The 69,457-nt window shown below is 37.2% G+C and overlaps 8 protein-coding genes across 23 annotated transcripts; 6 read left to right on the plus strand and 2 right to left on the minus strand.

Moving 5' to 3' along the window:
- Positions 1–259: 259 nt before the first annotated feature.
- On the plus strand, positions 260–4,414 carry LOC119981073 (transcription factor GLABRA 3). 4 transcript variants are annotated; one of them, XM_038824059.1, is made up of 10 exons: positions 260–482; positions 878–950; positions 1,067–1,353; positions 1,854–2,108; positions 2,197–2,293; positions 2,422–2,436; positions 2,522–2,578; positions 2,694–3,545; positions 3,625–4,047; positions 4,146–4,414. In XM_038824059.1, the coding sequence occupies exons 3-10, from the start codon at positions 1,259–1,261 to the stop codon at positions 4,215–4,217; spliced, it is 1,866 nt and encodes a 621-aa protein (XP_038679987.1). In that variant the 5' UTR covers positions 260–482; positions 878–950; positions 1,067–1,258; the 3' UTR covers positions 4,218–4,414. The 4 variants fall into 4 exon arrangements, with proteins under 4 accessions (XP_038679987.1, XP_038679986.1, XP_038679988.1 ...); XM_038824058.1 differs by having other exon boundaries at positions 878–1,353; XM_038824060.1 differs by lacking the exon at positions 878–950.
- Positions 4,415–10,735: 6,321 nt separating this feature from the next.
- LOC119981197 (UDP-N-acetylmuramoyl-L-alanyl-D-glutamate--2,6-diaminopimelate ligase MurE homolog, chloroplastic) lies at positions 10,736–16,236 on the plus strand. The gene is made up of 6 exons (XM_038824255.1): positions 10,736–12,712; positions 13,241–13,357; positions 13,478–13,653; positions 14,492–14,637; positions 14,825–15,034; positions 15,797–16,236. Exons 1-5 carry the CDS (start codon positions 10,828–10,830, stop codon positions 14,841–14,843), a joined length of 2,343 nt encoding a protein of 780 aa, XP_038680183.1. The 5' UTR covers positions 10,736–10,827; the 3' UTR covers positions 14,844–15,034; positions 15,797–16,236.
- Positions 16,237–16,909: 673 nt separating this feature from the next.
- Positions 16,910–20,306, plus strand: LOC119980626. 5 transcript variants are annotated; one of them, XM_038823407.1, is made up of 4 exons: positions 16,910–17,105; positions 17,530–17,633; positions 17,985–18,066; positions 18,150–20,306. In XM_038823407.1, exons 3-4 carry the CDS (start codon positions 18,023–18,025, stop codon positions 19,813–19,815), a joined length of 1,710 nt encoding a protein of 569 aa, XP_038679335.1. In that variant the 5' UTR covers positions 16,910–17,105; positions 17,530–17,633; positions 17,985–18,022; the 3' UTR covers positions 19,816–20,306. The 5 variants fall into 5 exon arrangements, with proteins under 5 accessions (XP_038679335.1, XP_038679338.1, XP_038679334.1 ...); XM_038823410.1 differs by having other exon boundaries at positions 18,166–20,306; XM_038823406.1 differs by having other exon boundaries at positions 17,530–17,595.
- A 7,306-nt stretch (positions 20,307–27,612) lies between these two features.
- Positions 27,613–41,393, plus strand: LOC119981069 (putative UPF0481 protein At3g02645). Of its 2 annotated transcripts, none has more exons than XM_038824046.1 (3): positions 27,613–27,783; positions 28,832–28,874; positions 39,933–41,393. In XM_038824046.1, exons 2-3 carry the CDS (start codon positions 28,843–28,845, stop codon positions 41,236–41,238), a joined length of 1,338 nt encoding a protein of 445 aa, XP_038679974.1. In that variant the 5' UTR covers positions 27,613–27,783; positions 28,832–28,842; the 3' UTR covers positions 41,239–41,393. The 2 variants fall into 2 exon arrangements, with proteins under 2 accessions (XP_038679974.1, XP_038679975.1); XM_038824047.1 differs by having other exon boundaries at positions 39,954–41,393.
- A 579-nt stretch (positions 41,394–41,972) lies between these two features.
- LOC119980788 lies at positions 41,973–43,051 on the minus strand. The gene is made up of 3 exons (XM_038823578.1): positions 42,956–43,051; positions 42,781–42,808; positions 41,973–42,376 (listed from the first exon to the last, which is right to left on the minus strand). Exons 1-3 carry the CDS (start codon positions 43,049–43,051, stop codon positions 41,973–41,975), a joined length of 528 nt encoding a protein of 175 aa, XP_038679506.1.
- Positions 43,052–43,379: 328 nt separating this feature from the next.
- On the minus strand, positions 43,380–47,870 carry LOC119981070 (nucleolar protein 12-like). Of its 8 annotated transcripts, XR_005463984.1 has the most exons (6): positions 47,662–47,870; positions 46,043–46,446; positions 44,367–44,428; positions 44,214–44,262; positions 43,715–43,813; positions 43,380–43,613 (listed from the first exon to the last, which is right to left on the minus strand). XR_005463984.1 is itself a non-coding variant. In XM_038824051.1 (5 exons), exons 2-4 carry the CDS (start codon positions 46,443–46,445, stop codon positions 44,221–44,223), a joined length of 507 nt encoding a protein of 168 aa, XP_038679979.1. In that variant the 5' UTR covers position 46,446; positions 47,662–47,869; the 3' UTR covers positions 43,380–43,613; positions 44,214–44,220. The 8 variants fall into 8 exon arrangements, 5 of the variants coding, with proteins under 5 accessions (XP_038679979.1, XP_038679978.1, XP_038679977.1 ...); XM_038824051.1 differs by lacking the exon at positions 43,715–43,813 and having other exon boundaries at positions 47,662–47,869; XR_005463986.1 differs by lacking the exons at positions 44,214–44,262; positions 44,367–44,428 and having other exon boundaries at positions 46,055–46,446.
- A 2,837-nt stretch (positions 47,871–50,707) lies between these two features.
- On the plus strand, positions 50,708–53,965 carry LOC119980789. Its single transcript, XM_038823579.1, has 3 exons — positions 50,708–50,830; positions 51,151–53,361; positions 53,436–53,965. Exons 2-3 carry the CDS (start codon positions 51,160–51,162, stop codon positions 53,691–53,693), a joined length of 2,460 nt encoding a protein of 819 aa, XP_038679507.1. The 5' UTR covers positions 50,708–50,830; positions 51,151–51,159; the 3' UTR covers positions 53,694–53,965.
- Positions 53,966–62,486: 8,521 nt separating this feature from the next.
- LOC119980347 (probable aquaporin PIP1-2) lies at positions 62,487–64,318 on the plus strand. Its single transcript, XM_038823013.1, has 4 exons — positions 62,487–62,916; positions 63,230–63,525; positions 63,782–63,922; positions 64,011–64,318. The coding sequence occupies exons 1-4, from the start codon at positions 62,589–62,591 to the stop codon at positions 64,107–64,109; spliced, it is 864 nt and encodes a 287-aa protein (XP_038678941.1). The 5' UTR covers positions 62,487–62,588; the 3' UTR covers positions 64,110–64,318.
- Positions 64,319–69,457: the final 5,139 nt, after the last annotated feature.

The following is a 69,457-nucleotide window of genomic DNA, read 5'->3' on the forward strand; positions in this document are numbered from 1 at the left end:
ATTTTATTTGCATATGTTATAACTTAAATGCATAATACCCCTACACGTAATTTACATAACGATTTTAACATCATATATGTTATCAGCAAAATTACAACCAAACACCTATAAGCATTCGAAGAACCATATTTGCTATCATTTTTTATCAACAATATATATATTATTGTCAAAATTGTATCCGAAACGGACCTAATTCCCTACTCAGTATTATTCATGGAACCCTCTTGCCTCTGTATAACTTTCTAGTGCGACTTCACTCGGTATAAGAAACAAGTTACACACTTACACTCAAATAAGAAAAAACAAAGAAAAGGAGAAAAGTACGTGATGCATTTATGATTCTTGGTTCTTTGTGTATTATTTATTTCAACCAAATCACCACCACTAAAGCATATACGAGTACGACGATGGTGGCACTGGACCAGTGGATCTACTGGTAAATTAATTGCTCATACAGAGCGTCTCAGAAGGTTTTGAAGCTCGTAATTTCCTCTCCTTTCCTTTCTCTATTTGTTGTGGAGGATCTTCTTGCCTTTACAGCTATTCTATATCAACTATTCCTGTGTGGTGTTTTGTCGTTTATTCTGGATTGAAGGTTTAATTAGTTCCTGAAGCAATGCTTGACATGTGAAACCCAATTGTAATCTTCACATTCTTGAAATTCTCCAAAGTAACATTACTGGTTCTGTGTCAAACTTTTTTTTTTTGCTTTTTCGGGTACCCAAGTGTTCAAGTGTCCAAGTAATCTTCTGTGTCCAAGTGTTCTTCTGTGAAAACCCAGATCTTGAATAGCTCCATGCATTCCAAAACTTTATCTTTCTGGGTTAATTTGTAAGGGGCTTCTTTCTTTTAAGTGATAACTGATAATTTTTAGCAGGAATCAACTGTACGGGAGGGGAAAAAAAAGTAAAGACAGCTTAAGATTTGAGGATAAGTGGTGTTTTTACATGGTATATTGATTTCCTGTCAGTTATAAATATTAATTGAAGTAGTTATTGTACTTGTTAGACTGATGAGTATCAGCTGTTTGTTTCTCCATTCTTCAATGGTTTCTAATTCTTCTCAGATGCTAAACGACACCCATTCTAAAGTCATATTGAGGTTGCTTATTTGCTTTGTCTTGAGGATTCTGCAACAGTAGATACTAGTTTTCAGGTTTGTGGTGAGAGAAGTGAAGACTGAACATTTGGGACCAGAATCCATATATACACATCTGGTTTGATTGGGTGGTGGATGTGCTGCTTTTGCCAAGGAGGGAATGCAAGAAAGCCTGAAAAAACAGCTTGCTCATGTTGTGAGGAGCATACAATGGAGCTATGCAATCATCTGGTCTATTTCACCCAGACAATCTGGGTACTAATTATCATTTCCGTCTCTCTCTTCGCACTCTCAATTTGTAGTTATAGTTTTAGCTGTGGTGGTGGTTGTTGTTGTTGCTGCTGCTTCTGGGTGTTATTGCTTTAATTTACTATATTTCATTTGCTTTGACTTATGGTCTTCTTTGTTTCTTGGCTTAAGTTTAGAAAAAAAAAGACAGAATGTGTTGATTCAGAATCTGATAATGCACATATTTTTAGTTTCATCTGCAACTGGGTTTGGTAATGAACCTGAAAATCTTGGTTTTATTTTTTCTTTTATGCTGTTCTGTTGCAATTTATGCATTGTGGAGTTTCTTCTTACAACTTTACGTTGTAGAATTGGTGGTACTTCAACTTTTGAGATCATCTTGTATAAGAAAGGAGTATTTGTTTTGACTGTTTTTCCACTCAATCATCTGAGTTTGTTCTTCATTCGCATTCTTTCAGTCCAAATAGAACGTTCGTGTCATGGTTTTCAAAAATGTTATTGAATAGGGTACTGGAGTGGGTTGATGGGTACTACAACGGAGATATCAAGACTAGGAAAACAGTTCAATCTGTAGAGATTGATTCTGACCAAGTGGGGTTGCAGAGAAGTGAACAATTAAGGGAACTTTATGAATCCCTCTCAGCCAGTGAAGCCAACCCGCAAGCTAGAAGGCCTACAGCAGCATTATCCCCTGAAGATCTTAGTGAGACTGAATGGTATTACTTGGTTTGCATGTCATTCGTCTTCAACATTGGCCGAGGGTAACTAATTCTCAGTCTGGGCACTTTGAACATATTTGTATCACAAGTCCAGTTATTGTTCAGACTCTTTAACATATATGTTTGTTAGATTGCCGGGAAGAACACTAGCAAAGGGTGAACCTATTTGGCTATCCAATGCCCATTATGCGGACAGCAAAGTTTTCTCTCGCTCTCTGCTCGCGAAGGTAGTTTTTCTTCATTCCTAGTATAGCTATTGATCGTAGTTTGTACATGTACTTCAATAGAGACTAATACATTTCTTCTCCTCTGGTTCTTATCCATGGAATTAATTTTTGCAACTGCTTTCACTCAGAGTGCTTCAATAAAGGTATGTTAATGCAAACAATGTTCGAGAATAAATTTCTGCGAACAATGTTGAATCAAAATTGCTCTTCTTTTCTTTTTGCTATCAGACTGTTGTGTGCTTTCCATTTTCGGATGGTGTGGTTGAGCTGGGAGTGACTGAGCTGGTAAGTTATCTATCAGATTCCCACTTCAGTAAAGTGAACTAAGATTTATTTCTCATTGGCAGATTCTAACACTGAGTTCGAATGTCTTTCTGTACTGTTGTTCATTGTTTTAAAGGTCTCCAAGGATCCTAGCCTCATTCAGCATATTAGAACTTCATTCTTGGACATACCATACCCCATGTCACAGAAACTCAATCTCCGGGCAGCAAACATGGGTGGCCAAGACCTTGGTTTTGCCATACTTGATCATGATATTCTCGACATGAAAATGATTCCATCTGTTGGATGTGAAAAACTAGATTTAGATTCTCCCAGCAGCAGCTCAAATGGGAACGAGTTTGACAATCAAAAAGGAGGAGATTCATTGATGGTTGAAGAGCAAACTGTGGAAGCCTCTCAAGTAAATAGTTGGGAGTTGATGGATGATGATTTCAGTAACTCTGCTTACCAACCTATGAATTCTAGTGACTGCATATCTCAAACCTTTGTAAATCCTGCTATGCTTGTCTCTCTCCCTGACAATGAGAAGTTGAAGGAACCTGTGCAAAAAGTACAAGACTGTAATCAACCAAAAGTGACCGCATTGGACTTACAAACCGATGCTTTTCACTATCAAGATGTCCTCTCAGCTCTTCTCAAAACTTCCCACTCATTGGTTTTGGGGCGAAATGTTCGAAATGCTCATCAGAGATCCAGCTTTGTGAGCTGGACGAAAGGACTGGCAAACTGTGCAAAACTAAAAGGTGAAACTCAGCAGAAATTACTGAAGAAAATTCTCTTCGATGTTCCAAGAATGCACGCAAGTGACCTGCTGGAGTCCCCCGAAAACAACGGTGACGAAAAAGTCGTCTGGAGACCAGAGGCTGGTGACATAAGTATGAACCATATGTTAGCAGAAAGGAAGAGAAGGGGAAAACTGAACGAGAGATTTAGCATTCTCAGATCAATCATCCCCTCAATAAGCAAGGTAGCCAAACTCCAATTACTACAACAATTCAGTCATCGGCACTATATTAATCTTCCGGATTTACTCTTTGTTTGTGCAGGTTGACAAAGTATCTATCCTAGATGACACAATAGAGTACCTGCAAGAGCTTGAGAGAAGAGTTGAGGAGTTGGAATCATCATCCAAAGAGGTAGCTGAGACAGAGGCAAGAACAAAGTCGAAACCCCAAGAAACTTCAGAGAGAACATCTGGAAACTATGGAAACACCAACAAGGCGGTGCTAAATAAAAGAAAGGCTCTCGACATTGATGAAACAGTGCAAGATATTAACTGTGCTGGAAGTTCCACCGACAATCTAATCGTCAGTGTGAATGACAAGGATGTTCTAATCAAGATGAGGTGTCCTTGGAGGGAAGGCATGTTACTAGACATCATGGATGCTATAACCAATCTCCATTTAGATACTTGCTCAATTCAATCATCCACCGCTGACGGAATGCTCTCCGTGACCATCAAATCGCAGGTATGAACTGAACCACACAGGAAAACCAATTATCAGCAGAAGCTTTAAACCATTCCTGCAATTATCTAAAGTATTTTGTGTGGTTGTTTTTAACGCAGAAGAAGCGATCAACTGTTGCATCAGCAAGGATGATCAAGAAGGAACTTCAAAGAGTGGCCTCCAAATGTTGATGAAGCTTCCATGCCAATGTGTATTTTTTTATCAGTAGTTTAACTACTAGACTTCTAGATCATGAATGTCAAAAAGCTGTTCTGATAGATTTTCCTCAAACAATTTTCTTCGATGATTTACTGACTATGGTGTACCTCGTTTAGACATATTTCAAGCAATTTAGAAGAGATGATAAGTTTCTATCAAAACAAAAGAAGCTGTACATGTGACAAACTCAATCTTGTCGCCGTTATGGCCTTCCATGCTTCCAGGCAAATGTCAAGCAATATACGCAACCTCGAATCTACGTAAGTCAAATCCGTCCTAGTCGGGGTGAGTGGGTTCGTAAGGAGTCTGATATTGGTGAAGTCGCAATCTCTTACTTTCAAAACCTGTTTTCCCATTCGGAGGGGCTGGAGATTAGTAATGTGACTGATTGAGTTTGTGGAGTGGTCACTAGTTTGATGAATGATGAGTTATTGAAGCCATTCACTGCTGCTGAAGTGGAAAAGAGTCTCTTTCAAATGCACCCTCTGAAGGCTCCTGGCCCGGATGGCCTTATTGATCTGTTCTATCAATGACATTGGAGTATTGTGAAGCATGATGTTATTGACTTTTGCTTAGATGTTCTCAATAAGGGTCGGCAGCTGGATGACATCAATGGCACTAACATAGTGCTTATCGCAAAGGTTGTGAATCCTGAATATATGATCAAATCAAGTGCAGAGGTGGTCATTGAAAACAGATCCAGAGTATGAGTGAAAAATCAGAGCGAAAGTTCTAGTCGGGTTGAGTGGGTTCGTAACGCTTGGGCTGAGGTAATGTGGCCGGCGATGGTAACAGCTGTGCGATGAAAATCATGGCTGAAAGGTGACACAGATTTGATGAAAGCACGCTGAAAGAGATGCGTGATATAATGAGGAGCTTCGCGTGGCGTAGTTGGGACCATGGATGAGTGAAAATGTGGATGGAGATCTTGCGAATGGACCTGCAATGGTAGTTGAAGATGATGCAGGAGCTGATGTCATGGTTGGATGAGAGCATGGGCTGATGGAAATGGGCTTGGCCACTTGACAAGTGAGGCGTGAGTTGCTGGACAAGTGAAGTGGTACTCAAAAGAAGAAAATGAAGAGATTCTAGTGATGATGTAATGACGAGGCCTTGTTGATGTAAGCATTGATTTTGGAAAGGATGGACAAGTGCAGGAAAATGGGCTTTGCAATTGGGCTTCATAATAGCTAAACATGGCTGATGGGCTGATCCGTACGATGGGCCCGGTCTGAAGACATGTGTACCGAATCATGGGTTAGACACATCTTAGGCCTGATATGGCACAAGTGGTTTAACATGGGCTGAGCCCCCTTTTAAACATCATTTGGGCCTGAAAAATACATTGAAAAATGAGTTGATTTTATAAATGACATTTATAAATAATTTAAACAATAAAATCACTTTAAGCCTCATTTATTCACAAATATCAATAATTAGTCAATTGTTTAAAGTGTGTTTTTTTATGGCACTCATCACTGCTAACGCCAGTATATCTATATAGATGATCGAAGTTACATAATAGACACATTACACATTACGCATGGTTTGATTTACATTGATATCGATGTAGAGGTTCTTCATTTATTGACTCTAGTGTCTAGTGTTTCTTACTCTGAAAATTTCTATAAAATTATTTCCTTGCCTATCTGGCACTTTCTTACTCTTTTCACTGTATTGTTTTGTGTTTTCTATTCATCAATATTCAGTACCTCATCCTTTCTTAAATTTCTTTTGGCATGTAGTTAGATATGCATTGTTTTGGGAATTTGCTCGGTGAAAATTCTCAAATAAAATTTGTTTTGTTTTTTAAATTTTTTTCAAGTTTGTAAAATGGATTAATGCTTGATCGATCCCTCAAAACAATCTTCTAGTCTATTAAGGTCATACTTAAATTTTATAGCCTAATAAGTCCCTCATTAAAATATTAATATACCGTTAAATCCAAACTAACTTAAAATTTAAATTAAAAACACTTTTACCCTTATTAGCACTAAGCCACAAATACAAATCTAGCCAAGTTGCTCACCACTCTCTACCCTACAAATAAAACTCAACACTCAACTGATCCTTTGTCTTCTTCTTCTTATTTTTTTCTCTCATCTCTCCCTAAACGATTTTATCTCTTTTCTTCATCTCTCATTTTTTTTCCTATCTCCTCTCTCCCACTACTTTCTCTCCAAGTCAAGCAAAAATTCCCAGCAACTGCCCATTCAAATATGCCAGTAACTTTCGCAAACTGCCTTTGTCTGAACAGCTCACCAAATTGTCAGTTCTGAGCCATCTCTTGCTGGTCACCAACAAGAACGAATCCCGCAACGTGTAACTGAGTCTCTCTCGTGTTTACCTTGTTGCCTCGCATGCCTCCTTCATGCTCAGCTCATCTCAGCAATCGTTGGTGCAAGGTGCATGCCAATGCTGCCATAATTAAGCCATCTCACGCAGGGGCTAACAAACCACCCCCATTAAAAGAACTCAATGCCCTCGTCGAGAGTGAATCCTAGTACACCCGAATTTGGTCCTCAAACTGCCACAAAGTCACATCTCTTTCCCAACTGGCTTCCTCCATCGAACTACCTTTCCACAAAACTAAGTAGTCTTTCCTCCTATTCTTCTTACTCTGCCCCATTGTGCAGTGGTCAAGAATCTTCTCCACTTCACTCTAAAACAATTTTCAAATAGTCGGAGGAATTGCTTCCTCTTTGGATTTGTCACATCCTCATGGAATGATATAAGGTAACTTACATGAAACGTAGGATGTACCTTAAACCTTTCTGGCATCGCCAATCGTTAGGCAATATTGCACACTTTGCCCATGACTTCAAATGGACCATCATACTTGGGAACCGATCCCCGATGCATGGATTTTCTGTTAATCTTCTTCCAAATCTGCGGAGTAAGCTTCAACATCACTTTGTCCCTATACTGGGAACTCAACAGATCTTCTTCCCTTGTCCGCATACTTTTTCATCCTCCTAGCAGCCTTGTTCAATGAATCTTGCGCCTCATCGAACATGTCATGCCTCTCCTTGGCAAAACGATACTTTGTTGGATAACTTTCCCCTGAAGATGCCCTTGCCACCTCATGCGGCGTAAGTGGCTGCTGGCCAGTTGCCAACTCAAATGGACTCATCCCAGTGATGGATGTTCGATGCAGATTGTAACAAAACTATGCTGTGTCCATTAAGTCTAGCAAATTCTTATGAGTCGATGTAACGTAGTGCCTCAAGTACTCCTCCAACAAGCCATTGATCCTTTCCGTCTGCCCATCTATTTGTGGATGGTTGGTTGTAAAGAACTTCAAATCTGATCCCATCCAATTTAATAGATTCATCCAAAACCTGCCACTAAAGCGCTTGCAGGTCACCAGCAAGAACGAATCCTATAGCGTGTAACTGAGTTTCTCGCGTTCACTTTGTTGCCTCGCATGCCTCCCTCATGCTCAGTTCACCTCAGTAATCTTTGGTGCAAGGTGTACGCCAACGCTGCCACAATCAAGCCATCTCATGTAGAGGCTAACAACTTATATCGTTGGAACTGAAAACTGAATAGGAACCTATCAAAATAGTTTAGAGCAAGGGAAGCAAGTGTCAATGAGCACGGTACCACAGTTGTTACAAGTCATATACAAAATTATCAGGTATTCGATTAGAATGTCTTCTAAATGTATTTAGGTTCTATCCGTATTTGATCGATTACTTAATGTTAAGAATAGAAAATGTTGGATATATTCACATAATAAGTCAATGGAGCCAACATCACAGTTTAAGAAAAGAGGAAAACATAATGGTTTATCAACACTATAACTCAACGAAATCCCTAAAGCCTAAAACACCTAAACTGTCTTGACTTCTCCTTCAGCTCTACCAATCCTCCCTCTTCTTTCTTCCTTCTTATTGGTCCCAAACTCTGAGAATATACTGAAAAATATACGAAAAGTTTTTAGTATATTTCTCAAATTATAGTATAATTCTTAAAATATACTGAAAAATCACAGTATAATTCTAAAAAATATACTAAAACTTTTGTCATTATCTTTCTCAGATCAGAGTATAATTCTCAAAAATATACTAAAACCAGGTGCAATCCAAAACCAGGGGCAACTCTTACACGTGCCATCAGATAGAGGAGATGAAAAAAGCCCTAAAAATCCAAACCCAGGCAAAAACCAATCGAAGGGCTGTTTTCATCTCCTCAAATTAACCATCCTTCAATAACAAGAGCCAATCATATCTTACCACCTTCGTCGTCGATTGATCAACGGGTGGTTGTTGGAGGAGAAGGAGCTGATACTAGAGGCAAGCATGTATTATCGTAGAACTCAAGCGTTGATGCACGTGTTGTTTTGTGAGGAAAAAAAGATGGGAGATAATCTTATCATGTAAGGGTATTATGGTTTGAATAAATTATATGGATTTATTGATATGTTCCATTGAGTCTTGGACTCAGTCGTAGATTATTAGTGAAAGATGTAGAAATTAATGAGAGGTGGTGACATTTACTTAATGGCGGGCACGGAGGGAGCATTGAAAATCTCAATAGCTCTCGAGAAAATAGGAACATGTGGTATGTAAGACATATTAGGGTGACCGAAGTGAAGGAAGCCTTAACGAAAATGAAAAGAGGTAAAACCATGGGACCAGATGCATTTTACATGATGTAGGTGTTGGATCCCTAATTTTCCTTTTACGTACGTGTTTAGCTAACCTATAAATATCTTTTTCTCCCTCTTTTGTCTCTAACTTGTTATATAACTCAAGGCTGCAACACATGCCCCTTTTTTTGGCGAGGTTTTAGGACAGCCCCTCATCGTGCTTTTGCTACTCCAAGGCCCTTGTTTGCCTCTTTAAATGAGTTTTATCTCTATTTTAGCTTGTTTGTGACATCTACTATTGTTTTGGGTCAATCCTTTATTCTTGATTTAGGAGTGTTTTTATCATCTTGTAATATTCCACGAGGAGTTGCCTCGTTTATGTATTGTGGTTTGCTTTGATGATACAAGTTTGTGTTATTCTAAAAAAAAAAAAATACTTGTTATATAACTTAGTATATGCTTTATGACGTGCATCTCATATAATCTTCTTAGCTTCTTGTTTGGCCACTTTGTACGTTTCATAACTATTCTCGTCCCTAGCAGTTTGTAACTTCCTATAACATTCTCTCTTAATCCTAATTGTTCTTTTAACATCCTCATTCCACCTCCATGTTTCTTTGCCTTTAGGTATATGACCCTTCGACTCACCAAATACCTCTTTTGCAACTTGTTTATACAAGCCATCATCTTGCCCCACATAAAGTTTGTTTCCCTAACTAAACCCCAATTTGCATTAGTAAGTAATTTTTCCCTAAAAGTCATGTACTTATCCCCATTTAGATTTAACCACCTAATTTTGCGATCTCGTGTTACTTTGGTTCTAAACCCTTTCTTAAAACAAATGTCAGACACTACCATTCTATGTTGTGAAGTTAGACTCTCCCTAGGATCACTTTACCGTCCTTACAAAATCTCCTATCTAACTTTTGCATAAGAATGAAGTCTATCTAACTAGAATTATGTCCACTTATAAATATAATTAAATGTGATTCTCTTTTCTTAAACCAAATGTTTACTAGACACAAGTCATACGATATAACAAACTCTAAAATAGTTTCACCAACCTCATTTCTATCCCCAAACCCATACCCTCCGTGTACACTATCTCTCCGGCTCTCCCTACATGTCCATTTAAGTCTCCTAATAATATTTTCTCCCTACTTGGAATACCCTGGACAATTGCATCAAGGTTCTCCTAAACTTATTTCTTGACATTTTCATCTAATCCTATTTATGGATGTAAGCACTAACGATATTAAATATCTCCTCCCCTAGCACCAATTTGGCCAATAAGATCTTATCGCCTTTTTGTTTTATCTCCACAATATTTTCTTTTAGTTCGCTATCTATTACTATGACTACACAATTTCTATTTCTATCCATTCCAGTGTATCATAATTTATAACTTGTGTTTTACATCTCTCTAGATTTTTCACCAACCCATTTAGTCTCCTATAAACACATTATGTTAACCTTATGTCTAATCATGATGTTAATTAGTTCAGTTCATCTCCATATAAGTGACTATGTTCTAATTGTTTATCCTAATCCTATGATTATGGACGAAGATATTTACCCTTACTCGTCTCAGGCAGGGGAACTCTTGCCCATTTCTCATTACATACGGTCGTCAATACAACTTCTTATTTACAAGAGACGTCCTAGCATGTCCTTTCTCATTTATCACTATACCTGGCGTCTATTGTAGCGCGGGAGTATTGAGGCACACCCATCCAATCATTGCTCATTTTTCGATCCACCCGGGTTCTCAAACTGCCGAACAACCGTGATTCAGGCTGCAAGTTAAAAAAAATATGAGTTTTTAGAACAAAATATATAAAAAATAAAAGTTTTCCAGCCTTCCTCACAAAACGAAAGTTACGAAAAGTCTGGCCTGGCGCTCAACCAGCAAAACCCCCTTTATGGCCTTATCCCCTTATCTCCTACTCTGAAAGTCTCCTTTATCCATTTCGCTCTGGTTCTTTAATATGTTCTCTCTCCCTCCTTTTCTCTCTCTAAAGCCTCCTCCTCACCTATTCTCCCTAAAGTCCTATTCTTTCTCTCTTGCATTCAACCCCCACCATCACCCACTCCCCTATCTCTGCCCACTCTCCGCCATCGGCTCCGACAGCAAGTTCTACCCCGACCCATCGGACGACGACCCTCCGGAGGCCCCCGAGGATTCCGCACATGGCTTCGACAAATTTCAACAGATTTACCGACAGGCCGCCCGTGCCCGGAAGCTGCAGGAGGAAGACTTCAAGAAGCACCAGGATACCTACCTCGCCGCCATTGCTGACGTGGAGGACGCGCCTGATGACCCTGATTCTGGAGATAGTCACGACTCCGGGGACGATATGTTTGGGGAAATCGACAGGGCGATCGCTATGAAGAGGAAGGAGTTTGTGAGGCAAGGGCTATTGAAGCCCAACCCCAGTAAAACGGAGAAGACGAATTTGAGTAATGGAAGTGTTTCTGTTGAAGGGATTGAAGAGTTGGAGGCTGAAGAGGTTGTTGATTTGGAGGAGATTGATGAGCTTCAAGGGCTTAGGGTGGTGTCATCGGACGAAGACTTTGAGGATGATGAGGGAGCTAAAGCAGATGGTTTCGACATGATGTCGAGTGACAAAAAGGGAAAGCTTTCTCTAGATTCTACTCCGTCTTTTGATTTGGATTTTGATAGTTATGGCAAGGCCATGCCAAGAATTGTGGAACCCAAGTTCAGGATGAGCTTGGCTGAGCTTCTGGACGAGAGTAAGGTGGTTCCGGTGACTGTTTATGGGGATTTGGAGGTTGAGATTACAGGGATTCAACATGACTCGAGGCTTGTGAATGCTGGAGATTTATTTGTTTGCTGTGCGGGAAGGAAGACTGATGGGCATTTGTACCTAAGTGAGGCTGATAAGAGGGGTGCGGTTGCTGTTGTTGCAAGTAAGGAGATCAATTTAGAAGAGACATTGGGGTGTAAGGCTGTTGTTATAGTGGAAGATACCAATGCAGTTTTGCCTGCGTTGGCAGCGTCTTTCTATAGATATCCTTCAACGAATATGGCAGTGATAGGGATAACTGGGACAAATGGCAAAACTACTACTGCTTATTTGATCAAGGGAATGTATGAGGCAATTGGGTTGAGGACTGGAATGTTGAGTACAGTTTCGTATTACTTGCATGGGGATAGTAAGTTGGAGTCACCAAATATGACCGCTGATGCTGTTTTGGTCCAGGATTTGATGGCAAAAATGCTCCATAATGGTACTGAAGCGGTTGTGGTGGAGGCTTCTTCTCATGGACTGGCTTCGGGGAGATGTAATGAGGTTGATTTCGATATTGCCGTTTTTACGAATATGACGAGTGACCATTTGGATTTTCGTGGAACAGAGGAAGAATATAGGGATGCCAAAGCTAAGTTGTTTTCCAGAATGGTGGATCCAGAAAGGCACCGAAAAGTTGTTAACATTGATGATCCGAATGCTTCTTTCTTTGTGACACAAGGTAACCCAGATGTACCTATTGTGACCTTTGCAATGGAGAATAAGAAGGCGGATGTTCATCCATTGAAGTTTGAACTCTCCCTGTTTGAGACACAGGTTTTGGTTAATACGCCACAAGGCATATTGGAGATCTCCTCTGGTTTGCTAGGGAGACATAACATTTACAATATTCTGGCAGCTGTGGCAGTTGGGATTGCAGTAGGGGCACCATTAGAAGACATTGTTAGAGGTATTGAAGAGGTTGATGCTGTACCTGGTAGGTGTGAGTTAATAGATGAGGAGCAGGCATTTGGGGTGATTGTTGACTATGCTCATACTCCTGATGCCCTATCTAGACTACTTGATTCTGTCAGGGAGCTTGGACCAAAGAGGATTATCACTGGTATGCTTCTAACATTTGGTACTTATTCTATTTGACTTCACCTGTTTTTTTGGCAGGTTATATTACACAAAAACTAACGATGAAATACCACATGTTTAGACGGTTTGAACTTTGTATAGAGTATCACATCATCAGATATATCACCATTTTTATGCTTTACAATGACTGTTTTTGAGATGAGGGTCTGTTCCGGAGTCCGTATTGATCTTGTCTGAATGATATTTCCTGATTTCTTCAGCGTTTCAGATTGGACGTAAATACTGTAGGCCAACATACAAAGTTACAGAATATTACTGGAACCTAAAACTCTAAGATGTTGCTGAACTATGATGGCTTTATTCTATTTATCCTTTAAACTTTCCTGTTGCGTAAGGTTGCTATGGTAATAGTTTCTTTTAAGCCATGACATAGCAATTTAAATAAACTTTGAATCTGTTGTTTTTTTCTGTTGAGATTTAGTGGCCATAGCAAAAAAGACGGTGTTCAATTATAATTTTTGCCTGACTAACAATTCGTGTTTATGTGAAGTTATTGGATGCACTGGTGAGGGTGACAGAGGGAAGAGGCCAATGATGACGAAAATTGCCACAGACAAGAGTGAGGTGACAATGTTGACATCTGACAACCCAAAGAATGAAGATCCTTGTATGTTTGATGAGTATATTGCAATATGAGAAATTGTTAATTTGATAACCATTTCTTGCAAATTAGGTACAACTGCAAAAGTTAGCTAACGTTAATGTGTACATTTTATATCTTCATCAGTGGACATTTTGGACGACATGTTGGCTGGCGTAGGATGGACAATGCAGGATTATTTAAAATATGGAGAGAATGATTACTACCCACCTCTTCCAAATGGTAATAGGCTTTTCCTGCATGACATTAGAAGAGTGGCTGTCCGCTGTGCCGTTGCCATGGGTGAAGAAGGAGATATGATTGTAAGTTTTTGAAGCCCACCTTGGCTTGTTATCCCTTTTGATGTTTGTTCTCAGCTATCGACCATAATGCTTACAAAACCCCCACCTCTTCTGAATAGGATATGATATGATACTATACTCATTGGTGACTTACATAAGTATCCGGTTCTTGAGCATGCCATAAATTGAAGCAAAAAAAATATTTCTGAGAACTCAAGAGCACCCATCAAGGATATTGGGATTTTGTCCAAAATACAACAGAATTCAGGTTATATAATTAAAAAATGAGGCCATTGGTATAATCAGTGAGATGTTAAGTGTGCCCGCGGGGGGTGGGTTTGCAAGACATAATGATACGAGTCAAGTTGCAAGACATCCTGAAATGAGTCAAACCCCATTTTCAAAAATGATTATGCACAAATTGAGTTTTCAGTAGCTGTTGTAACATTCCATTCTAACTGAAATAGGATTTGGAAATTCTTTTCCTACTTTCTTGTATATATGTGGTGTAGTGTTTGTCCTCGTTCATCACGCATCATATGGATCTTAATAATTTGATTAAATAACTTAGTTAATCGTACTATATCTGTGTCTCCTAAGCATTTCCACACTTTAATCGGAATTCCTTCGGGTCCTATAGTTGTACCCCCATTTCATCCTCCTTAACTGTTAGAAAGAATAATCGAATTAAAATTCTATGCATAATTAAACAGAATGTGGAGTCAAATAACAGTTTCTGCTTGTTCTCCCAGTGATTGGTGGGTTAGTGTTATAAACTGTCCTGCTCCACCAGACCTTCTAACTACGTTATGACGTTTATCATGGTTTTCCATTTGACCTGACTAATTATGTGATGTAGGTTGTAGCTGGCAAAGGCCATGAAACATATCAGATTGAGGGTGACAAGAAAGAGTTCTTTGATGACAGGGAGGAGTGTCGTGATGCTCTGCAGTATGTTGATGAGCTACACCAAGCTGGGATTGACACGAGTGAATTCCCTTGGCGGTCAGTCCTTGGTTTTATGATATTTATTTTGCTTGTCAAATGCAAAAGTGGGCGTGTTTCAGAAAAATAACATTGTTATCCTTTCGTTTGATTTTCTTATTCTTGAAGCAGAAAATTAGTAGAGAAATTGTTATAGTATCATGTTTTGATGATTCTGTATTTATATTTCTGGTCCATGTTTCTGCAGGTTACCGGAGAGTCATTAGAAGTAACAGAGAGGACTTTATAGACCAAATTCGTGAATGGTTACCTGTGGATGCAGCCTGTATGGACTATATACTCTTTAACTTCTTGGAAACTCATTGCAATGAAGAACTAATGGCTATGACTCTGATGAAGGCGATCATGCATCAAGGAGAAACTGAGGCATCCTTACTGAATTGCACAATGATAAGAAGTAAGAACTCTGTCCTGTAATATCAAAAATGAATTCAAACTTTTTTTGTTACGGGAATGTCATGAAATACATTCAAATGTGTCTCCTTAGAATTTATGTATATCCTAACTGGCTAACAGCAATCCCTTTCTCAATGACAAGATTGGAGGATGTTTCCTGTAGGAGTAGACAAGCTGGTGGATAATTTAGAATGCAAAAGTCGTTTTGCATGACCAAAGAATATGCTGACGCTGAAGTGTAAATTCTATTGGTGGGCTATCCTTTTGGGAATATATGACACGAAAAGGAAAAACATGCACGGAAGATGACTAGCAGAGATGAGTATATGGCATTGAATTTGCAATAGAATTAGGAAAGACATGATGGGGAGCAATTTCATTTGATTATTTGAATTAAGAAAGAGCGAGCTCCGATTGAAGTAGATGAAAGAAAATGATTGAATAGTGTTTATGCATTTACAATGTAGAGATGTTGGGGGTGCTATAGAGAGGCAAAAAAACTGATGGATGGAAATAGTGGACAGAGATCTATAAATTTACCGGAAAGCGTGGTTTTGGACGAGATGTGAGTTCCTAAAATGTTTGATTATGGTTTTGATGAGAATAATGGTAATGATCATGACTGCAGCCCTAATTGAGGTTGAGACGGTTCTCGTTGGTTACATGCTGCATGTTCTGTTTTTTCTTTTGATATTTGTAATCACTACCACCCCATTTCCAAATCTTCTTCTTTTATTCCTTTTTGGCCTTTTCTCCCCTGCAGGTTTCTTTGCCACCGTGCTGCGGCCTAGATTGCCGCTAGTTTTCTCCAGAGGCCTTGCGGCAAGAAATTAAAGGTACGATTTTGTTGGCGAAAGATTCGAAGCTCTTTATGTAACCTGATTATTTCAGCACTACGATGGAACCAGTCGTCTGACTCCATTTTTTCAAGCCATTGCTCGCTAGCTCACGTGGTTGTCAAGAGGTTGACCTGGTGTGACTTATGTGACCCCTGTATACACCCTTTGTGTCATACTGATTAGGTTCTTATTAATGTATAACATTGCGTATCAACTGTTCTTTTACAGTCTTTCAGTGAAAAATGCAGTCTGTGTGAGCTTTTAATATGAACCTTCTACATGAGATGAGCTCCAAGATGTGTAATGTGTCACTAACTAGTAGAAAATTCGATAATTCAAAAGACGCTTTTTTCTTTTTCCAAAATTTTTTTTAAGTGAATTCAATACACCGAGTTGTCGGCGCTCATTTGTTTTGTGTCTCTCGGGTTCGAGCCTCCCATGTTCTTCCTCCTATTAAAAAAAGAAGACAGAAATGTCGGTGGATACAGATACCATCATTTGCTTTTCCAGGCTTGGAAAATGGGCCATTCTGGACGGCCTGGATCATCATGGGCTGGACCCTTCTGAATATCAGGCCTGCCTTTCCATTCCGACCTGTTTTATATGGTTTTTTTTTTCTCCATAAAAACAAAATATTTAAATTCAATTTCAACCAAATTTTAACTTGCTGTTCAAGGAAGATCCCATTAGCTTTTATAATCACAAGAACAAAACATAACTTGCAACCTTTTTTCTCGTGCTATGAAATAAAAGTAATAAATTATTTACTATTGTTTGATTATATTTATTGAATACAATTAATCAATTACCAAAATTTATATCAATTCCTCTATTTCTCTCCACATAAATATTGAAAAACCTGCTCAGATCCTTTAAAATGGTAAAGCAGAGAAGGGGGTAGAAAGTAGAAACTGACAAAAAAGCACTGAAAGCTTTGAAAACTGAGACAAAATCAATCCAAATTAAGAAGATTATTAAAATCCTATATTTTTTTTCACTCAACATTTAAACCCATTTATCAGCAAGGTAAAATGAATTAACAACCACTATCTCTGTCATAACCCATCAAGTATCCGCCCACCCAAATCACTCAGGAACCCATTAACACCCATCTCTTTCTGCCCACGCTTTTTTTCGGTCCTTTATAGAGAGAGAAAGTGTGGACACAAAAAGCTTGCAATGGAGGTTGGGAGGAGCTGTGGGCTGTTGGTTTTATCAATGCATTGATACATGGTGAGCTTTTGTTTTGTCCATCCTTTTCTTTTTGATTTTTAAATTTAAAACAATTTCCCATTAAATTTGTACTTTTTTTTGTTCTGTTTGCGATATTAGTTTTGTTTTATTTTGAGCGATTGATGCTTATTTATTGTAGTTTTGGTGATCATATATGTGGGTATTTGAGATAAAACTGAATGTTGCCCCAAGTCTTCTGGTCTTTCATTGGTGTCATACGCCTCAGAACTTTGTTTTTGTTTTTTGTTTAAATATCAGTATTGTTTTATTTCCCTTGAATGGTTGTCTGGAGGCATTTACCGTAATGTATTTCTGATCAGTTTCTGGATTTGTGTGGATTTGGTATTGTGTCGAAAACGTAGCTGATGCACAATCTTGTTGCTTTATTGGCTTATTACCTGATTAAGAAGATTTTATTTTTCAGGATTCCAATTGCCATTTCATGTTCATGTGATGATTGTATTAAGAATTGGGGTTCTGAAGAATGAAAGTATGAATTCAACCATCTAGAACTAGATTGTGCTTTAGGTATTACCTCTGGGTTCTTTTGTTGTTCTTGTCTATTTGAGGTTTTGTTATGTTTCTGGGTCGATTTGCTTATTAGTTATATCCAGGTCCTGAAGTGCTGTAAATTGCAGAACTAACATTCTATGCATTCTTCAATTAATTTTACAAAAACGGGTTGTCTGGTTAACTTCAAATCTTGTCTTGCTTTAGTTCCTTCACCATTTCTTTTGATTCGTTTCTTACATGGTTTGTTTTATAATCATATATGTATCTCGAATAGTAAAGCCATATTCCAGTTGGTACTTGCTTGTCCCTTTTCATGACAGGAAGGAGGATGAGTCGCTGGATCTGATTGCCTTTTTAACTTTTCAGATTTGATTTGGAAGAGAAGGTGCTGGTTTAATCGTGGAATGAGTCATGTCTTAGTTTGGAGAACATTCGATCACCCAAACAGGTTTTCTTCTTCCGGCATTCTACTTCTATTGCTACCATTTGTTCCAAGATTATTCAGACCTTTGAGCGCACAGTATTGTGAAGATTTAGGATTTCGCAGTGGTTGCGTATTTCCAGTAAGTCAGGCACCGTTTTCTATAATATGTCCCATAGACCTAAAATGGGAGACGAAGTAAAGTTCCAGCAGCGGTGGGAGTTTAGGAGGGCGGATGATGGCTTTGATTCTTCATGCGATGATTCAAAATCAAGCTCTGGGAGTCCGTCAGTCCTGAAAAAGCATAAAATGGTTTCTAAATTAATCTCTCCTGACAATGATGAATCAAGTGATGCTAGTAGACCTCAGCAGAAGGAAAAGGATGGTCCTGGTTTTCGGGTTGAATGTGGGAACGGTAAAGCGGTTCAAAGTAAGAAGAGGAAAAAGGATAACTTACCTAATAATGCAGTGAAGAGGGGTTCTCGCAATGATGCCAAAAAGAAGAAGAGTAAAGCTAGTGCTTATGAGCCTGCCTTATTGGGAGACATCAAAAACTTCATGGAATCTTTATTGGAGGATCTTAAGGTTACGACAAAAAGTTTGTTTTCATGGATGAAGGAAGAAATTCATAAATTGGAAGCAGATGATGTTGGTGCACAGCCTGAAAGGAGAGGAAGCGGTGTGGGGAGCATCCATTTGCAGCAGCAAAACCTTGGAGAAAACAATCATCTGCAGCACCAAAACCACATTGCAGAGAACATTAAAAAGCGACATTGTAGCAACAAGGAGGAAAATATTCCTTTGCAGCAGCTTAAGGACTTAAAATCTTGTACAAGAGCTCAAAATTCTAATGGTAGACTGTCCCAAAGACGTCTTAGAAGAAGAAAGGCAGTTCAATCTAATAACTGTGATGAAACGCCTGAAAATCAAGTCAATTTTGCATCTGCTGAAAAGGACAAAGGAGGGAAGCAGGCATTAACTGTTAGGAAAGACATTCAATCTACTCGTTCAGACCAGAATGACACCATGCAGCATCAGAAGAGTGTTGTATTGGCCATCGGAGCTCAAAATTCTTACGGTAGCAGGAAAGGAAAAAAGGCAGTTAATCTTAGTAATCACTATGAAGTGCCTGAAGATGGAGATTGCCAAATCGTTGGATCCATGAAACCAACTGAAAGGAAGAATGGAGATAAGTTGGGATTATCTTCCGATCCAAAATTTTCATCCTATACTTCTTGTCAGGTAGCATCTTCAATGTATTTGACATTGCCCTCTGTTTTAACTGAGCCCCTACTCACAAATCATAGTGTCAGTACTTCTTCATGCAACAATACTCAACAAAGAAATTATGGCAATGAAGCTATTGTGAATGCTATAAGAGCCAGCCCCATTCTTGATTCAAGCACTCAACCTGGATACTTGTCAGCTGTACGGCCAGTGGAAAGAATTGGAGACCTTGTACAAATGGTTTCCGGAGGCAGTTTTCATACTAACCTAAACAGCTCCCCTGGTTCAGGCATTCTTCACTATGGTGTTAACAGTGGTTTTAATACTCCTAGCCAAGTTAGCTTGGAAAGTTTATCTCGAGGAAATAATAACTTGATGGGTCTGAGAATGAATGGCGGAGGAGCCATAAGGAATTTGAGGGGAAGCTATGCTTTGCCTGAATATTACACACCCAACGTCTTGCATAACTATTCAAGTTATAGAGCTGATGATAGGCTTGTGGCATTTCAATCTTCAGACCACAAAGATGGCTGTCGACTCCCAAAATAGTTTGATAGGTAGGTGGTGGAAATTGAACAGAAATCAAACATCTTTTTGAATGCTTGCTTTGAGTTTTGCTCTCTGCTCTTTTTCCTTTGTTTGAAGAAGGCACTAAAATTATGAAAAAAAGAGTGTAGTGAGCTGGGAAAGTGCTATGAATTTTTGTCTTAGTTGCTCACGAGATCCTGAATGGGATGGAGTGGATGATTGGCTAAAGGCCTATGCACTTATATATGCCTTTTCAGCTGTTGTGTTCTTGTTTGGATTTGTGCCAGTAGCCCAGTACTATAACATTCAAGTCAAGTCCATTGCTGAAGAATAACAAGGTTATGCAGTAACAGTGTAGCACCCACTTGATATTGTCTCCATTTGAGACCTGCAATCTTTCTCTCATTGTGGGAATACCAGTTTGTAATCCTTGTGATTTCATATGTCATAGTCTTGAGCTGTGTTGAAGAAGTAATTTAGTTAGTCGCAAAGGCTAGACCTTTTCAAATCCACATTAAGATAACAGGTTAGATCCTTTCATGCTTTTCCATTGGCAGATATGAAAAGGCTCAAGTGAACCATCAGAGCAGCAATTTGATTTTCAATCCTTTATTATTTTCTCTTTTTTTTAAATGGAAGAGAAAATAAACCCCTACAAAATCTTCCCAAGCAAAGGAATAGTTTTTCTTCAATGTTACATATTTTGACCATTCTGCTGACATAACAAAGGAGGTCACATTCATGATTCATTAATCATTAGAGAAAATGGTTTTTGATCTTGATATGTAATGGGCCGAGGGCGGCGGTGGCTGCTGTGCCCAGGTTGTGGCCCATTTTGGGCTAGAATAAACTAAAAAATCATCAGTTTTGATAGGGATACTAATCAATTATCTCAACTGCTGAGTTATATGCACAGAATTTCATATGCCTCATGTAAGAAAATAAAGAGCCCACAAATTCATTTGATTCTTGTGCGTCCAACTCAGCTATTGAAATATCAACTACTCGGATCTTTTATCATCTTCAAAAAATCATAGATGTGTAGTTAATAACCATATAACCCTATAGACTTGTGTTCAACATTTTAAGACCATTAACTTTATCAATGTCAAAATGATTCATTCCAAACCAATTCGATACATATTCAGTGTTTGGACAACATATTACACATTTAATTGCCTCATATTTCAAGTTAAACTTCCTACTACCCTAACATATGCCATAAAAACAATATATATGCCAGCATGAAATTTACTTCTATCAGCAGACCTAAACCATACTAGTTTAGTTTAAATAGAACAATAAGATAACATTACAAGAAAATCAACTTTCTTGAATAATATTCAACCCAAACTTTATTATATAAAATGAAAAGTCTTAATCTTTGAATTAAATAACTAAAATTAAATTGCTTTTTTTTTTTTAATTATATAGAGAAACAACTAGATGCGCCCTATCAAAATGAAATGTCATCAACAGGATATTGAAATCCTTTGGATTGATTCATCATTTAAGTATCATCAAAACACTGGATCACTTCATCGTGATTAGTATCCACAATAGGTTAGCGAATCCTTTGGATCACTTCATTATGATTACTATCAACAATGGGATTATCAAATCCTTTGGATTACTAAATTATGATTAACAATAGGATAATTAAATCTTTTGGATCACTCATGAGCACATCATTAGACATCGGAACATATCTTTCGGCTCCCTTGGCCTAACATAATAATAATAATAGTAGGCAACATCATGTAATCTTAAAGCAATTTACTAAATAGTCATACTTCACTTTTTCAATTTGACATACATTACTAAAATCCAATTTTAATATTTTTCATGCTTTGTAAAAGAACAAATTCAACCTGGGAGCTATTTGAAGTGACAGAAGATGAGTGGAGCTGGAGAGGAGGCGGAGGAGACGAGAGGAGAGGTTGGAGAAAGAAGAAGGGGATTGAGAAATTAGGGTTTAACTTTTGAGGAAGAAATGATTTGTAGGATTTTTTTATTTTTTTTACAAAATTCCACATCATTGTCACATAATACAAAAAAATTAATTATTTATTTTTTAATGCCATCTTGACGAGTTAAATGCCCCGAATTTGTCTGTGTGAATCAAATTTGAAATTTTGATACTTAAATTGAAACGTTTGAAAAATGATTTCCCGAGTTGAATTGAGTCAAATCATTCAGTATCCAAAAGTGTTATTACCCCGTTAAAAAGACTTTCATTCAATGAATTTTTCGAAAATTTTTGCATGTAATTTTCAACATAAAATCATGCAATTTTCGACCAAGAATGCACTTAAAATTAGTCACGGAGGGTCAAAAAATTTCTTCAGAACCAGAAATTTAATTCAACAATTATTTTTCATAAAAATGGAATATTTTGTGGGCCCATGCAGGGGCCACACTTGCTAGAGAATAGGTTCTGGTCGGAGCAACGGTCGACCTGGTCAATGTACCACAGGTCGACCAAGACCCACAACCCGACCCGGGTCAACCCCGATCAGAGGCTACAGGTCAGCAAGTGGTAGCTTGTGCGATGCGTGTCATGCATGCGCCGCTCTACAGTGCTCGATTTCGGTTTTGGTTGCTCTGACTATAACCCATTCTCTTGGTCGAGGCTGACTGTGGTGTCTAATTCACCAAATAGTGGCTCGATTGTGGGTTGTGTTCCGCACTCTCCACTCACTAAGAGTGAAACTATGCATTAGACTAAAAAACATAATTAAATTTTCACTAAAATATTTTAGATTTGCAATTAAACTTCAAAATTTCTTAACTTATAATTCAGAGATTCAAATTAAGCATACCATATGTCGTTGGAAAGATATCGAGATTATCTTTCTACACATATCAGTTTTTTCCCCTCGTTTGATATGTGCGATTTTATACGAATTTATTACTTTACATACAATTTGGGTTGGCAATTTTTCTTTCTACAGAGCATATATATGCACGAAATTTATACATCAAGCACATAACACATAAAAATATTTATGATCAAAATTTTGTGAAATTCAGATGACGTATAAAATATGAATTTTCATAAAATATTTCAGAAAATTAATCCTAGCATGCTTTCTACGTTATGGATCAAACATCAAATTTATATAAAGTAATAGTGCTTATGAAAAACCTAGTTAGTCTCAACTTGCCTCTGATACCAATGTTGAAAAATTAGAATGATAAGAGCTCTTAAGGCGGAGTTGATCTTCCTGTAAATAGGAAGACCCATGTCTCATACTCGATACTAAACTGGATCCGAAAGATTCATATCCCAAAAATCTTAGGATCTGCAAAAGAAACAAGCTCTCTGTCACTAAGAACGGAGTAGGAAAAGAGGGAGAGAAAACAAGAACCTTTTTGTGTTTTCTAAAGTGTGTCGCTAACTTTTTGCAACCAATATATTTATAGAGGGGAGAGTGAGAATCATAATATAAGTCTTCGGAGAGTTCTAGCTTATCTAGTCCTTTTTCATTCTACACTTAATTAGACTAGTCCTTTTTCATTCTTCAATAGAACTCAAACACAACCTTTTATCTTTATCCTCTAATTAGATAGGCTTTTATTTTTTGTCGTTACAATATGTATTGAGTCAATATTAATTGTTTAGCTTAAGTCCATATTAGGCAAATCCGACCCAATATTTTCAACAATTTTGACCATGGCTGTTGTTAGTCGAACTCTCAATGACTCACTTGTCAAGCTGGGCATGAGTGATATCTATGCTCTACCTTGAAGGGGAGAGTTACATGAGTCATTTGCTGTAATCATGTTGTGATTTATAGGGATTGTAACTATTTTCCTAAGTACGCTTGTCTTCTCTCCACTGTATTGTAACTTTATAAAAGCCTTCTACAAGATATATGAGAATACGCTTTATTCTATTTGAGCATCATTGCGAAGCAGAAATGACGTCCAAGGCTTGTCGATTGATTCTATCCTTTATATTTCTATAGAGAGCAGCCTCACAAAGCAAGCAAGAGGGAGAGGGAAAAAATAGAGGCGAGGAGAAAGATATCGAAGATCAGGTCAAGGCAGCTGGGTTCGAGCCAAATCAAGTTATTAATTGGTTCAATGGATTTAAGCTTGCTATATCTACTTGTGAGTGTTGCTTGTTTGTGTTGTGACTGTCTTGTATTGTCAAGTTCAATCTCCATGCTCAAAGCCATTGTCACATGTAAAGAAAACAAAATAGACATTATGTTTTAAACTGGGTTTTATGGATATGGAGACTAGGTCAGCATGTTCAAGCATGCCATGTTTCATGGAGAAAGTGAACTCGTTTGGTTATTGTTCATGCATTTTCTTGATATATTTCACTATGTATCTATTTCTCTGTTTGATACTATTGCCATGGGAAGGTATTTCTCTTAACAAAAAATATAATATATTGTTTGATTCGTTAGGTAGAGCACACAGTCTTTATCTTTTTCAAAAAATACATTCAATGGAACAATTTCTTAGATGTACCAACCTATCTTCTCTAAGAACACTCTGCCATAGATTAAACTAGAGTACCAACCTGTACTCTACCTAATTCTCTCATCCGAAGCTCCACCTACTTTTGAGATCCCATAACACTTGTAGTACAGACTGTACCACCTTGAAGAACATAAAAACCATCAAATTTTTTTGCTATCATCATTGTCATTGATCCCTGCTCTCCTTCATAACTCCATCTATCATGGAGAACCTACAACATTTGGAATCCTCACTATCAAAGACACAAGATTCTTCTGTAAAGCTGATACATGAAAGACACCCATCAAAGTCCTAAGAGATCCACCTTGCAACTGAATCCGAATTGAGCGTCTGCCAATAATCTTGCAGGAAGTATCGTTATCCATCAAGACTGTGCCACCATTAACTTAATCATAGGTAGTAAATGCATCCCTATAAAGAGACAAATGATAGAAGCAACCCGAATCAAAATTTTAGTTATCTTCGAAGCGAACCTGTGGAACTGTAATAGAAATGACAAAAGTTGAATCTTCATTTGAGCTAATATTCGATTCAAAATTTATCCCTTGCTTTGTACAACCTTTGGGCCTTGGACACTCTGACCTAAAATGCCCAAATTGATGACAGTAATTGCACTGAACATTCTTCTTTAATTTACATCGGTCTTTCCCAGAACCATTCTTGCCCTTAAAAATAGACTAACTGCCTGACCAACACTACCCTCACCATTCAACTTGGTCTTTAATTCAAAAATGTCTTGACATCGATCAAGGAGATTGTATTTCATCCATATAACATCGAATTAAAAAAAATAATCATACAAGATCGGTAGGGAACAAAAAAGAATAAAAGCTTGATCCTCCTTGTCAACCTTGGCATCAACGTTGTTTAAATCCATGATGATTCGATTAAAAGTATCAAAATGTTGTTGTATAGATATACCTACGTCCTTCTTGAGGGTATATAACCATTGCTTCAAATACATTCGGTTCGCGAGAGACTTCATCATATAAGCTTTCCAGAAGACCAAGATACAGCAAAATACCAAGATGAGTTAGATACAACCATCAAAACAATGAAGCCAATCAGGCCAATCAAGAGGAATTGGAGGCAAATGTCACAAATCATGGAGGAATTTGTCTCGAGCAACCATGGTCAATGATGGCACAAATCAATGACATTGATTATGACATCTCTTATTATTAATTAATTATTAGATTAGCACTTGATTCCATAGTAATAGCCTTATGTCAAGGCTACGTTTACATAATATTCAATTACTTTCCTAGTTAGTAGTCAATAGGATTTAGGAGACTTTGGTTATAGAAATTTTTAATGTTTTCATTATCAATTTATCAATCAATTGATAAAAACACAAATCGATATTTCTATCTCAAACCAAGAGTTTTTTCTCAATCGAGTCTTCTAACCTTACCTGTGTTTAGTCAGAAAATCCAATCCCAGATTCTATAACCTCACCTTTGTGTGGAAGTAAATCCAAGCCCAGCCCAAGGTTCAGGAATTCATCATTGGCATTGTTTATTCATGTTAGAAGGTTTTAATGTGGCTTCAAGAATTATTAGGTATTCATCATCCTTCAATGACTCGGTCTCATCATTTCTGAAAGTCTTATCCACTTTCCTGCTACGCACGTTCTCTCCCATCACGGGGTGTAAAAGGGCCGGGCCGAAAAGGTTGTAAAAGGGCCGGCTCGGCACGCGGGTCTAAAGATAATTCAGTTGCCCGTTCACAATTCTAGCGATAAAAATTTTAATAACTGTGGACCTGAGGTAGAGTCATCTCTTTCATAACATTATAAGCTATGACCCACATCCAACCGTTTGCACCAATGACAATTGTACCCGCACCACTAATTGGAAAAGGAGATTTGGACCTTGCATTTATAGAAAAATTATGAATTCAAAATTGTTATCTTTAGATGTGGGACTAAATAAACTACACTACACTACACACTCACATATAAACACACATGCATACATATAAACACAGACACTACACCCATACAAGGCACATATAAACACACACTACAGCCACTGACGCAAGCATATATATAAACTACACACATATGCATATATATAAACACACATACATATATATATATATAAATTTGAATAAACACACACGCATATATACATATATATAATTTATAAATATTATTTATATAAAAAAGCCCTAGAGCTTACGAGCCGAGCTTCTCCAAACCCTAATTTGGCCCTAAATCCTAAATGAACCTTAAAGTCAAAACCTAACTTGGCTCTAACGACCCACGAATAACCCTGTTCGCTTACACCCCTACCTCCCATGTGACTTCGTCTGCTTTTGAGTCAGTTGGCATGCTGCTTCCTTCTTTTTGTTTGATTACTGACTTTTGTCTCCTTTTGGTCTCCTATTTCAAAATAAAATCAAACTCTCTTTATTTGCTTGTTCTGTATTTGACTTTCCTCTTCCTTGGTCTTTCACGTGATGCTTTCTTCCCATTCATTGTCCCACTTTGACGTATCTTGTCTCAAAACCCTCCAAAAATCTCCTTATTTTATGTCCTTCTAATTGGAATCAAAGACAGACTCCTTGTGGGTTTAATTCAAGCGCTTAAGGACTTCCTTTTTCATCATTTTTATAATAATTAATCTACAAACCAAATCAAAGATAAATTATGCAAAATCATGTTCATTTTAATAAATAGAAACAAAATAAGTATAAAATGAGGTATAAAAAGGGATAAAATATCATACGATCAAGGTCAAAGTGGATTTTAAGGATAAGTTTAACGGATTTAGAATAAAAGAAATTTAATGGGACGTATTTGGAAAAATATTTTTTTAGATAAAAATTAAAAAATTGATAGTATATATGATTTTTGTAAAATATCAAGGGGGCAAAATAGAAAAAAATTGGTAATAAAAAGGTATTTTCCAAAAGAAAACTAAGAATGGCGATTGCCCCCTTATGATACACGTACCTCCGCCCTTGTTCCCGACATTGAATCAATGTAGAAATAATTTCACACGAATTTTTTTTTCATTCGGGTCATCCACATATAATGTGGATATTCATTTTCTTTATGTGGGTCATCCACAAATAAATGTGGTATTATGAAAGTGCAAGGCTTGTTCATTCATTCTATCCCTTTTAGTTTTTATTATTCATTTTCTCATTTTCTATTTAAATTATATTATTTCATTTGATTTGTCCGCAGCCAAGTTGGACTACTAAAGTACGATCTACCACTAACTCAAATTTGCTTTATTTAAAATCTTTATATATATTGCAGCACAAAAAAAAAAAACCCATTATCATCAAATTAATTTAGGATCTGGATCTGGATCTGGATCTTGTTTCCATTAGTTATTTATATAGAGAGCTGCCTCGCAAAGCAGGCAAGAGGGTGGGGGAAAAAAGAGGAGAAGAAAAGAGGAGAAAGAGATCCAAGAAGAGAAGGGAGAAAAAGACGCGGTGTTTAAGATCAAGACAGTTGGGTTCGAGCCAAATCAGGTTATTAATTGGTTTTAGATCTTTTCGTGAATGTAGCTTGTTTGTGTTGTGATTCTTTGTGTTATCAATTTCAATCTCCATGCTCAAAGCCATTATCACGTAGAAAATAAAAATAGACACGATGTTTTGAACTGGGTTTTATGGATATGGAGACTTTGGAGTTTGGTCAGCATGCTAAAGCATTCCATGTTTCATGGAGAAAGTGAATTCATTAGGTCATTATTCATGAATTTTCTTAATGTGTTTCAAGGTTCATTATGTGTCCCCTCATCTAAATTGTTAGGCACATTTTGCTTGTTGTATGAGGGAAGGTTGAATTTGAGTGAGATTGGGCAAATGATTTCTGTTAATTTTTGGCATGCTTAGTCCTTAATTTGGAGTAAGAAAGTCCTAGTTGGTATGTATCTAACTTGTTACTTTCAATGCCAATTTTCTATGAAACTTTATATATGTACATGATTGTAAATCCTTTCAGTTGATACTAAAGAAACCCCGATGAGAGTATGCTTTGAATGTTTGTGATGACAATTCCTCTATGGAATGTCCAGAGAGATGAGACAATTCCTCTAATGGAATACATATGTCCAGAGAGATGAGCAATATGTTCAGAGAGATGAGCGGACAAAATGTTTTATATTATTTTTCTAGTCTGATAAGTCTTTTATATTATTAGTTTGACAAGTCTTTTTTCACCATCAATAAGATGTTGACAACACGAAAAATGTTTATGTCATTATTAAATACCCACCTAAATTAATTATATCTCACAACTCAATCTAAAAACATCAATAAAATTGTTGTGCGTGGGCTTCGTGAATTGTTTCCAGGTAACCCGGACCCAGGCCCAGGCCCAGGCCCGGTCACCTGATGGTAAACTTTTTAACGGTAACCAATTGTATCTCAAGTTCATTGGTGGCGATTATATGTTTGCTTAATTCATTTGCTTTCCTTTTGTTTCTCCAAACTATTAATTTCTTTTTTTATCAAAATTAAAATTTCATCTTTTCAGTATTTAACTTTTTCATGTTCTCTTTGTCTCCATTGGCAGAACTAGAGAGTATGGTGTCATCAGAATCACCCCAATGTGTCAGGTTCTAAATACTCTCTCTATAATATAATATTGATTGAGATCTCGTAATTAGTGTATACATTTAATTATGAGTATATATACATGTAGAGAAAGACTCTAATATGAACACCTACAAATTTTAAACTTATGGGCGGCCGTTTTTCACACAGCAATGGTGCCCACAACAAAATAAGAAGTCAACTTCTTGATTTAGGCAAAAAGACGGACGTTCGTATTTCGGGCGTCCGTATGTGAGCATTCTCGTATACATATATACATGTGTGTGTGTGTTTGATGTTTCATGTCTTCCATGTATGTATATAGTGTCATACATGGATTCCCCTTTTTGGTTCCATAAGATGTATAGACATGGCCGCTCATCTTAATTAGTAAAAAAAAAAACAAGAAATTTATTATAAAAAAAATATAATTTTAATCTAATATACAACTTAACCTCCAAGTTAATGGATCTTGATGACGTCCAAAACTTGTTCGGTCTGGGTAACGAACCAGGCGGTCGGGCTACTGTCAGAGGTGACTCCTCATATGTACATAGGTGATTTACAAAAGCAAAGACATGAGCTACGGGGGCCCCGAGAATGCTCATAGGGGCACCTCTCAAAAGCTTAAATATATTAGGGATACAATTAGTTAGGAGTGTTCGGTGCTCAGAGCTCTCTTTCAAGTCTAGCAATCAAGAGTGCAAGATATAGAGTTAAGAATACAGAATCATTTACCTAGCACTGGAGGACCCCTTTCATATGAGTTTGAGATGTCTAATTTTGGTAGGAGTAAATCACTTCCTTGATTCTTAGGCAGATTTTGAGGAGAGTGAATTTCATCCATATTCCTTATCTAATTGGAGTATGTATCCTTTAGGACTCTTGATTTCCCTTGTTATTTGGCCACCTATGATTTTTGAGATGATCCTACGAGGTATAGTAATGAGATGTCTTCTCGGGTAGATCACACTATTCGGTGCTGTTAGCTTAGCTCATCATCTCGATTGTGCCTTGGTCAACAACTTGGTGTAAACCTGTCCAAAACCTCAATCAAGGTGTCAACTCGACATCTTTGTGGCACGTGTCATCGATCAAGTTAAGGATAATTTTATATCATCATACGCCCCACACCTTCAACCTGAATGATATGGTTGGCGTGGTGAAGTTGTGAAATCGTTACGCATTTATTACTGTAATGCCTTATCGACTGTTGAGATCAAGGGATCAAATGAGAGAATCTGATTAGTTGCAGCTCTTCTGAACATTGATCCATGTTGGGTTCCCCTATATATTCAGAGAAGCAGCATTTTTCCAATTTTGCTGGACCTTTCCTTTCATTTTTGCTGGACCTTTTCTTTCCAAGCTTGTTCTTCTGATCATTTTTTAATGTGTCGTCTTCTATTTCCCGAGGTTATACCTCTAGGTTCTAGTTCTACGTCTTTCAATTCTTCTAGTTCTAGCTCTATGACTCATTCTGAGACGAACATTATTTGCTTCATCTCGACAAAACGTGAATGAGATGACATCCCCTTGGGTTATATCTTCCATTGTTCAGTTGGAGATTGCTCCAAAACTATGTCTCCTCCCAATGACTAACCTAGGGGTACTTCTCTCCCAATGACTGACCTAGGGGTACTTCTAATTGGAAGTATGTAGAGCCAACCGGCTTAGAGCCCAATCTTGATGCTTCCTCGATGCAAGAGATCAATGAGAGGTAAAACATCCCCTGGCTGTGTAGACTTGTCAACGAGGGTGAATCTCCTTTTCGCCTTAAAGAGGACGAGTTCATAATTTCTTATCATTCTTTGCTACGAGGAGTTCGGATCCATTTCCCTTTCACTATAACAAGCTTTTGATGGTAGTTCAATCTCTATTCGGAATGTCTAACTCCGAGAATCTGCTCTTACTATTGGGATAGGTCTGAATGAAGTAAACTTTCCTTATTAAATATAATGGGTACTTTGAAAATGTTCACGTGAAGAAGATCTGGGCGGAAGGAAAAAATGAAGAAGATGAAGTTAATTGATAGATGTCATTATTTAATTGGCCATTACGATGTGTGTGTCATGTGGAATTCATTAAAAAAAATCAAAATTACACATCATTAGTTAACGATCATTATGACAGAAAAGTGCTCTAAGGGCTTCTTTGAACTAATGTTGGAAGATGAAGGGTTGGTTTGACACCAAAAAAAGATTAGGGGCTCAAGTGACATTTTTTTTATAGTTCAGGGGTCTCCCGGATACTTATCCCTATAAAATATAAGAAATGAAATTAAAATGTTTGTTTTTTTAATGAAAGACGAAAATCCCCGTTTTGTTGTCTTGACTCTTGAAAGGGAAATTAAGATATTCTTAAAAAGAAAAAACAAAACAAAAAACAGAAGAGGTTGAGCCGAACTCGCGAACTTACCATGGAGTAATTGGAGGACCAACTTCCATCATGCCGCCAATCATTTTGCAATACAATTGTAGACTACTTTATATATATATTAAAAAAAATTCAAAATCCAGAGGGGCCCCCGGTCCCTCTATTGCTCCGCCCCTTCCGAAGCCACAAACTCATTAGGTCAAAACTAGCTACTAATGCATCAAAACCGAACTCACCAAGCTTGAGAAAATGCCTTGTTAGTTGTAACTTGTAAGGGGTGCGTTTTGCCCTTATTAAAGAAGATATATGTTGCGTGATATTTGTAAGTGCACAAGTCGCACAAGTAATAAAGAGTGAGTTGAGTATCATCTCACGAGAATATTTTGGCAATTCAATCAAGTACCAATTGTGACTAAGTCCTACGCTATTTGGAGAGTCGAAATTGTTGTTTGATTAATAACTCATGTAAAACAAGTAATTAAAGCAAGAGAATTAAAATCAAATACAAGGAATGAAATCAAGAAATAAAAGCACTAGGCTACCTAATTTCACTGTCCCTTATTCAATTCAACTCCCTTGGCTTCTTAACCCCCTAATTACTACTTCTTGTTGACAATCAGTCTCTCTATCCTCTTCGATGCTCCATTTCAGGTTACACCAAAATTGCCTCTATACCTAACCCATGCTATTCCCAACATTTGAGTTGAAGAAACAAAGGCCCATTAAGACCTATGGACTAACCATGTAGCGATTGCATAGGCCATACCTCTATATTCTTATGGTTCATGCAACCTATGATGTCTATAGTGAGAAGAAATCCTATATATCTCCTTCCAATCTCAACCTAGGCAACAAATCTATTGGGGGTCTGCACAGATCCAAGTATAAACTGAAGAAAATTAGTATTCAGTTTAAGGGAGGATGTTGAAACTGTTGGTTTTTAGTGTTGATCGAGTCTTTAGGATGTGGTTATGTTAGTTGTTTAGTGGTTGAATAATTCCTATTCTTTAAGGACAAGTTGTTTGTTTCCTACTCCTAGTCACTTACCACGTTAATAGGCATGTAAGGCTATACATAGCCAGTTGAGTTGTTTAAAATTGAATAAGAAAACATCCTTCTAATTTGCTGTATTCACTAAACAAAAAGAATTCTTAACAGGAGAATCATTTGCTGCAAATAAAAACTAAATAGAGCTTGTGAAATAATCTTTTTAAAATTTTTAAATATATTATGGTTAGATTGTAGTAAGAATTTACCAATTACATGCGTATGAGAGCCATGAATTTTTAATTCAATTATTTTTAATTTATTTTCAAAAATTTTTATTTCTTTATTACGTGACACGTAACACGTATGAATTATAAAATCTAAATTATGGAATATTTTTAGATATCAGTGTGATTAGACCCATGTGTTGCACAAATTTTTTCATATCGTATATTTAATAAAACATCATGTATATATATTCATAGACTAAAAAGTAGTATAATTACTCAGTAACACGTTTATAAATACATAAATAATTTTTTTTTGTTAACCGCGTAAACTATATATCAAAAAAAAAAGCTTAAGGATTAGGAATTTAGGATTTAGTGTTTAGGTTTTAATATTTGGGGTTGAGGATTTAAGATTTGGGTTTTAGAGTTTAAGATTTTAAATTTTAGGGTTTTAGGTTTAAGGTTTTAGGATTTGAGATTTTTAATCAACTTTAATCTCAAATATTTTAGGATTGAGGATTTTACGATATAGGGTTTGCGATAATGAAAATGCTCATGACACTTGAACACACGACCTCCCGCTTAAGAGTTACTGCACTGGTAGGCGCTCGAACTAAATTGTTGAAAGGTCAAGGTAGGCCACTAGCAACCTGCAAGATACATAGGTAGAAGACAATAAGCAATAAGGGCAATTATTAAGATCGAAACGCAACAACCTATCCATAGTATAAATCCTCTCCGAACATGCTACCCACATGATAAAAAAAAGAACTCGAGGGACATGTCCCTTAAACCAAAGGATTTGATGACTAGTATTCACTTGGCGCTTGGCACGCAGAACCTCCTAGGCTGATTTGATGGTGAATATCCTAGTCTGATCATGTGGGCTCTGTGTGTTGGCACGTGTGTATGGCTCCTGAGGGGGGTACAACGTGTGGCATAGGAGGCATGTCCACTATCCCATATCGGACAATGCTTGAGGTGTAATACAGAATATAATAGGTCAAACTCTCAAACTAGTAATAATTAGTTTTCTTTGGAGTGGTGGCAACAAATCCCATAAAGACTCCACAGTTAAGTATGCTTCTGTGGGAGTAATATTGGGATCAGTTAAGTGTGCTTCTGTTGGAGTAATATTAGGATGGGTGACCTCCTGGGAAAACAAAGTCGAGAGGGTCAGTTGAGCCCAAATCGGACAAAGTGCTACCGGACTTGAGGGGACGGGCTATTACAGTTGGTATCGAAGCCGATAGGTTGGGTCGGTGTGGTACTCATGGTCCTGCGTAGGTGGGCTCACGGGGACGTAAGCCTCTTAAAAGGGGTGGAATGTGGGCTCTGTGTGTCAGCACGTGTGTACGGCTCCTAAGGGGAGTACAACGTGTGGCACAAGAGGCATGTCCACTATCCCACATCGGACAGTGGTTGAGGGGAAATGCAAAATATAATAGGCCAAACTCGTAAACTAGTAACAATCGGTTTTCTTTGGAGTGGTGGCACCAAATCCCATAAAAACTCCACAGTTAAGCGTGTTTTTACGGGAGTAATATTGGGATAGGTGACCTCCTAAGAAGACAAAGTCGTAAGGGCCAATTGGGCCCAAAGCGGACAAAGTGTTACTGGACTTGAGGGGGTGGGCTGTTATAGATCACCTTGCCAAATAACCCTATCTCTCCTCTCCATATTAGGATGAAAATCAACTATCTCCCAAATTTCATGTAGTTCAAAGGGCTTATCAAGAAATTGCTAATAATCCCCGTAAATTATCCTCTCAACCTTGGCATCCTAAGGCAACCCGAAGAATAAGCTCTTCTAGCCTAGACTTAGTCACTCAAAGGACCACTAGGCAACCAAAAATCAATCCATAGTGTAGTATCCTTCTCATCACCAATTTTAAACCTGAATAAACTACGACACCAATCCCTACACTGAAGAATCTTCCTCCAACTCCTAGAAGGGCAACGAAGAAATCTTAATTGTCAAAAACAACAGTTCTTAATAAGATAATGGTAGACTCAATCAACCCATAATGAACTTCCTTTAGAAGTCAAGATACGCCAAACATGTCTCAAAGTTGTAGCCCGATTCCACTCTTCTAATCCTTTGATCGTTAAACCATGAGCTCCACGTGATCTTAGACCCTCCTTGGGAGAGAGAGATCCCCTTCCATAAGAATGTAGATAGAATACTCTCAATACGCCAAAAAATGCTAACATGGAGAATAAATACAGAACTCTAATACACCTGAATAAAAAGGAGTATCGATTTGATTAGTTGTAGCCACCTTGCATAAGATAGGGAATGCGATGTCCACAAAAGGATACAGCCAAGTGTACGATCAACCAATGGTTGTTCGTCCATATGTCAAAGCTTGGTTGTAACTAGTGGCACACCCACATAACGGATAAGCAAAGTCCCCATTCAAAATCCTAGACAATCCAAGATGGCCTCCTTAGTTTCCTCACCCACACCCAAGAACAAAACATTGTTTTTAGAAGGGTTACTAACTAAACCCTAAAAAGATTCAAAAAATTTGAGAGCCTCTTTAACAGCTGAGACTGAGCCCAGGGTGCGATGGGAGAAAATCATTAAGTCATCTGCAAAGCTTAAGTGAGTAAGCTTCATCTTACCGAATCTCCAATGAAACCGAAAGCTTGAGTTCCTCGAAACTTCCCTTATCATACCACTAAAACCTTCCATGGCTAAAACAAACAGATAGGGAGAAATAGGGCCCCCTAATGCACACCCCTACTCGAAGAAAAGAAACTAAATACACCGCCATTGACAGAAATAGAGAACTTTGTCATAGAGAGACAAACTCGAACCCAATCAATAAATCGAAGGGGAAACCCCATTGCTTATAGACAGAAAGCAATATAATCGCAACTTAGGGTATCAAAAGCATTTCGAATATCCACTTTTAAGTCCACTCTAGGAAAATTTGTTTCTAAATGATAGTCCCGAAGGAGTTCCCATGAAAAGAGGGTGTTATTAGCAATTTGTTGGCCTAGAACAAAAGCAGTCTGCTCTAGGCCTATCAAACAGGATAAAACATCCCTCGTCGGAGAAGCCATGATCTTACTTATACATTTATAAATCGTATTAGAGCAAGAAATTGGCCGAAAGTCATTTAGTGATTGAGGGGTCTCCACCTAGGGAACAAGAGTAATCTTGATTGTGTTAATCAAGCATAGTAACTGTCCAAAGTTAAGAAAATCTAATAGCAAGGATAGCAGTAGGACCAACAACCTTCATCATCTATGACTACTGCCACTAGACTCTCAAACTGGGCAGGAGTAAGTTTTTGTTCAAATAAAAACTAGAGGGAAGTTCAGTAGGCACCGAAACTTGTCCCAATAAATTCTCAAAAAAACAAGCAGTCGTTTCACCAATTTTTTCTTTTGGATCAAACATCTGACTTTCGTCCAGCTTCATGAGAGAAGTTATTTGATTCCTTGATTGACGATGAGCAACAAATTTATGAAAAAATCACGTCGTACTATCACTCAATGCAAGCCATCCTCCCTCTACCAAGAAATAGAAGTTGGCATATTATCCAAGCTTTCTTGTGTCATTTCCCGTACCTGTTTTGCCTCAATCACCCGATTAGAAATAGCAGCATAATCTCTACAATTCAGACATTTTAATTCCTTCTTCAAGAGCTACAACTTTTGACGGAAAACATACATGGGTGTACCATAAATATCTTAGAGCCAAACCCTCTAAACAATATCTATGAAATCCACATCGTCAACCCAAAAATTGAATAACTTAAAGGGTATCTGAAGCCTACGTTCAGTCTCCAAAATTATTAAAACAATAGAACTACGATTTGAAATACTTCTTGCAAGAAATTAGTTTCACAAAAGGTATATACAGTAGGCCAAGAACAATTCGTGATCGCCCAATCAAGTTTACACATAATTGTGTTAGGAGGCTCCTGCCCATTATGTCAAATGAAACGAAAGACCCCGATACGGATGTATTAGGAGTTCGACATCAATCAAAGTTGTTTGAAAGTCATCCATTTGGCTTGGCCAAGTAAGCACCCCCCCCCCCCCCACGTCGATCATTCTATCTCAAAATAGCATTAAAATCTCCCAAAATAAGCCATGGAGTACCCTTAAAAATGGTACTAGACTGTAGTAAATATTGCCAAAGTTCCTTCCTAACATTGGGTTCATTTTTTCCGTAAACAAATGAGCATAATAGTCCACTTGATACATATAGCAGCCAAACTCTACATATGATAACCTGCACTGATACGTAGATGATATCCACCAAAATAAGGGTAGGATCCCAACAAACAACTAGCCTGCAAAAGTTATCAGAGCCATTGTTGCAAACATGCTCCCATTGATCGTCCAATTTAGTTACAAGGGACAGAACTACAAAAGGAGATGCTTTAGTCTCGACAAGCCCAAATAAAGAAAATGAATCCTTCCTTATCCAATATTTAGCAATTTTTTGAGTTGAGGGGCTGTTAAGCCCTCATATATTCCAAAACCCAATCATAGAGATAGTTTGGAGAGCTACCCCTCCCCTACCTGACTTTTTAGACCTCCCATTACTCTTCCCACTACTCACCTTCTTTTTCTTCTGAATCTTTCCTTTAGCTGAAGTAGTTGTAGAAGAGGAATTTGTTTTGGCCGAGCCTCCAACTAAGGGTAAAATTGATGAATTCATACCACTAGTTGCACGTCCCATAAGAGAATCATATTGTTCCTCTATCTCGCCTGGGACTGTTTCTGGAAAAGTCCCACGTGAAGAGAACTTACTCAACGATGGTGTACCATTAGCACCTAAAATCTATGCAGATAAAGAAACTCCTACTTGTCCCGTTATCTCGAAAACATCAAGCATTAATTCTCCTTTCGCCGAAGCAATTAATGAGGTAGATTTCTCTTCCTGCAGATTACTTGTTGCTAAAGTCTTAGCTTCTTCATAGCCCTGTACAGCACATGTAGTACTCAATTCTTCCCCTTGAACACCAATATGAGAATTATCACCTTTATGCACTTCATGCATAGACTGATAGTAGTGATGGAATACTCCACATGTAGGGCATCGTTTTGGCTTCCATTCGTACTCTACTTTGACTGTTGATGATCTATCATCCTAATTAATATGAGCAACCTCGAAATATGTCACAAGCTCTCTACTAGCATCCACCAAGAAACATACCCGCGCATAATCCATTCTTGACGCCTACATGGTTACAAAGTCACATATAATTGGCTGTCCAACCAAACTAGCTTCTGCACTTAAGCCTTCTCTATCATAAAGAGGAAAATTGTGCAATCGCACCCAAAGTAGCATAGTCGTAACCTTATCACTATCTACTTTTAGCCCCGGCTTCCATTGTTGAAGAACAATCGGCTTACCCCCCAGCATCCATAATCCCCTATCAAGTATGGCCACAATTTGAGAAAGTGGGTTAAAATATAAAATAATCGACGGTCAGGTCTGTAAAGGCGGAAACCAAAAAGAGAGTTGCAATAGATGCAAGTGTGGATGGCTAAAACCTTGGAGGGAGGCGCGATGGGGAAAGTAGAAAAGTATGATTAGGCTGGAGAGAGCATAGTCTTTGAGTAAGTTAATATCGATTTCTCCTTTCTTGAGAGAAAGAAGAGTTTATATAGATAATGAAGGTGATGTCACGCCATGTGGAGTCAAATCTTAAGTCAGATTGCAATTGGTGATTTCGCCAGTTGCGACTCGTCCTTTGTGATAAGATGGGCGTGAGTTCCAAGGTTTTTTGGAGCAACAAACCTTGCATGCTTGACACCAAAAAAAAAGACTTGTGATTGGTCGAACCTAGAGGCCAAGTTTTGTAATTGCGGCAAAGCCAAATGATGCAGGCGAGATGAAGAAAAAGGTTGGGCAGTAATTTGCCTGAATGGAGAATGATATGGACAGGGCACCCAGTCATGCACGTGTATGAATAGTAAAACATAGTGTATGACTGTCATACCTGTGGCGGACAATGTGTCTATTTACGGATAGTCCAAAGTGATCATAGTAGACTTGTACTTACAATATGGGTCTTGGCCTTGTTAGGCAAAGAGTTGAATGGACTTTAGGCCAAACCTGAGGAAAATGGGCCTGACCATTTTTGGCCACTATAGCTTGTCCCCCACTCTCACTTCCTAGCTAGCTGTCTAAGGATACCCACATATGGAGACATATCTCAAGGATGATCTGTAGTGGTATGATTTGAAAGTGACGTGTGTTAGAAATAGGGGCTAATGAGATTGATAACAATAAACCTTGCATGCTTGATGCCATGAAAAGACTTATGATTGGTTGAACTTAGAGGCCGACTTGGTAATTGTGGTTAAGACAAATGATGAGGGCTTGATGAAGAGAAAGGTTGGGCGGCAAGTTGCTTGAACAGAGAATGATGTGGATAGGGTGTCCAGTCATGCATGTGATATAAATAGTAAAAGTAGAGTGTATAATTGTCATACATGTGGTAGATCATGGATCAATTTGTGGATAGTCCAAGGTAATCAAAGCAGACCTGTATATAGAGTGTTGGTCTTATTAGTCAAAGAGTTTAATGGACTTTTAAGTCATACCTGAAGAAAATGGGTCTGACTATTTTTTGGCCACTACAATGGTCAAGATCACCCCTCAACCAACGACTCGTTGTTCCCAAACACCTTACTCTTAGACCTTAAATCAACTTTAATCTCAGTCATTTGGTCATATCTCAAGACTTGAATTTAGAGGTATTTATATAAACCTCAATAAGAACGTCTTTATTAGAGAATTCATATATATATACATACCTACATATATAAATGTGTGTATATATGTATATATGTTGGAATTCTCTCATGATGTCATAAAATAAGGTCCTAGCTTTTAGGATTCACTTTTAAGGTCCAAAATATTTTTTAAAAAATCTGAAAAAATATTTGTATTTTGATCGGTCTTACGAACCCAATGATATATTTTTTGTTCTAAACAAAAATCAAATTCAACTTGAAAAGTGTATGAAATATTTTTTATTTATATCCAATGATCCAGAATTGTCATGCACTTTTTATATTGAATTTGATTTTTGTTTCGAACAAAAAAATGTCGTTAGGTTCGTAAGATCAATCAAAATACAAATATATTTTTCCAAGTTTTTTAAAAAATATTTTGATCCCTAAAAATTAGGACCTCATTTTAGAACCTCATTTTATGACATCATGAGAGAATTCATCTATATGTATGTATTATGCCTCTAGTTAAGAGCATTGACACTAGATAAGATAGATTTATGAGAAGATAGACCTGTGCATTTTTGCGCAGTTCTATATACTAATTAATAATGTTTCTATTTTATATTAGTTTTCATCACATGAATTCCTTCAGTAAAGCTGATTAATATACTGATTAATGCATAAACTATTTTTTCGAAACCAGCTAAACTATGTGACAGTTGGAACCCACTTATTGTCTATGATATAGAAAATTTTCAAAACTCAACCTCTATATCAGGGATATTTCTTTGGAGCACAGAGAAGAAAGCTTTGATGTTGAAAATCCATACACTCCATTAGTATCATCCATCAAAGGAAAGTTGGATCTATTGCCAACCTTGTCTGGTGAGTGCTGTATTTACAGAGTTCCCAAAAAGATTCGCGAACAAAAAGATGCAGCCTTTACTCCGCAAGTAGTCTCTATTGGTCCACTTCACCATGGCAAGGGAGATCTAAAAGTCATGGAAGAACACAAGCAGAGATATCTTAAGAAATTTCTCGCGCGACCAAATGTAAGCATGGAAGATTACATTGCAATTGTGAAGGAAAACGAGGTCAAACTGCGCGATTGTTATGCAGAAACCATTCAAATTGGCAGTGATGAATTCGTGGAGATGATTCTGGTGGATGCTGTCTTTATCATTGAACTACTGTTGAAGGATAGGGAGTACGAGTCTCATTCGGATGTCGAAGATGACCGCATCTTCACGAAACCTTGGATGCTTCACGATGTTATGGTAGACATGCTTGTTCTTGAAAATCAGATCCCATACTTCATTCTTGAGAAAATTTATGATGCTGCTAGAATCAAATCGTCATCTAGCAAAGAAGAAGAAGGGCGGCTTTCCATCATTTCACTTTTCTATCATTGCTTTAAGCAATTCTTCACGCAAGAAGACATCTTGGACAAATACCGTTCTTCTAAATTTGTGCATTTCTTGGATTTCTTCCGAATTGCTTATCAGCCCACGGATGTTCCGGTCCAAAGGAATACAGAATCCAGGAACAAGTTGACTGTAACCGCATTAGAGCGGGCAGGAGTGAAGTTTCAAGCGCGGGACTCGAGCAAGAATAATATGTTTGACATCAAATTCGAGGATGGAATTCTGCAAATTCCAAAAATTGTAATACAAGGGGGAACAGAAGTCCTGCTGCGAAATCTCATTGCCTTTGAGGAATGTAATTGTGATACTAGTGTCCTAGTTGATTATGCTACATTCCTTGATTCCCTCATCGATACCGAGAAGGATATAGAAATACTTGGTCGGAATGAAGTGTTGGAAGCTTGGTCAAGCGATAACATGAGAGCACTAAATATATTTAACGGCCTTTCGGCTTCCTGTACTTTTGCCCCTGACAACTTCTTTTACGCTGGAGTTTGGAAGGACCTTGATGATTACTATAAGGTCCCTTGGCACAAATGGAAGGCTATTCTACGACAAAGTTACTTCAACACACCGTGGGCCACAATTTCTGTGATGGCAGCTGTTGTTCTTCTCATACTCACTGCTCTACAAAGTGTGTGGTCTATCACTCATCCATAGGTGTACTTAACTTCATGCATTAGCAACATCAATTGTAAGTGTGATGGCGATGTTGGAGTTTATGTAATTATGGATAATGCGTGAGATTCTCAAAAAGTGACCCTCAAAAAAACTATTTTTAATGTGAAAATGTTGAATATGAAGTGAGCCCTACATGTGTGTTTTTAATCAATGACTATTTTAATACCACATATTTGAGGGAATTTTGGGAATCAAATTTTGAGGATCTTTAACATTGTCGTTTAATTAATTAGTGAACAGTGAATGAAACATGTACAATATGCTACCTGTGCAACGTGTCCTACTTTGTGGTAGTGTACTTAAATTGTTCTGTTTTTTTCTTTTGTTTTGGATATATCATGGTCATGTATGTAAAATTATACAATCGATCTATTACTTTGGTAGAATTCGTGCGAGTTGGGGACGTATTTCCCTACTCTCGCGTCTGTCTATGGTTATTGTGCATTCTGAGCCCTCCGATTTATTTCCAACTCAAGGACCTTTCTTCTACTTTGCATCCCCTGAAGGCAAGTTAAGAAATGATTAGTTGCAGCAAAGAAAATTCTCGTATCGTCTGACAAAAGTGTTCACGCCATGCTTATCTTAAAAAATCACACCTCTGCTCTTGACTGAGCCAGCACCAGTAACAGCCAATCCATATGAGTGCAGTGGCATTGGAGTGAGATAAAAAAATTTCATAACCACATTTGTTGGGGTGGCAGCAATCCTTTTCCTCATAGGAGCTGAAAAGCATGATGCTTCATGACTTGACTTTGCATTGTTTCCTGCAACAGGCTGATTAACTCCTTCCTACCTTGACGAGGAAAAGGTTCTCTTGGCCTCGCTGCTGAGGGAGTTCTAGTACTTGTCACTTCCTTGACAGAGGTCACCCCAGAACCATATGGACCCCGACTATTTACAATACTGCCACTGAAGAAATGGGAGGTCTTTCTTTGGTCCACAACCTTCCTTTTCAGGTTCTTGGGTTCTAAGGTTGACCTGGAGCCTTTTGTTGGCTCTGGATTGATAGGCCTTGATTTAGCACTTGGGAGAATCGTAGTTTTTGTAGGAGATGCAGTTTTTGTGTTGGGAAGTGTGACCTGATCAAAGCTTAGAGCATTCCCCACCTTTAGTTTGCCTGAAACAATTTGACATTAGTTTTAATTTCTTAAATTTTGGATAGTAAAATATTGCATCGCTTTTGAACGACACAAAGTAGCTTCTAAGCAGATGTTGGTTTGCCTGGTCAAGAGTATGTAAACAGGAAGGCAGTCAAGGCCCTATTGATATGGAAAGTATGAGTTAAAGGAAAAATCTTAGACAGCATTCCTATCACCACAAGCAAACCTCCGATTAGCAATCACCCACAAACCATTAACATTGATTAAACTTAAGGTACCTGAGATGGGATTTTATCCACTGATCCGGTAGCATAATACAAGAAAATGAAGAATAAAGCATTAATTTAATGTAAATATTGGTATGCCATTTCTAATAAGTAATAACAGGCTCTGGAAAAAAAAATAAAAATAAAAAACTTACTAGAAATCCCATACTTCTGATGCAGCTCCTGAAAAATTAAAGAAAATGATGAAAAATAATGTCAAATTCCAACAATATGATAAGCTTTTTCTATTAAAAAGGAAAAAAAAAAGAAGGAGAAATCAGCATAACCAAATCAAACGGTCATCCAAATATACTGACAAGGACTACTAACCATGGCAAGGTTAAAATCAATAAGATAGTCTTTATTGGCCTTGCGAGAGAAAAGGAAGTTTCCAGGTTTAACATTCCTATGAATTACTCCCTGCATAGATGAGAGACAGATGAAGATCCTTACACTTTATTGGTCTTGCGAGAGAAAAGAAAGTTGCACGTTTAACATCCCTATTGGTCAAAAGTATTCTTGCCTGCTTATGAAGGCTTGAAAGGGCTCTAAGTGGGGATGAAAATGGGCCGGGGCCGAGCCGGGCTTTGACAGGCCCTAGGCTCGGCCCGTTCCCATTATATAAGGCCCGAGCTCGGCCCGAGCCTTAAAGGGCTTCAAAAACTCGAGCTCGGGCTCGGCCCGTTAGAAAAGAGCTCGGCCCTAGGCTCGGCCCGTTGAGCCCGACCCATTTGTAGGCTTGATCATAAATATAAAAAAAACCCTATAAAAATTCCTCAAATAAAATCCAACATTAATACAAGTAAAATTACTACAATAGCAGCCAACATTACATAAAATCCGTAAGTAAACTCCAAAATAATATACGAGTCAAATACTTCATAAACAATAACAAAATCTGTAATTAAACTCCAACAATCCTTCTTGATTGTAAGCAGCTTGAATCTCCATGTTTTGAAATGAACTCTATAACTTCCGAAACTCCAACCTAGCAAGTAGCAAAGTATCAATTAACCAAGTGAATTTGGTAACATGGTCCATATCAATCAACCTATGCATTGTCACAGGAATCAATCGACAAAGTATAACCTGTGATGGAAATTAAAAGGAAATCAGTAAATCAAACACCACCTCTCCCATTCTCTACCCTCTCCCATGGCTGCATGGCTACACCCTAGTTTGCAAACACTATCATATTGAATTGATGACTTGAGATCAGATAGTCGAAGGCAAGAAAAGGGGGAAATCAATAGTATTTGGGTAAATAAGAAACTAACAAAGAACATTGATCATAAAGTGGGTCCCACACTTATGAAGATTATAATAATTCCCCCAAATCATCTAACATGTTCCTGCCAAATTATTCACTAAACATATTACACTCATCGTTTTGTTGTTTTCCTATACTCGAGAATGAAATTAACCTGGTCCATATCAACAACCTATGCAGGCTTGAATCTCCATGTTTAGAAATTAAGACATAGATATACTTGTGTTTAGAAACTAACTTTCAATGCATGACAATATGCTTCTGTATCTGAATCAAAATTTGTAAATATTGAGCATAATCTAATAGTATTACACTCACCTAACTTTTATGGAACATTGAGAACAAACTCTTCATCCTTTTCTTCTTTCTGCAAACAAATAAAAAAAAGAAAAAAACAATCATTAATCTAAAATGTGAGGTTTTAAAACTTAATATTATAGGAAGTTAAGTGATATGAAATGAAATAATCACCTTGCGTGATTTCTTCTTTAACCCATGAAGATTTCGTATCCAATCACCTCCACACATCAAACCTTCAACAGTTTTTGGTGCTAAATTAGCCCGATATGTGTCGATAACTCTACTACCTGCACTAAATGTAGCCTCTGAAGCTACTGTTGTGATGGGAATAGCTAGAACATCTGAAGCCATTTTTGACAAAATACGATACTTTAGGCTATTTACCCTCCACCAACCTAAAGCATTCCATTTTCCTCTTTCTTCTTGAGAACATCTATAAACAACTTCTCCTAGGTAAACATCCAAATCAGATTTTGTAGGGGGAGCATTTTCAGTCATGTCTACAAACTCATCAAATTTGGACCATCCAGAATTAATATCAACTGTAGAGCTAGAACCAACATCATCTCCCTGGGATTTAGATGATCTCTGACTACTACCTTCCTCGTTGGTTGAGGCAAAATTAGCAGCATACTGCTCATACATTTCATATAAAGCTCCACGGACCTTCTCAATATTGTATATCACTTCAGACTTTTCATAAATCAATGGAAAACAAAATTCAATCAACTTCATTTTACACCGTGGATCTAAGACAGCAGCAATCGAAATCAATAAATTGCACTCACCCCAATACTTCTCAAACTTCGCATTCATTTTCTCAACCATAGCTTTGATGTATATGTTGTTATCCATTGCTCTCTTTTGTAAAATTTCTTTCACTCGATACATCTCAGAAAGAAATAAATTGGAAGTTGGGTAGTCACTTCCCGATATGAGATTAGTGATTGTGTTGAACACAGATAAGATTTGACATACATTCTCTACTCTCTCCCATTCTTCCTCTGTTGGTAAATTATGATAAAGAGGTTCCCTCTCTTTAAAAATAAAAAATGCATCCTTAAACTTCAAAGCAAGTGACAACATCTCAAAAGTAGAGTTCCAACGTGTTGGAACATCCAAAATCAGCTTCCTAGCAGGTAGTTGCAATTGCTTAACTATTTCAGTGAACTTCAAAAATCGTGCTTCAGAATTTTTCAAAAATTTGACACTCTCCCTCACATTGTAAATCACATCATCAATGGCAGCAATTCCATCTTGAACTAAAAGATTCAGAATGTGTGCACAGCAACGAACATGAAACAACTGTCCATCAAGTATCAATTTCTTATTTCTAAGAAATGTGTTCTTCAAAGTTCTAATTGCCACATCATTATAAGAAGCATTATCAACAGACAAAGAATAAACTTTACTTTCAATTCCCCACTCAGTCATGCATTTGAAGAGAGCATCAGCAATATCAACACCACCTCGTGGAGGTGGTATATTCACAAAGTTAAGTACTCTTTTCTGCAATTTCCAATTAGCATCAATAAAGTGCCCAGTAACAACCATGTATTCTATTTGTTGACAAGACCTCCACATGTCAGTTGTCAAACTAATTTTGCTAACATTTTTTAGTAATGACTTCAACTTCTTTTTTTCTTTATCATACTCTTCCATGCAATCACTTTGCGCAGTGATACGAGTATATGGGATATACTCATGAGAACTATTCTTCATGATAAGATTAAATCCCTCTTGCTCCACTATAGAGAATGGATGCTCATGCATGAGAATAAAATGTGCAATACTATCTCTGACCTTCTTATAATCATATATAAAAGTAGAATGAGGAGATGTCTCACTAGTGATTTTACCCGAGCGGAAACCCGATATCTTTTGAGACTTTTGATTTGTCATCCTTCTTGCACATCCCTTCAAGTGTCTCCTGAAATGAGATGTCGTGCCACCACTGATTTGAAGTTGTGCCTTGCAATGTTTGCATTGCATTTTGTTTGTTCCTTTTACTTCGTCGAACTCATCCCAAACCGCAGATCTCCTTCTCTTTCTTTTCTTATCAATCTCTAAACTTTCTTCATTTTCGTTATCTCCTCCCCCATCTCCCTCTTCAACTCCCTCTTCAACTCCCTCCTCATCTTCATTTTCCACTTCGTCTTCCTCATGCTCTTGTTGTTCTTGCTCTTGCTCCAAATCCATAGTCACACCCACGAGCTGTTCTTTTGGGGTAATCACACCATCAACTTCCATCCTGAAATAGAAGAGTTTCAAAAATAGCAAAAACATATTGTTAGCTAGCTAGCTTGAATTATAGGTGATTTTACTGTTGTAGTATCAAAAAATAGCAAAAACACATTCCTAAAAAAAATTATAGGTGATTTTACTGTTGTAGTTCATCTACAATACTACAACAGACTCGGACACTCCTAGATTACAGAGTGTTGTAGTCTTTTGCAGCCTCGCAGCTCTAGCCATAAAAATGGCTTTGTTTACTCTCCCTAGTTCAAACTCTCAACCTGTCCAGCAATCTACTTTTACCCTCTTCTCAGACAAAGAAAGAATACACAAAGAAAAGATTTGCGTCTACAGTTTTTGTGTGATAACCAGAAACATGTCACAACTAGATGGCATACAAACATATATAGACACTGTGTGTTCACTTTTGATTAGCGTCGGTAAGAGCCAAATTATTTGCTAAAAATGTCAAAACAAAACAGCTGGACCTTTTGAAACCAATAAGACAAAGCAAAACAAAACTAGTTAGCTTTTAGACTAGGCAAACACAACATTTAGTTACATTGTTTTATCAACTCATGTACTGAGTTGATGTACCACCACCACCAGATTATTTAATAGTGCTAGTAGACTGTAGATAATCTTGATTTAATTGCCAAGGGAGGAGGAATGGACTTTGTTGCCGTCACAATAAAATGGCACAGTAGCCAAACAAAATATGAAAGGTTGAGTGAGTTAATACCCAATAGTAAATATCACAATTCTTCCAAGAAACAGCACCCACGAATTCAAAACTACATGAATAAAAAACATAGAATTCAAAACTACTATCATTTTCCACCAGGTAGTGATAAAGGTACCGGTACATAGACAAAAAGCTATAGAAATCCACAAAGACAGCAATGCAAATCCTAAACACGAAGCAACAACAAAACATTAAAAATGGAACTCCCAACCCCAAATACAAAAGAACCGACAAATCCTAAACAGATCCGTAAATCAAACACCCAACCACAACAGAGACACAAAACTTCTTGACGCTCTACCTCTGAAAGTAACCAAAGTGGCTTACGTCGGAGGCATTTGCCACTATAATCGGATCCGATCCTTCTCTGTCGGAGGCATTTGCCACTGTAACCCCTTTTTTTCGTCTTTGTGGATTCTAGGTATTTTTGTTCAACACAAAAGTACCAAAATTAAAAAAGGGGTTTAAGATCGGAAGAAAAAATACCTGATAAAAGGCCGAGAAATGAGAGCTCAAGCGATTGGCGTGCAGTCGAAGAAAACAGATCAGAGAAGACGAGAGAGGTTCCTTTGCTCTCATTCAATATACATGGCGATTGCGAACTTCGATTTGCTCTCTCAACTCTCGTTCTGTCTGCTAGAATTTTTTTCGTATAGGAGATTAGGAGCAATTGGCCTTACAAGGCCAGAGCCCATGGTATGGTTAGTGTAAAGATTATGGATTTAGGGAATTAGGGCTTCTTGGATGGGCTTAAACAATGGGAAATCTATTTGGGCTAATATATAGATATACATGTGTGTATATATATACAAGCCCGAGAGCCTACGGGCCGGCCTTCTTCAAGCTCGGGCTTGGCCCTAAATATCAAATGAGCTTTCCATTAGGCCCGAGCTCGGCCCCTTTGTCTTATGGGCCGAGCTCGGGCCGAGCCTAAACAGGGCCGCCCGTGAGCTGCCTGCGGGCGGCCCGGCCCATTTTCAACCCTAGCTCTAAACAAGCAATCGCCATACCACTGAAGTTGAGAAACATCTATTTCTTTCTTCAAAACCTAGAAATATTAAAGTAAATGCCAAGTTGAAGAATTCAACAAAAAAATCTTGAAATCCAATTAGTTAAAATTTACCTCAGGTCTGTCATGTTGAACATGCTCTAAAACAAAACAATCAAAATTTCCACTCTTGATGCAGCCTTCATATTTGATAACAAAGTTTCTACCCCTGAATAAGCATCACTAGCATATTAGAAACATGGCAACCTTGATATACAATAAACACAAATGTAATCACTAATCACTTCAAATCGAAGAGAAGTTGCTCATAATCCTAACCCAAATCTCTCCAGCATCTTCAGCTCATTGTTGATATGGTGTCTATGTGCCTCTGCATGAGGGCCTGAGGAGTTGAAAATGAAATCAATTAAATATCAGTATAGCTTCAGAAACAATGTGTAGAAGTTATAAGACATTTAAAAATATTGCAAGGAATGCATTGTTGTTCATATAGTTACACAATTGCAAGTCCAGGGGCAGTCATCTTATACAATCACGGTGCAGTCTAAGGCCTGAACACTTTTTGCATTGAATTTGAAAATTAAAATGTCATCTATGGACTTCACTACTTCAGCATACGTAGTCCAAGACTATGCTAGTGACCATCAAAAATTCAGAAATCAAGACAAAAAATGCCACAGAATACGTCATTTCACATTTAATGGCAACTGTAACTCCATCGTTCTTCCTTCGAGCCCTGTAAATGGTTCCATAACCACCTGGTAGTTTGACAGGTACTATCAATAAATCCCAAGAACAATTGGGTTGGCAAAAATGAGTACAGAATACAGCAAAAAATAACAAATAATTATAATACCTGAACCTTCTTCCTCTTCTATGGCATAAGATTCAAAATGTGGGAGTTCCTTGAGCTCCTGCTGATCCTATAGAGCAAGCATCAACAGCTCTAGGTTTACAAGAAACATAATTAAAACTAACAACTTACACTCAATTAAATGAAGTATGGCTCACCTTGAGAAAAACAGAATTATCAAAGTTACCATTTTTCTGTCCTTTATTACAACTCTGCTTTAAAATCTTCCTACTGCTGATTGCCATTTTCTCCGAATACTGGTTTTCTTTGAGGGTGCTATCACCCTTTGGGTGTTCTAAATATGTGCTCAGACCTTGCTTTTTTGGAGCCACTGCATGATCTGCATCCCTGAGGGTACTTTTCATCTTAGTGGAGGGTTTTGAGAACCGCTTTTGAGCAACATTGAAGGCTGTTGCCAGACTCTTTACATGACTAGGTCGTGGCTCTTCATCCAAATATGGTACGTTATCAGTACAACTCATCTTATTTTTCTTTTTAAACTTACTCCTCACTGATCTTTTCAAAAGGCCACTATTAGACGGCCGGTAACAATTGTCTCCTTCTCCTCCTTTAGCATCAATGGAATCAACTAGGCCCTCATTGATACATGCCATGATTCTCATGTGTTCAGCACTATCAGTTGTAGCCTCCAGGGAACATAATAACATTCAACAATGTAGCTAAATCAATCGCAAAGCAAAATTCAAATTTGAAGAAAAAAAATCATGCTAATATATTAATTTCTGACGATGATATTCCCGATTAGTCAGCAACAAGAGCATCCACCCATATAGGGAAAAAAATATATTTGAATTAGTTTGAAAGGACCTTTGTATAGTCACTTCGACTTCTTTTGGACACTAGCACTGCCCCTTCCTCTGCAATCAATAGCCAAGTAAACAAATCAAAACGCAAAGCATAGACAAAAGTCAGTTCAGGAAGGTGAAAAATACCATTACAACCTTCCGCGAAGTCCAAACGTAACCGCTTTCGCTTCATAGCAAAATAAAGTTCCATAGTCGTTCCACGGTGCACGGACTTGCACAGAAATCGTTACAAAGAAGTTACGGTTGTTGTTGTCCTTTGTCAAGGCCACCGGATTAGGGAGATAGCAGAGAAACTCGATTAGATCAGCGGACGCAGGGAAGAGGGACTTTCGATGCAACTCAGGGACAGAGAGGGACTCTGGAAATTGATACCAAGTTTGTGAGAACGAGGAGTCGGGCTCGGCCTTTGAATAAGCGAGGGATTTGTGGAGATGCACGAATTTGGTAAGTTTTGAGTTTTTGCACGTGTAAAGTTCCCGATAATGCTTTTCCGTGTGGGATATAAAAAAACTTTAAAATAATTGAAATTTGAAAGGGTTAATTATACATTACAGTACCGAAAGATAGGGGTTGTTACAATTTGGTCATCGGATTTGCATTTGTTACAAAATCATTATTCAAAGTGAAAAAATGAAACAAAATAGTCATCCGGACAGATTTCACTTAAATCCGGTCAGATGGAGTGCTGATGTGGCACCCAGTCAACGTCTATTGGCCAAAATATGCAAACATGGTTGCTTATTTGTCTTCCATGTTGGTAGATGCTTATGTGGCAACTGATGTGGCTTCTAGGGCAACATAATTGGCGCGAAATCGTATAATGTCCCACCTAAATCACAAACACTTCCATCTTCGATGAGCTAAACCACAGATCTAAAACATATTGCTCTGCAACCACACTTGAAGACAAAGAGACGGAGAACAAGGCTTCGCGAAGATCAGATTTGTTGCTGGGTTTTTGGGGAGGTAAGTGCTGGTTTTTCTCTGGGTTTCATCTCTGTTAAAGTCTTGGCAATTTCGTCCATGTTTCATTATACCATTAGGGTTTAAGATTACCCCAAATCTTGTACGATTTGGCATATAGTGACAAGAAAAGAATGAAATTTTGCATACTTGTTGCTGTGTGGTCCCGTGTGTAGCAAATTTAGGGACTTTGTGGTCCCAAAAATGTCATACAACTTTGTCTGCTTTCTTTCTTTTTTTCTTTATTGTTTGTGGTCCCAAATATTTATTTAATTAGTTGAATACGTTAGAGCAATAGTGGTTTTTAATCATATTCTTTCCAGGTGTGAAACATGGCAAATGATGGTGATGATGTTAGAGCTGATGATGAGGTTCGAGTTGATGGTAAAGGATATTTATCTGATGGTGATGATCTTGATGATGAAGTCCTTGATTCCTACCTAGCTAGTGTAGAACAACAAGTACTAATAGAGGAGATTAATATGGAGGAAGGTGATAAAAGTGGAGGAAGTGATAGTGAGAGTGATACCTCTGATGGTGATGAATCTTATGAAGGAGATAATATGGAGGAAGGTGAATCTGATGAAGTAGCTGATGGTGATGAAGTTGATGTTGAGGAAGGTAGAATAGCTGGAGGGGGCAGTGATATGAGTTTAAGTGATGATCCTGACTTCCAATTAGGGTATGCAAGTGATGAGTTGCAGAGTTTGCACTCTTCTGATGATGAAACAGTTGTTGGACAAGGGAGAAGGATTATGCCAGAATTTAATACAAATGCTGATATGAGTGAAGTGACATTTGAGCTTGGGATGCATTTTACAAACTTGGCTGAATTTAAGCAAGCTGTTAGAGACTATGCTGTGGCAAATGGAAGGCAAATTCGAGTTGATAGAAATGACAAAAAAAGATGTCAAGTTAAATGCAAGGATGGCTGCCCTTTTAGGATTTGGTGCTCTAAAATAAGTGGAGAGGAGACATATCAGATAAAGACTTTTGTGAATAAGCACAACTGTAGTAGGTCTTTTGTTGTGAAGCAAGCCTCTACTAAATGGTTAGCCAAAAAATTTTTAACAAAGGTTAGGGGTGAGCCTAGGGTAAAATCCATTGACTTAGTTGTGTGGATCAAAGACAACCTCTCTATCCAGGTAAATAGAACACATGCTTTTAGGGCAAAGAGATTTGCACAAGAGATGATTGATGGTACTCACAAAGATCAATATCTGAGGCTTAGAGATTATGGTGCTGAGGTACTTAGGAGCAATCCAGGGAGCTCTTGCTTTCTTAACATTGTTGAGAGGCCTACTCCAGAAACACCAGCTGTATTCAAGAGGATTTATGTGTGCCTTGATGCATTAAAGAGGGGTTTTAGGGCTGGGTGTAGGCCATTGATTGGGCTAGATGGTTGTTTCCTAAAGGGTGTATATGGTGGACATCTTCTGACAGCAGTTTCTCAAGATGGTAATAATGGAATTTACCCCATTGCATGGGCAGTTGTAGGTAAGGAAGATGGTGAATCATGGAGGTGGTTTTTGGATAGATTGTTGGAGGACATTGGACCTATAGAAGAGAACAAGTGGTCATTCATGTCTGATAGACAGAAGGGTTTGGTTCCTGCTCTTATGGCATTAGGAAATGGAGTTGAGCATAGGTTTTGTGTCAGACACATTTACAGCAACTTCGCCAAGAGGTTCAAGGGTTTGCAGTTCAAAAAGCAGCTGTTTAAATGTGCTAAGGCAACAACATATCAAGAATTTCAGTTGGAGATTGCAAAAATGAGGGGTCTGAAGGAAGAGGCATGGCTTTGGTTACATGATATTCCACCAAACGTGTGGTCTAGGGCATTTTTCATGACCCATTCCAAGAATGATGCCATTTTGAACAATATGTCAGAAAGTTTCAATGCCAAGATACTGGAATTTAGGGACAAACCAATAATCACACTATTGGAAGAGTTGAGGCTAGAAGCAATGAACAGGCATGTCAAGTTGAGAAGAAAAATGAGAAGGTACCAAGGAAAACTTGTTCCAAGGGTTGCTGCCAAGGTCGAAATGGAGAGGGCAAACAATGGCTATTGGACAGCACATTGGGCTGGGGATAGTGGCCACTCCATTTTTCAAGTGACCAAAAGGCCTGAGCAATATGTTGTCAACCTCAATGAGAGATCATGCTCATGCAGGTACTTTGACCTAACTGGCATACCATGTTGTCATGCCATGGCTGCGATAGGGTATGTCCAACGTGATCCTGAGGATTTTGTGAATGAATGCTACACCAAAGAAGCCTACATGAGAGCATATGAATTTTCTGTCATGCCTACAAATGGTGCAACACTTTGGCATAGGGTAAATGGTGATCCAATTCTTCCTCCCAAGTATACCAATGCACCAGGTAGGCCAAAAAAGAGAAGAAGAAGAGAGTTTGACGAACCAAAAACAACCAGCGTATTGAGAAGAAGATATCCATTAGTCAAGTGCTCCAAATGTGGGGTTGAGGGGCATAACAGGAGGACTTGTAATGGACCAAACAGGAGGGAGGTATATGCCTTTGAATTTTTAGATTATTAAAAAATTTTATATTTAAGACTAATGACCATATGTGTCTTCTGTAGGTGACAAATACAACTCCAACTCCAAGTCCACAGACAAGGTCATCAGTGGCTTCAATTGGAGGAGGAGGATCTTTATCAAGAATCCAAAGAAATGTTAATACAAATGAGGCAGTGCCAAGTACAAGCAACACTGGGAGGAGCAAGATAAGGGTGAGGAGGCAGGTTTCAGAACACACATTGCATGCTGTCACTTCAACATCTAGATACTCATCCATTGTGAATGCCAGTCAAGAATCAAATGCAAGAGCACCCAATTAAGGCTGGAGTTGGAACTGAACTTATGTGTTATGCATTTTGGTATATTTGTTTATGCTTTGCTATTTGAGCACATATTTTGATAATAGCTTTTTGAGGAATGAATATCGTTCCTGGTTATGTTATGCCTATTAAGATATTTGGCTATGTTATGCCATTTAAGAACTTCTTTTGATATGTTTATATTAGATGATAGGTTTTTGAGGAATGATCACCATTCCTGGTACTTTGTTATGTTAATAGTTTGAATATTAAATTATATAAGTTTCAATGAATGACAAATTTGTATATTTTTTCAACTTTGAGTGACTACTTTGTAACAACCTTAATATAAATTGTGGAATGATTGCCAAATCAGGGGTATCCTTGGCACTAAATTCAATTGCAAGACAAATATTTTTTTTTATTTTTTTTATTTTCCACATAAGCATATTTTTGTGCAATATTTGTTAATTTAATGCCACATCAGCACTCCATCTGACCGGATTTGAGTGAAATCTGCCCGGATGACTATTTTGTTTCATTTTTTCACTTTGAATAATGATTTTGTAACAAATGCAAATCCGGTGACCAAATTGTAACAACCCCTATCTTTCGGTGCTGTAATGTATAATTAACCCAAATTTGAAACTTTTGTGAAAATAAAATAAACCAAAAAATATTTTAATCGATAAAATTGAATAATGTTCTAGTTTTGGCCAGTGTTTTGAACCAACCGGTTGAACCTGTTGAATTGGAAATAGGGAGGAGTCATCGGTACGATTTAATAAAATATCGGTAAAATACCGATTTGATCAAATACCAATTCAACCTGCTGTCCGGTTTGAAAAAATTCAAAATTGAGAACTTTTTGATAAAAAAATATGAAAAAATAACTAAAAAAAAATTAAAAGAGTAAAAATTAAACCTAATTGAGATTTAAATGGTTATGTTGGACTTAGACTTTTATAATTTATATAGTTATGGTGTATTTTCTTATAAGAACTAGTATTTGGACCGTGCAATACACAAATAATAAAATAAATTTATAATTTCAATCAAATGTTTGATCATAGAAGAACCAACACAAAGTAGATTTCAAAAAAGTGTAGGCTTAATTATATTTTGTTATATTTAATTTGAGATTGAGAGTGTTATTATTGTGGTTATTACTTTATTTGGATGGATTTTAATTTATAGTATTTTTCTAAAAATTTACAGATTTTCTATAATTTATTATTAATAAACCGGTTATGGATGGTCTACCGACACAATTCGAAATCCGGTTTTTAAACATTGGTTTTGGCTTGAGTTCCTATCACATTTCCAACTACTCGAGATAAAATTCAAAAATGTTAGTGATCCTAATTAATGAGATTTCAATCATCTCAGAATCTTATCTCTTAAGTGATGTAAGTGTAAGAGTTCATAAAACTTAGTGATTGAACTAGAGAGTGACACATTCATTACTGAGATCTCATTTACTAATATCCATATCACTTCTACATAAAATTTGATTAGTCATAGAAGCCGAAGTCAATTTCTTTTTTTTTTCTTGGCTTAACCTATAAATTTTTTTATTAGCGATACGGTTTAATTTAATATAATATAATATAATATTTGGCTTTGTGGATGAAAGTTGCATCGACGGGCTTGTTTATTAAGGATTGAATAATCATGTTTCAATAATCACGAAAATAATATTAAAAGACATGGCAAGCAATTAGCATTTTGGTCATTGCAAGAATTTATTAACATGCAACCACAATATCGGTTTCAAGTCAACCAGGGGCAGCCTTGGGCCTGGCTAGCTGGGCCGTTGACCAGGACCCCCAAATTTTAAAATTTTTAGAAAATAACATATGAATATCATTTTCAAAACTGTTGGACATCTAGTTCATTCCAAAAAAATTTATCCTTCATAAATCCATTTTTATTTTTTGTAATTATTTAAATCATTTAAATTTTATCTATTTCTTTTTTTGCCCCTTTTTCAAAGAGGTTTTAATCTAATATGGTTTCTCTCTTGTTACTTTCTCTCTATGCTACATCTCTCTCTCATCTCACTACAACTTCTCTCTCTACTACATCTCTCTCATCACTACATCTTTCTCTCTCCTGTTGCATTATATCTCTCTTATTACTACATCATTCTCTCTCTCATCTCTTTTTCTGGTGATCGTTTTGGTCTAAATGTGGCTGGGCATTGTGCTCCTCTTTGAGGGGAATCCAACAGTAGTGGTGGTGTGGCGAACAGACGCCAAAATCGACCGGATCTGAAGTTTTTTCAAAACAGTAACATTTGCCGACAATGTTACTATTTTAAAATAATAACATAAGCTGTCCAATGTTACAATTTTAAAATGGACATATCAGGTGGCCGTTTTAGACTGCATATGGCTGGGCATTGTGGACTGTAATGAGGGGAGTCCCGACCAGTGTTACTGTTTCAAAACAGTAACATTGGCCGAACAACTTTACTGTTGACCAATGTTACTGTTTTGAAACAGTAACATTGGCCAATCAACTTTACTATTTTAAAAGGGCCATATCCGTGGTTGTTTTGGGTCGTATTTGGTTGGACATTGTACGTCTCAGTGAGGGGAGTCCAACGGTAGTGGTGGTGTAGCTAACCGTCGCCAAAATAGGTCGGATTTGAGGTTTTTGTCTTGAGGTGGTCACGGTTTTCCAATCGTTTTCCGGCCAAATGGACGGCGGTTGTTGGTGGTGGTGGAAGGTCGGAGTATGTACGTGTTAATGTGAGCTTCAATTTAGGTTGAATGCCAATGGGTAACAATAAGAAGAGAGGAGGGAGAAAGACAAGAGAAGTGTAGTTGTTGTGGGAGGAAGAAGACAATGGTAAGAAAGTAATTAGCATACTAGTGGTAACTTAGAGGAATAAAGTTTTTTGGACTGGATCTAAGTGTCCAAAAGTTTCATAAGTGTATCGGCTTGGAATTAAAATAAACTAACAAAATAGAGGGCCCCAACCCAATTACAAAGACTACTTTAGACTAGTCCCAGCCCATAAAGATATTAAAAAAAATAAATCAAAACCTACTCTTTGAATCGACAAAATCGTATCCCATCTTTATCTTCTCCCGAATCTCCCCCTTCTTCTCTACACACTGCAACATTCTTACTCTCAACTCTGAATGATTGAATCTTTACTTTCACTTATCTCTTCTTGTTGTTTGTTGACTTCGTTTCTCCGTTTCAGGGACTGGCAAGAGAAGCCTTAAGGGTTATAGCCTTACAGGTATTGTTTCCATTTTTTAGGGTTTTTTTTGTTTACTTATTTGCATGATTTTTTTCCCAATTTTCATACTAGCTTATCATCTTTTGCATATTATTATTAAATAATACTTGGTATATTGGTGATTTGGTGACTAGTGTTGGTGTTGCCGTTGCAAATTTCCACTTTTATTCACTTATTCTCGTCGGCAATCTTCCCAATTTTGAATATCTTTGGGGGAGGGAAGTACGGATAGACCACTCAAAGATAGAGTCGTTTGTAATTGGGTCACTAAATTTTTTCCAATTAGGTCATTCAATGTTTTCAATTTAGACAGATAGATCACTCCGGTCAAATTCCAATCAATTTTAATCGGAAATTGTTGACCTAGATAATTGCGGCCATAAATCAACATTTTTTACTTACATGGATTTTAATGACGTGGAATATAAAAATAATTAAAAAATAAAAACCAGAAATTTCACAAATAAAATAAAAAATCAAGAGTACAGATATTATCAAATGAGTTCTTCGAGGACTTAGCCTTGGAGTTGAAGGTCATGGACGAAAGTCAGTCCTGCAATCAGATCACAGTAGAGGATGGTAAATCGAAGCTTCTAGTTATCCGCGGGACTGCTTCTTTCCTCTTTCTTTTTGAGTTCTGTTTTTTTTCCTAATTATTAACATATTACATGTCACCTTATATTTTTATTAATTACTATTCTACAATGACATGTAATATCCACGTCAACAAAAAACAATTATATGTGACCGTAATTATCCAAGTCAACAATTTCCGATTGAAATTGACCAGAATTGGACCGGAGTTATCTATTTGTCTAAATTGAGAACATTGGATGGCCTAATTGGAAACAAACTTCTTTCAGTGACCCAATTATAAACAACCCCATCTTTGAGTGGTCTATCCATACTTTTGCCCTATCTTTGGGACTTTGGCTCCTTCTGCTCTCAGTCTCAGATCTTATGATTCTTATCAGGTGTATTCTCTTCTGATTTCACTCATTTCAGTTTTGACAATCTCGTATGTGGTGTATTTGTTGCTCCTGCTTCGTGTCATTTGTTTGTTACATTTTCCTTGTATTATTATTAGATTCATAATGGTGCCTAGAAAATACAAGTCAGGTTCTGAAAAAAAAAAAAAAAAAAAAAAAAAGAAGAATTAGTTAGATCTTTAGCAGGATTGCATGATAAATTTTTGCCTAATAAACAAACATGTGGCTCAACATCTAATGTTGAAGAAGAAAAAAATCCACGGATGATGAGTGATGTAGTTGAAAATGAACAAAATAAAGAAGAATAAATTAGAATAGGTGATTAAGATAAGGAAAAATAAATTCTATCGATAGGTGATAATGAATTTGGGCCATTAAGTATTTATGATCCAGGAAATTGGGATAAAATTAGTCAAAATTTTAGGGACCTACTAGTAGAAAAATGTCCAATCAAAATTTTTTATGTTGATTTTGGTGTTGATAAGATTGGTAGGCATTTTTCATCTATTCATTATGAACGAGTGTTATTGAATGAAGAGAAACAATATAAGGAATGACTTGTATATTCCATTGTTAAGGATAAAGTGTATTGCTTTTGTTATAAGTTATTCAAGTAAGACCAAAACACTTCTCGATTGACAACAGATGGATTTAATAATTGGAAACATCTTAGCGAACGACTTAAAGCTCATCAAACTATTAGTGAACACCTAGTTTGCATGACCAAATAGATGGAAATGCAAGGGAGGTTGAAAATACTTGAAACAATTGATAAGAGCGTGCAAGAACAAATAGATAGGGAGAAAAAGCATTGAAAACAAGTGTTAATACGAATAATAACCCTTGTAAAAACTATTGCAATAAATAATTTAGCATTCCGTGGTCATGGGAAGAAGCTTTATGAAGGGAGAAATTGAAACTTTTTAGGTTTTATTGAGATGCTTGGAGAGTTTGATCCAATCATGCAAGAACATATTCAACGAGTTAAAAATAAATCAATTCACTACCATTATCTTAGTCCAAAAATACAAAATGACTTGATCCTACTCTTAGCTAATGAAATAAAAAGTGCAATTATAGGAAGAGTAAAGAAGGCAAAATATTTTGCTGTTATACTTGATTGTACTCCTGATATAAGTCATGAAGAACAAATGTCTCTTATATTGTGATGTGTGGATGTTTCTATCAAACCAATAAAAGTTGAGGAACTTTTTATTCAATTTTTAAAAGTAGATGATACATCGGGGTTAGGGCTTTTTAATGTGCTCAAAGATATTTTAAATACTCTTGATCTTAATGTTGGTGACATAAGAGGGCAATGATATGATAATTGATCAAATATGAAAGGGAAACACAAAGGTGTTCGAAATAGGTTGCTTATGAAGAATCCTAGAGCATTTTAAACACCTTGTGGTTGTCATAGTCTTAATCTTGTACTTTGTGATATGGGCAACTCTTGTGAAAGAGCTATATCTTTCTTTGGAGTTGTTCAACACATATATACATTGTTTGCATTATCTATAAAATGGTGGAATGTTTTGATGTATTATGTTGGAAATCTCACTCTTAAGCCATTTTCACAAACACGTTGGGAAAGTCGTGTTGAGAGTGTTAAAGCGATACAATACCAAACTACACAAATTAGAGATGCTTTAATTGACTTGCCTAATACTATTGAAGATCCAAAGACAAAGAGTGAAGCTCAGTCCTTAGCAACAAATGAAATTGAGAGTTTTTAGTTTTTAGTTAGCTTGATAATTAATATGGCACAATTTGTTATTTGTTGTAAATATCGTTAGTAAAACACTTCAAGTTGAAGATATGGATATTAAGATTGCCGTAGAAAAGTTAAGTGGGCTCATCTTCGGTCCACCATGTCACAAGAAAGGTTAAATGAATTAGTTATGTTGTCTGATTTAGTGAAAAAAGTTGATTATACTAATATAATTAATGATTTTGCATCTCATAATGCTAGAAGAGTCATATTTAAGTAATATTTTTTTAGAGTTAAGACTTTTAAAAACTATATGACAATTAAGATTTTTTTTAAAGATGCCCCATTTTTAAAGTTTGTCCAAGACCCCTATAGACTCATGTTTTTTCCACAATGGCATAACTTGAAGCTCTATAGATTAGAGAGATAGATAGAGTGAAAGCAGTGCATATGAAGGCACCAAATGAGTGTGAGCTATCCAACATCATATAGGGTTAAAGCATCACGGTGGTGAGCCACCACTCCAAATCCCTCAATATTTATCACTATTAAGTATTAGGTTACTATTCAACCACAGTGGTGAGACTCTTGAACCGGAGAGAGAGTGCTTGATAGGGAAGAGAGAAAGAAGGATATCAAGAATAAATGTTGAAGGGCTCTAGAATAGCCTTTCCAGCTCAAACCTCAAAAGCCTTTTTGCTTTTCCCATCTAATTCTCCAATATACCCCCTGGTGAATTGGATGCAATTGGGCTCTCGGAGAGACTTAGTTACGTTGCTCTAGATTAAAAAAATGGTTCTTACGATTTTTATTTTTTTGGGTGTAACATATTGTTTAAAATTAATAAATAGAAAGTATGTAAGATTTGTATAATTGTAATCACTCAGATTTTTTAGGTATTCTCTATAATTGATTTTATTTTTTATTTAACAAAAAAATAATATTACATTCAAAATCATTTATATTTGTAGTTATTTTTTTTAAAAAAAAATACTGATATCAAAAAATAAAGAAGAGAATGAGATGTTATTTTTTCTTACAATAATAGCGTACCTCAATCCGCACAAGCACAAATTTTTCGTATATTATTGATGATACTCGTTAAGGAGAAACCAATATTGTAGTTTGTCAACAGAAATTAACAAGAAAATAAAATTGAAGCAAACACCCAAGAGCATTTTCCCAGTATCAAAACTCAATTATTTTACAATATTTTGATATTATTAAAGTTCAAATTAGAAGTAAATTTTTTTTATTATATTTCGCAAAATTAAAGCTCAATTTTTTAGATCAACTGGGAACCAAATTGAGAAAAGTAAGCGGTAGCGGACCCCATTTGATACTGAAAATGATAAAGTCGTTCTAAAGATTAAAGCCAGCCACAGTCGTAACTTACCTTCACGCCCAGCATTTACAATGGTGTTATTTTGTCTGGATCAACAAATATGTATGAAGTTTTGTGTTTTACTGATGTGATTGTATTGGGTTTTATGTTTTGCTGATGTGATTGTATTGGGAGATGTGTTTTATATTGAAAGATTGTGTTTTGGTGTAGTTTTATTAGGGACAACATGTAGGGCATGAGAATTTGTTGGTCACCATGTTGGGTGGAAAGGAAAATGTATAGGAATTTGTGTTTTGTTGATGTGGTTATATTGAGAGATGTGTTTTGTTGATGTGGTTGTATTGAGAGACGTGTTTGCCTTGACTTTTTATTTAATAGAAATGAGATTCAATATAAATTTTTGTTGGGCTAACAAATTAACACTATTAAAGTTGCTCTATATATCCCGTCCTTTGCTTGCCTCCATGTGCTTCAGTGCTGGTAGGCCCTCGAATACAGTACAAAGTGTCAAAGCCTGTCACCTTCCTAACGGTCACCAAACGGTCGACATTTGTCAGCCACTCGTTTTATTATTCCATGCTGAGGTTTTTATTTAACTTTTGGTCAATGTAAATACCATTTTACCCTTACCCATGAACGATTTTCCAACTCTTGCGTCCAAAAAGCACAAGGGCAACTATTGGTTTTTAATTTTTTTTTCCGTTACAAAGTTTATTATATATTTATTTTCTGGTTCTTTTGGCATTGGCTTACAATTAATAATGAATAATATTTATTAGTCACCGATTCGGAAGTTCACATTTTTTTTATAACATTTGAGAGGATTAATAGAACTTTTAGTTACTGAAAGATCAAACGTTTCAAATGAGTAATCAAAAAATTTAAAACGTTTCAAAATGATCACTCAAAGTTGTAATATGTTTTATTATAGTAATTATCACAATATTCAAATGTTTTAATATGGTCATAAGACAATTTTAGGTGGTTATCTTAAAACAGTCGAATATTGGGTGATCAAAATAAAACATGAACATATTTTTGTGACCAAAAATTATATTAATTATTCGTATTTCAGTTATAAAATATGTGTTGCAACAGATTGGGGATATGAGGGAAATCTTCTGGAGCACTGGGGATCACAGATCATTACATTAATTTTTGTTATTAAATTTCCAATATAATTGCAATCTTCTACTACGGACCAGAAATTCAAAGATAATTAATAGAGACAAAAAACATCTGGAAAGATAACAGACACTCTGTTAGAAAGAGAATAACAACTATGGTAGGGTACAAGGCCAACCAAACCCTGTGAAGTGTGTCAATATACTCTGTTCTTTCCAGAGTAATCCCTCCACAACCCACAAACCCCAATTACCAAATTATTTTATATAATCATCATCATAAAAATGTTAAAAAGAAATTAAGAAATACAACCCACTTTCTCTTTTGGACAACTAAGCCCTCAGCCACTCACCTTTCTATAAATCATCCTTACCTCTTCTGGTTTTATCAGTACATCAGATTCTTGGCTACTAGCTTTCTGGGTCTGCTTTTGTTTGTAGGCAGTCTTGTTTGAGAGGCAGAGAAAGAGAGAGCAAAGTGAGTGGCAATGGAGGGCAAGGAAGAGGATGTTAAGTTGGGAGCAAACAAGTTCTCAGAGAGGCAGCCATTAGGGACATCAGCCCAAACTGAGAAGGACTACAAGGAGCCTCCACCTGCTCCATTGTTCGAGCCCGGAGAGCTCAAGTCATGGTCCTTTTACAGGGCTGGAATTGCAGAGTTTATGGCCACTTTCTTGTTCCTCTACATTACCATCTTGACAGTAATGGGTGTGAACAGGTCACCCAGCAAGTGTGCCTCCGTGGGTATTCAGGGCATTGCTTGGTCCTTTGGTGGCATGATCTTTGCCCTTGTGTACTGCACTGCTGGCATCTCAGGTACACTTCATTCATTCTTCAGCTCATGATTTATTTTAGTTTTGGTGCATATAAGTTGTACTTGGATTAGTGGGTTTTCTACCATTTTTTGACCTGAATCGTAAGGGTTTAATGTTAAATTTGCCTCCTTTTCTGTTGATTTAAGTTAAATTTTAGGGGTATTACTTTCTTTCTTGTGTATTTTCTGTTGGGGTGTTATTGGCTTTTTTGCTTCTTATATGAGCTAGAGGGTTCTGGCTATTGTCCTGGATTTGCTCATAAACCGTCATGAGAAGAGCTTAAATAACTGGATCTGGGATTTGTATTGCAACAGGAGGACACATCAACCCAGCAGTGACCTTTGGTCTGCTACTGGCAAGGAAGCTATCCCTCACAAGAGCTGTATTCTACGTGATCATGCAATGCCTTGGTGCCATTTGTGGTGCTGGTGTGGTCAAGGGTTTCGAGAAATCTAATTATGGAATGTTGGGTGGTGGAGCCAACTTTGTTGCACCCGGATACTCCAAGGGTGATGGTCTTGGTGCTGAGATTGTTGGCACCTTTGTTCTTGTCTACACTGTCTTCTCTGCTACTGATGCCAAGAGAAACGCCAGAGACTCCCATGTCCCTGTATGTATTCTTTGCCCTTCTCATGGCTTTAACTATCTGATATTTGTGGGTTATAAAATTTGCTTACAAAATTGCTGTAATTGGTCTTCCATGATAGAATAGGATGTTATTTATTCATCAAATTTAACTTTCGACCGTCTCTCGACGACTACAATGTTCATTTCTAGCATGGCTGTCAATTTTGTTTCTAGTTTTATGAGAAATCTGCTGATAAAATTTTACCAATTGAGTGGTAGTAACATAGCGATTGTTGCAGCTTTTGGCTCCTCTCCCCATTGGATTTGCCGTCTTTTTGGTTCATTTGGCCACAATCCCCATCACAGGAACTGGGATTAACCCAGCCAGGAGTCTTGGAGCTGCTATAATCTACAACAAGGACCATGCTTGGGATGACCATGTAAGGTTTCCTAGCTAGAGTTGTATTCATTGTTGACAAAAAGGATGGTCATATTCTTAATCTGGTTAATTTTTGTTGAAACTTGCAGTGGATCTTCTGGGTTGGACCATTCATTGGAGCTGCTCTTGCTGCTGCTTATCACCAGATAGTCATTAGAGGTCTTCCTTTCAAGAGTAACAGTGCTTAAGGTCTGCGACTGAATCCGGCGATTGTCCTGCATGAGCCGCTCAAAGGAAAACCAAAATACTTGTTCTCTCATTTCTGCATTTTTCATTTCTTTACTGTGTCTCTCTTCTTCTTCTCCCTTAGCCACCATTGGACTAAGCTAATTTGATGTGAACTTGTGTGAATTATGTTTGTACATTGCTTTTTGAATGGATAATTATTTTTCTTTTATTTTTTGTTAAACGAATGATCCATTAATATCTAGAGCCTAATATAAACAAATGTGCAATTACTTATCAACCAATCAATGAACAAAATTTATTTAACAAGAGCACCAAACGTCATTAAACAGGTAGTTGTTGCTTCACCAACCGGTGTTAGTGTTACAATGCAATTTTAACATGAATACTCAACGTGCTTCTAAAGCTCTCCTTAGAAAATCAGGAAGGGCGCAGCACCCCCTGCTACTCTCCGAGAAAAAAACACGATGATGCAATCTATTGCTCTTATATACAATGTGTTGAGAAAATATGGGAAATAGATAGTTTTGAGGCGTGAAGTATCACTTTCTTTTAGGTGATATTTGCCCCCATTATAATAGTTTGATGTTGGGTTAATGGCAAATCACCCTCGGGATACAATAAAGCCTTGAAAACTTACAGTAAGCAAAACTCAAAGTTTTCCAAAGGAACTTTCTTCTTGTTGTGTTGCAGAGAAACAAAGATTGAAAGAAAGGGTAAAAAGAATTGTTTCTTAATATCAGTATTTATAAACAACCAAGAGACATGAAGATTGGAAAGTTATAAAATTGAAAAACATGTTTCTTCATTCCAAATAACTGCTAGCAGCTATTTGTCTGAATGAGAACTGCCAAACTGTAGTAATTTTATTCAACAGACATACTTTTTTATGTCTAAGAAAATTGGATAAAAATAATTCCAAAAATTATAAAAAAAATGATATTAAATCTATGCACATGCACGTGCAAGTGCTAAAATCCTCATCTCTTTCTAATGTGAGACCTTTTGTTTCTCTACTAGTTTCAACTATCAACTAGTATTAATAAATTCTCGCAAATACACAAGAGTCTACAAATAACACAGTATGCAAGCACGAGGTTGATCCCACAAAGACTAGTTAATCTAATTAATGTACCTAACTTCATGAATGATTGAGAAAAAATAATGAATGAGAATATGTATGATGTAATTAAACTAAACTAACTAATGAATTAAAATTCAGATTTTTTGAGATATCAATATGAGAAGAACACTAGGGTAATGATTTCACCTAGTAATCCTATCACAAACATTCAATTAACAAACACACAATTATGGTTCCAATTCAAGGGTTGATTCTTTCTTAAATATGTTTGTTCGTTCGTGGTGCCAATAAATATTATTAACAATGGATTAATCCTGTTCGGTTCGCAGTTGTTCACCCAAGGCTAATAACTCATTTCGATCTAAAGAACTACAACAACCAATCAATCCCCTAAACCTTGTTCATGGCAGTCGATAATTAATTTCTTTAATTTCAGTTCCACTAAGACACGTGAATTCGGTTCGTTCCTTAGTCCTAGCTAGATGAGCCTAATTGAACATTCAATTGGTGATTAAGCAATCAAATAAACAATAGACTATAAGCATGACAATTAAAGACATGAATCATTGAACCAAAATTATGCATCCATTAAATTGAAATAATTGCAATATTCATACTAGGCTATATCAAGCCCTAACAAAGAAGTTTAGTTACAACTCATCATCCAAGGGACAAAAACAAAAATCAAAAAGAGAATTCATAAAAAGAAGATGAAGAAAACCCCCTTGAGATTGATGAAATTGTTGTTGGGTAGGAAGCCTTGATTCCTTGGATCCTTGCAAAAGCTTGGAGAAAAGAAGGTTTACAGCCCCAAAAACCCAGAAAATAATGTGTCCAACCCTAGAAACGTGACCCCCTTTTATACTAAGCTTTTAGAATGAAGAAAGCCTAATTCTAAACAAATTCAGAAATTTGATCCGTCGGGGCCTGCTCAGTGTAATGGGCTCTCGAGCACTAGGAAAATTAGTTGTTGTTCCTGCAGCCATATGCTGGTCCGCTCTAGCGGTAATAGGCGCTCAAGCGGTGGTGAATGAAGCTTCTATTCCAGGAGACATATATTGGGGCGCTTAAGCAGTTATTTGTGCTCAAGCGGCCCTATACAAGGTTCAACTTCAATATTCTCATTTCTTGACGCAATTTCATCCAACTTCGTATCTTTCCACTTCATAATTTTATGCCGACTCTCCTACAATAAAAACACAAAGAATTTATGTAATATCAATCCAATTCCATCAAAAATACCAAGAACGAATATAGAAATATGCACAAAAGTGGTATCAAATATGTGCATATCAACAATCTACATCAACACAATGTTCATGTTCCATAAAGGAATGTAGCATTTGCCCTTTTTTTATTCTTCACAAGTTGTGCCGAAAATATTGCATTAGAGATCAACACTACTTTCTCCAACATCATCAACACTACTCTCCAAGAGTCGCATGAGCGACCCTGATCCTGATGTGTCATCGAAAGCACCCGGGGCCCAGTAGCCTCGAGCGACTTTTCAAGCGCTTAAGTGACCCTGATGCTGAGAAGCCGCTGAGTGTTGAGGCCAAGTTAGCTCAAGCGACTCTCCAAGCACTTGAGCGAATTTCTCCAAATCACAAAAATCCTAGCGTCGCCTCACAAAAGTAATGGAAATTGAGTGGGTCCATGCTAAATGACATGAGTTTGCAAGGGAAATGACCTAGGATGCTTTTGGGGTATAAACAAATACTTGGACCTAGCAACTCTCTCTACATTGAAGGTAGCCGTCAAGAAATAGAGGAAGGAGAAGTGGTGCGTTTTCAGTGTTCTTCAACTTTTCTCTATCTTTGTATCTTTACCAGAACAAACGAAATAAGATCAACCCAAAAGTTAACCCATGGATCAACAGCGAGCCTAACTTCGAGCTGAGAACACCATCGAGAATTGAAAGCCTAACGGGGTATTTAGTTGCTAATCCAATGAATGCGAGTGAGAGGTGAGCTTGAGGCGAATGTGAGGTGAGCATGAGTTGAGTGTGAGATGAACATTACCATGTTTGGTATGAAATGAAGAGTGAGTATGAGTGTTAAAATTTTAATTGTACAATTTTCATACTACTCAATTTTTTGTACATAAAAATAAGAATAGATTAATTTAATGGTTGTGATTACTTCTTAATAAGGGATATAATAGTCTTTTGAGTATCAAGCTCATTCTCCCTTATAGCAATTAGCCAATCTCACCATTTTAATGAGCTTGGCTAATCTCCGTAAGGAGGGAATGAGAGTGAGATGAATTTGGAATTCCACCCTCTCAAACTCAATCAAATGAGGAAATGAGTGATTCTCACCCTCTGCTCACCTCATTCCCCCCTCAAAATGCCCCGTAAAACACACAGATGAACCTGAGAGTTTGATTATAGAATTGATGACATCAATAAGTGTGTGAATTGATGACATCAATAAGTGTGTGAATTGATGACGAAGATGCATGAACCTCATACCCAACAAAAACGAATCAGTGTACGACGCAGCTTTATAAAGCATACACGAAAAGACGACACCGTATGGCTCAAACAGACGCACAAAAATAAACGAAATTGATCTAGAAACCAACGAACAAAGTTGATCCAGGAACCAAGGATGAAGCTTTATGAAAAATATGAAAACCAAGATGCTACAGGTGTACGGCTCGCTAACTTGCGCATCACCACCATCGACCAGACACGAGAGTGAAGAACACGATGCTACAAAACAAAATGAAGACATCTCAAAACGATGTCATTTTGCTCCCCTATACGATTGACGAAAACATCTCCACTCCCGCGAGTAGAGAAAAAGCAAGAGACTTGTCATAGAATCATGCCTTTCCCACGAACTTTATATATTAGTATTGAGTATTCATGGATCTCTTTTATGCTATTCGCTTATTTTCTTATAGTATGATAAACTAATCATCTAACTAGGGTCCTAATGTAACTTAAATTGAATGATTCAATAAATTTGGTTTGCTTTTTCTGCATTTATACTCTATATTTGACTATTTATGGTTGTGCTTATTGTTTTTGGATGCCTTATCAACATTCAAATATTGTATTGACTATATTGAGATCAAAAGGAGATATTAGGGTTTGCTTCTTGTCGATGCAGTTTTTACACCGAGGGAAAAAGGTGATGTAGAAAGAAAGAACGTATAAAATAATACAAGAACACAAATATATACGTGGTTTGACAATTTGCCTAGTCCACGGAGATCTGATCTTTTATTAAAGAAGTGAGTCTGTCAAATGTTGGAATGATACATGTATTTATAGTGTTAAAAGGCTTGATGCGGTCATGGAGGTTGGGTGCGGTTGTGCCATCTTCCTTGAAATATGATAACCTCCTGCAACCCTGCAGTAACTGTTGTCTAAACCGCCTCCTTCTTGGCATTTGAACCAAAATAGTTGGATCTGTAGAACTCCTTATCCTTTTACTCATACCAAAGAAATAAGCTCATGTACATATCTTCATTGTGTATGTATCTTTAAGTATTTCATCCACACTTCTCATAGTACTCACTCTCCCGTCACCAAAAGGCCATGGATTCGAGTGAGGGAGGCGGGACATATTATTGAAGTAAACACTATACAGGTTGGACATAGGCCTTAGTGCACAGTATCTTAAGTGGATAAAAAATAGTCCCCACACTAACTATAAAATGAAAGAAGGATGTGTCATTGACCAATTAGTCATAAAAGAATAACTTGACCATCAAGAAAACTTATCACTAGTTATGTCATGTCCCAATTTCTTCAGGGAAAGGGACGCGATGAAGTGATGAAAATACCCTAGGACCAAACGATAGACATGGCTCAACATTAAATTGTAATGACGCCAACCTGCCAAACCAATTCCAAAACACAAAAGTCCTAGAGAGGACGTGAAAAAGTGCCTAAAAAGTGGCTTAGAAAATTTCTCGAAAGCGTAGTAAGATTTTGCAAACAATGCAACCTGTATAGTCCAAGCAATCCACGCAACCGGATATTCAAAAATAGAAACGTCTCAACCTGTGTCTAAGCACCCAAATGACAAAGGACATTATCCACAAGATTTGAAGCACAAGAGATCAAGGTGGGTAGAAAAACATATTCCAATGTGTTTCAATTCAATTTCTACAATTCTTCGCTTCAATCAAATTGCTATTCCTAATTGACATAATTGTCTTTGTTGGGTTATTATAATTTCTAAACTTACTTTATTTTTCAATTAATATATTTCTCCCTTTCTAAGGTGGTTATTGTAGGTTCATTTAGTA

Source organism: Tripterygium wilfordii, chromosome 16, assembly GCF_013401445.1.
Source record: "Tripterygium wilfordii isolate XIE 37 chromosome 16, ASM1340144v1, whole genome shotgun sequence".
NCBI lineage: Eukaryota > Viridiplantae > Streptophyta > Magnoliopsida > Celastrales > Celastraceae > Tripterygium > Tripterygium wilfordii.

What these genes read in the sequence shown, in the direction of transcription:
- LOC119981073 (XM_038824058.1), top strand. Translation starts at nt 1,259, where the DNA reads ATGCAAGAAAGCCTGAAAAAACAGCTTGCTCATGTTGTGAGGAGCATA. An exon ending in AGCTGGGAGTGACTGAGCTG is followed by an intron (nt 2,579 to 2,693) that starts GTAAGTTATCTA and finishes ATTGTTTTAAAG; the next exon opens with GTCTCCAAGGATCCTAGCCT. An exon ending in TCATCCCCTCAATAAGCAAG is followed by an intron (nt 3,546 to 3,624) that starts GTAGCCAAACTC and finishes TTGTTTGTGCAG; the next exon opens with GTTGACAAAGTATCTATCCT.
- LOC119981197 (XM_038824255.1), top strand. Translation starts at nt 10,828, where the DNA reads ATGTTCTCTCTCCCTCCTTTTCTCTCTCTAAAGCCTCCTCCTCACCTA. An exon ending in CCCAAAGAATGAAGATCCTT is followed by an intron (nt 13,358 to 13,477) that starts GTATGTTTGATG and finishes TATCTTCATCAG; the next exon opens with TGGACATTTTGGACGACATG. An exon ending in GTGAAGAAGGAGATATGATT is followed by an intron (nt 13,654 to 14,491) that starts GTAAGTTTTTGA and finishes TATGTGATGTAG; the next exon opens with GTTGTAGCTGGCAAAGGCCA.
- LOC119980626 (XM_038823406.1), top strand. Translation starts at nt 17,559, where the DNA reads ATGATTGTATTAAGAATTGGGGTTCTGAAGAATGAAA. An exon ending in TGGGGTTCTGAAGAATGAAA is followed by an intron (nt 17,596 to 17,984) that starts GTATGAATTCAA and finishes TTAACTTTTCAG; the next exon opens with ATTTGATTTGGAAGAGAAGG. An exon ending in ACATTCGATCACCCAAACAG is followed by an intron (nt 18,067 to 18,149) that starts GTTTTCTTCTTC and finishes AGTATTGTGAAG; the next exon opens with ATTTAGGATTTCGCAGTGGT.
- LOC119981069 (XM_038824046.1), top strand. Translation starts at nt 28,843, where the DNA reads ATGGTGTCATCAGAATCACCCCAATGTGTCAG. An exon ending in GAATCACCCCAATGTGTCAG is followed by an intron (nt 28,875 to 39,932) that starts GTTCTAAATACT and finishes CCTCTATATCAG; the next exon opens with GGATATTTCTTTGGAGCACA.
- LOC119980788 (XM_038823578.1), bottom strand. Translation starts at nt 43,051, where the DNA reads ATGCAGGGAGTAATTCATAGGAATGTTAAACCTGGAAACTTCCTTTTC. An exon ending in TTGATTTTAACCTTGCCATG is followed by an intron (nt 42,809 to 42,955) that starts GTTAGTAGTCCT and finishes TTAATTTTTCAG; the next exon opens with GAGCTGCATCAGAAGTATGG. An exon ending in TCAGAAGTATGGGATTTCTA is followed by an intron (nt 42,377 to 42,780) that starts GTAAGTTTTTTA and finishes AAATTGTTTCAG; the next exon opens with GCAAACTAAAGGTGGGGAAT.
- LOC119981070 (XM_038824049.1), bottom strand. Translation starts at nt 46,445, where the DNA reads ATGGAAGTTGATGGTGTGATTACCCCAAAAGAACAGCTCGTGGGTGTG. An exon ending in CCGCTCGGGTAAAATCACTA is followed by an intron (nt 43,614 to 46,042) that starts GTGAGACATCTC and finishes GCTACTTGCTAG; the next exon opens with GTTGGAGTTTCGGAAGTTAT.
- LOC119980789 (XM_038823579.1), top strand. Translation starts at nt 51,160, where the DNA reads ATGGCAAATGATGGTGATGATGTTAGAGCTGATGATGAGGTTCGAGTT. An exon ending in ATGGACCAAACAGGAGGGAG is followed by an intron (nt 53,362 to 53,435) that starts GTATATGCCTTT and finishes TGTCTTCTGTAG; the next exon opens with GTGACAAATACAACTCCAAC.
- LOC119980347 (XM_038823013.1), top strand. Translation starts at nt 62,589, where the DNA reads ATGGAGGGCAAGGAAGAGGATGTTAAGTTGGGAGCAAACAAGTTCTCA. An exon ending in CTGCACTGCTGGCATCTCAG is followed by an intron (nt 62,917 to 63,229) that starts GTACACTTCATT and finishes GTATTGCAACAG; the next exon opens with GAGGACACATCAACCCAGCA. An exon ending in ACCATGCTTGGGATGACCAT is followed by an intron (nt 63,923 to 64,010) that starts GTAAGGTTTCCT and finishes TGAAACTTGCAG; the next exon opens with TGGATCTTCTGGGTTGGACC.